A 70,385-nucleotide genomic window follows, 5' to 3' on the forward strand; every position below is an offset into this window, starting at 1 on the left:
CTGTTCAATACAAATATTTGACTAATTATTCGTGCTCTTTTTCCCATATATAATTATTAAACAATTAAAAAACCTCCAGTGCTGCTTTCCACCATATTAACCCTTCAGACCCTGCATCCATTACAATAGACATTACGTGTTTTCTTATTTTTTCAAATGTTTTGTTGCAAATAACACTAATTGAGACTTGTTTTTAGCCAGAATAGACTTTAAACGAGCCAAAGAAAAAGTTTATCATCCAATAAAACAATAGCTTTGCCCCGCCTACTGCACTGGAAAAAAAACAAAAAACAGCACTAAAGCCAAATAGGCAAATCAAAAAAAAAAAAATTACAATTTACTTATTGTATGTAATTAAGAACATTTTTGTCATGTTTATTTTAGCGTTTAGGATGGCTTGTGAACAAAAAGGTCCATAAATGAAAATAAAAATGTTAAGCACAGGCTCTCAATCCAATAGTCATAGAAAAACAGTTACTTATTTTGGTGAATTTGAATTAATGTAATATATATATATATATATTATATTATAATGTTAGAGTCTTCCTTTGTGTGCACTGCAGACAAAAAAAAACAAAAAAAAAATACTCCAGATGTATGTAGCTTAGTATGAAAATGACACTTAGTATGAAAATAACATTTAAAAAAATGTTAAATTGTGGTTATGTTATTGGTTTATCTTAGAAAAGCAAGACAAAAATATATTTACATTCTATAAAAATATATAATATATATTATATATTAATAATATATTAAATTAATTCAGTTAACAACACTAACCGCTTTTCTACCTGTGTTCTGGCTGACTAATTAAATCCAGGGCGAGTGGAAACACACCTAACAGCCAGTTGAAGAGCTTTGTTCAGTTTTCTATATGATCTATATGATACGCTAAAATACACAATTAAAATCAGGTATGTCCTGTTTTCTGTCGCTGCGCTGGAGAAGAAGCTCACCGTAACGCCGTGGACGCGCTGTCAGGCAGGAGCAGAACGCAGTCCCAGGACTGGCTGGAGGTGTTCCTGTACAGCAGCATCCTCCCCTCCTGCTTCAGACGCACCTTTCCATTATACTCCGACAGCTGGACGTCCCGCACCCGGTACGGGTTACTGAACAGGTTGGACACGGACGAGACGGTGTCCAGGATTCGCCCCAGGAACTGCATTCTGACCTGGAAGAAGAGAAAGATCAGGAATGACTAACTACTATATAATACCAGGGTCACAATACACAATCCTTTCACAGTACGCGACTAATCGGTGACACAGGGTCACAAATTACACATTTCTGACCTTCTTCACCTTTCGCTCGACCCCTCGTGATTTACACTCCTCTAATCAGTTGTGTTTAAACATCCCTTGCTCTCAGCCGAAATTTAAAGGTGATCGGGCTACAGGCATTCTGTACCTGCTTCAAAACTTATAAGAATAAGTTATAAGACTAATCTTACCTTTTTATAAAGGAATCAGAAAAATCTATTCTCTCAGGTATTTGAGTCCTGAGCAGATTATGATGTGAGCTTTATACTGGTCTACTGTCTTGTCATCAGGTTCTTTTATAACGTTTCATATGATTTTTTTGCTAGTGTTTATACACTATTTTCTGTATCTTTAATGCTTAGTTTTTTTGTGTTATTTTTAATTTGCCTTTAAATGTGCTATCTAAATAAAGATGACACGACTTGACCAACATTTATTACAAGAAGAAATATTGAAATAAACACGCATGAGAACTAGAATTGCCATTCCAGACAATCTCTAGAGAGGAGAATACCCACTTGAAGTGAGCCCAGAATGAATGGGTTCTTATGAAGAGATTGAGTAAAATCAGATCCACTACCAGAATTTAGTTCATTGTTCAGTATCTGTATCTGTATCTGAAAATTACCCTGAAAATACTCTGAAATTCCTTACAGATCTTTATCTCTACAAGTATAAATACTAGTATGTTATGTCACTTTTCTGTTTTGTGTTTGGATTTGACACTAAAGAAAAGATGATGTTCTTGTTTTTATTACATTAAGAGACACAAACATTATTTTATCATCTGTATGAGCAGAGGTTATACTGTTAGCCCAGACTCTGTATATTTTGTATTTTGAAAATAATGCAAAATCCAATAAAAATAAATTATTTAAAAATAAAAAAATGTGATTGTAAAAAAAAAATAATTGACCAGTGCTAGATTAAAATGCTTAAAATTAACTAACTAACTAGGCTACCAAACACTGTCCCAAAAAAGCTGACACACAAATACAAACTAACCACAAAAACAGAGTGAAAAACTTCAACTACGGGTCGCCACATGGATCAGTTCTGGCGTTGCGTTATCTTTAGCTATCTTTAGACATCGACAAACTGAAATAAGCCTTAAAACCGAACGCATTACAGAGTAAACCCACGTATGTGTGTTGTTTAACGAGCCAAAAGACTGTCCAATAAAATAAATCGCTATTTTACTGTGAATTTGGCCGCATTTTCCTGCAAACACGACTAATATCGCGACTCTCTTTCAGCCCATTCTAAACACAGAACTCAACCATCTGCTCTATTTCTCTAAACAGCGCTAAAATATGCAATAAACCCTTTCCCGCCGATATTCTACAGCCTTTTATGCTCTATAAACGCTTAAATAAAGAGCTTTACTATGAATTTTACCTTATTTCCGCTTTAACACGCTGATCCTCACCGCTGACTTTCTGACGGAACATCAACAACCATGATTCCCTTCAGCAGATCCACCCTCGTGTTTGACTGACGTCTGAGTTACCCAATCAGCTTGCGAGAAGCTGCTCCAGTATACGTCGCTTCGCCAATCAGCGGCGCGTACAGTCCACAAAGGGCGGAATCATCAAGGAGCCTCATCTACCTGGCTAGCTAAGCATAAGGCCAAAATTATTCTTTATTTACCAATTAATCAATCAATCAACATTTAGTTTTACTCGTCAATACATTGAGGGTAACCCTTATTTTCAATGCATCCGAGCATTTACAACTTAAAGGGACAGAAAAATAAATTTTAATTAAAACTGAAATCAATTATTTAATCAGGTTAAAGCTAAAATAACAAACAAAACAATCAAAATAAATGGTAAAATCATTAGAAAAACAAGCAAACAATATTAGATTTGATTAAGATGAAATAAAAAAAACAATTCAGAAGAAAATGATAAGACAGGCTAAACTGTAAAGCAATAAAATAAAGAGATAAATTATTAAAATAATAACATTTATAAAATAAAAATAAAAAGATTAAATAAATAAGGTAGAAAATAAAAAGGTAAACGGCCAAAAGTAAACCAAGGAAAACAATAAATAAAAAGACAAACTGAAATAAATAAATAAAATAACTAAAAAGGCTAAAAGGTAAAACAGAAAATTAGATTAAAAATAAAATTTAAAAGTCACTAGAGCAGGTCTGATAATTACTGTTGTTTATAGAAATCATGGATGAGAAATAAGATGGTATTTATACTTTTAAAGCCAACAAAAAATTATGCCATGAGCATTTAAAAAATGTGATAAAATTATGATTATTACGTATTAATTTGTTTAATTGTCGTTTTAAAACAGTAGTTATTCTAAGATTTTTTTTACACTACCATTTGTTTTAATTCATTTACAAAATAAAGGTCTCAGTCAAAGCAAGAACATGATCGCTTTTTAAATAAAAAGTAAATAAATACATAAATAAAAATATGAAATGTCTACACATACAATAATTCCACACAAATATAATACGTGTTACATAAAAATATCTAGTTAAAAAATTTCATTCTCATATATTTTCCAATAAATGTTGTTTTTTTTACGTTATTTTTGTTTTTACTGTACTCAGCTCACACACAGTGTAAGCGCAGTTTTAGTATATTATTTATTTATTTATTTAGGTGTAATAATTGTAATTATGAAGTAATTAAATACACTGATGTATTTGTATTTGGAATTCGTCCACCGTTGCTTAGGAAACGGAGGTGAGGGGCGGTCTGGTTGAGATGGCTCTGTACCACGTGACTCCTCTCTCTTCTCTCCCGGGCGAGTGATGATTCAGTTCGATTCACTCGGTTCGATTCATTCACTGCTTCGGAAAGTTGCGTTCGACTCAGTGATTCAATGACTCGCAGGTAAACACTGATGAAAATAAAAAAAGTGCAAATGAATTTAAAAATATTGTTTTATTATGTTTCTACCATTATATATTTGAATACTTTTATTAGTTTAAATAGTGAAAAAAAATCAGGATGAGATAGCTTATAATATGCACATAAACACTAAATAGCAAATGTGAAAGAATTCAAAAAGGAGTGTTACAATAAAGTATTTAGTGACTCAAAGTATGTAATGAAACAAAATTATTTTGAACTTTTATTCCTATATTTTAACCAAAATAATAGATAGATAGATTATTTTTTGTTATTTATGGTAATGACCTTTATTTCCAAAACATTAACTTCTTCTTTAACTATTCTTTAGTAAAACCATTTGTGTGCTTAGGGTCGTTGTCTTGCTGCATGACCCACGTTCTAATCAGATTCAGCCTAAGGACAAATTATCTAACATTTTTCTTTAGAATTTGTTGGTATAATTCAGATTTCATTGTCCCATTAATGTTGGCAAGCGGTCCTGGCCCAAATAGATCCAAATCATAATGCTACCACCACCAAGTGTTACAGATGGGATAAGGTTTTTGCTGGAATGCAGGTTTTCCCTTTCTCCAAACACTTAACAACAAAAGATCTATTTTGGTCTCATCTGTCCATCTGGCTCGTTCATGTGACCGTTAGTAAACTAGAGACAGGCAGCAATGTTCTTTTGTAGCACGGCGGCTTCCTCCCTGTAAACCTGCCATGCGCACCATTGTTGTTCAGAGCTCTGTTGTTATTGGATTTATGAACATGAACAATAGCAAATGTAAAAGAGGCCTTTAGTTGTTTAGAAGTTACTCAGGGGTCCTTTGTGAGCTTGCAGAGTGTAGGCGCCTTGCTCTTGGCATGGTTTTTATTGGTCGACCACTCTTGTAAAGGGTAATAATGGTCATGAATTTATTCCGTTAGTACACAATCTGTAGCTTGATGAGCATCAACAACTAATTAGCTAATTAGCGTAACATCACACCTAAAAGCTGCATGTTTTCTAGGGTAATACTTTCCTACTTTTATTTTTTCCGTTTGTTTGTTTAGGTTTTAGTTTGTTTATGTTTAGATATATTTGTGAATTAATGAATTTGACCTAATATATTGTGTCTATTTCATTATGTTGTATAAAAAAATGTATATAAAAAAGATGATAAAAAAACTACGAATCGAGTCGTTCGAATCGCTACGAAGAAGAAGAATCGGTTCATTTAAACGATTCGCAGACGAGTCAGTGATCGGCAGCCGGGCTGTTTAGCTGCTGCCGCCGCTGTCAGAGACGTTTCCCGGCGCGGGCGGAGCCTCGGGCGGCTAGACGGAGCTCGCGGAGGCCGGTGGAGCTGCGGGAGCTTGTGGCGGCGGCGGGGAGGCGATAGTAGGGCGGGCTCGGAGGGCCCGGGATCCGGAGAAGCGATGGAGCTGTCGGGCATGGGGGAGCGCGTGTTCGCTGCTGAAGCCATCCTGAAGCGCCGTGTGCGGAAAGTAAGGCGGCCTTTTTGATGCTCGCGGGGCGCCGAGACCGCGCGCGCGGCGGCGGTAAACGGAGGGCGGGCGGAGGGTCTGGGGGCCGGGGGCCGGGGCTCGCGGCTCGCGCTGCGGGAGGGGAGGAGGGAGGCCTACTCTAAGCTAAACCACCACTAAAGCCCTCCATATTTACCCGTGCAGACAAAAAGCCCGAGGGCGCGAGGAAGCACGAGGCTTCGCTTGTGCAGAATAGTGCACGCTGTTTGTTGCACCGATAAAAACACACTGCAGGCGGCGGGGGGCACGCAGCCATGTCTGCATTACCGTAGAGTTACGTGTGCATGCTTTTTACTGCACGATGCAGGATATGCAGTAACGTTATTTGTGTGCATTGCATGCATGCCTACTCGCTCGTCTCGTGCAATGCAAAATGTTGCATGCTGCAAAAAGCAAATGCAGAGCAACGATTCGAGTCACTGTGTGTCTTGAGCCTGTAGGATATTTATATCTATATATACAGCTCTGAACAAAAAACAAGAGATCCCTTAAAAATGTTAAGGGGGAAGAAAAACTCTGGAATATAATTAAGAGGAATATGGATGATCACAAGCCATTAAACCAAACTAAATTGCTTAAATGTTTTGCACCAGGAGTAAAGCAGCATAAAGTTATCCAAAAGCAGTGTGTAAGACTGGTGGAGGAGAACATGATGCCAAGATGCATGAAAAAAAAACTGTGATTAAAAACCAGGGTTATTCCACCAAATATTGGTGCTCTTAAAACTTTATGAATATGAACTTGTTTTCTTTGCATTATTTGAGGTCTGAAAGCTGTGCATAGTTTTGTTATTTCAGCTTTTTCTCATTTTCTGTAAATAAATGCTCTAAATGACAATATTTTTATTTGGGATTTGGGAGAAATGTTGTCTGTAGTTTATAGAATAAAACAACATTGTTCATTTTACTCAAACATAAACCTATAAAACCTAGCAGTCACCAAAATGTATTGATGAACAGACCAATAGAAGTTCCACAAAATTGCCTGAAAAACTATTTTTACTTTGGCTTTCATTTAAAGTTAGGAAGGTTTTATCTCTTTCCTATAAAGTTACTGTTTTGGAGATATATTTGGAGATGTTTTTTATTGGACAGGGATGAAATGAAAAACTCCCTATAAAAGAAACCTCATAAAATAAAACTATAAAATAAATAGCACTCTATTTACTCTATGTACCAAACTGTGCACAATTAGAAACATTGGATATTTTTTTGTTTGAATGTTGCAGTTTAAAGGGATTATTCCAATGAATGATAAAATAACAATCACCTATGATCTAAAAGCAGTAAAATATGAAATTTGTAAAGAAGGCCTCACTGAATCTGAAATGGTTTGGTTGATCGTTTGTATGATTAAATCTAAATAATACAAGTAAAAGTGTTTTTAAACAGATCATGGTTTAAAATTAAAGAAAAACTTTGGACAGTTATCAGCAAAAATGAGACAAATGGACCATTTTAAAAATTTCATATTGTTTATAAGTAATAATATTAATAACATTTATAATGTGTATATTATGTCTTTGGATATTGTGTTAAAAAGTACATTTAAATGTTAATTTTGTTCATCGTTTATTGCACCATTAATTTTATGCTGTTCTCTGTGTTGCAGAGTAACATCGAGTATCTGGTTAAGTGGAAAGGATGGGCACTGAAGTAAGTGTGTTATTAAGTTGTAATTAAAGAGACACTGATCAGATTGAAGTGAGATTCATGGGTTTTACCACACAAAATATAGACAGTATCGCATGCAGTGTTTTCCTTTATTTCTTTATTTAATGTATTTTCTACATTGTAGATTAATATTAAAGAGATATGGATATGACATATGGAATTACGTAGTAAACAGTTAAAAAGTGTTATTCCTCCACATTAATCCCCTTATCTAAACCTGATAAACTAAGTTTTTATTTACAGCATTTATCTAAATTGAAAAATTAAATGTGAAAGTCGAGTTGTGTAGGATGAGTTGAGAATCGACTTTTAGCTTCAAATTGCATCTGACTTCAGTCACAAAATTCCATTTTTTAACTCTAGTTTGACATAATTTAGTAGTGTAAACTTTGAATTGACTTTATTAGCAGCCAATCAAAACAGTCCTAAAAATGTAATTACTTCTTTTTTCATTTTTAAAGTTTTTTTTGTTGTTGTTCTTGTTGCTTATGCACAAATAGTAGCATAATCAACAACTGCAGCAAGCTTGTGCACCTCCACCTTCTGCTATCTGATTCCCCTAGGTCACGCGAATCACAAATCTAGTAGCATATTTATTTTATGTGATATATTAATTGTATTTAATATATATATATATATATATATATATATATATATATATATATATATATATATATATATATATATAAAATATACATATTGTCTCCATATTGTCAAACAAGCAAATCTGAGGGAGGCAGCACAGCAGAATATTTCACTAAACAACAACGAAATAAATGTTATTTTTATTAGTTTTATGTAAATATTTATTCATATGTTTAATATCTTTGTGCAGGCACAGCACGTGGGAACCAGAGGAAAACATCCTGGATGATCGGCTCATCTCCGCCTTCGAGAAGAAGTAGGTTCAGTTCACTAGAGCTGGTCTGGATCTGTGTAAAAAAGGTTTTTAAAGTTAAACAGTAATGTGCTTTTAGCTCCTGCTGTAATTCTCATGTAATTACATTAGAAACTGAAAGGCAAAACCTGATCCCAGATATATATTCCTAAGATCCATATTTATTTGTAGGAAAAAGTTTGAACAATAAAAAAAAAAGAAAATGAAAAATGTTTTTTTTACAGTGTTGCACACAGTATAATCTCAATGCCATTTCATTAACATGCAGCCACTGCATTTCAGGCCTGAAACACATTCCAAAAATGTATATAATAGGAGGATCAGCTGATTTTTTGGTCCATTTGCAGAGTTGAAACACTTCTGTAGATTCTTTGCTTCATACACACAATAACAGGTTTGGTCTTTCCCAAGCCATCACCGCTGAAGTTATCCTACTGCTGTCCCATGAGTTTTGGCACATTTAAACTTTTTTTTTTGGTACCATGAAGTAAAAGGCATCCCTCGTTTTTTCCACAGGATGTGAATTACTCAAACAGTTCCAGTCGTCTTTATCAGTCCTAACTTTGGACATGATTCTACAGTGACGTCACTTTACCTCCTAATGCTTCTTTTCTTCTCCTTACAGGGAGCGAGAGCAGGAGCTCTACGGCCCAAAGAAACGAGGACCCAAACCAAAAAACCTCCTCCTCAAGGTCTGAGCTCCTCTTTGATTTGTCCACATCACATTTTTTCTACCCCAGAGTCAATTTATTTTGAATACCTTCTGATATTAAATCTCGATCAGACTATATGAATTGACATAAATAGAAGATAAAGAATAAAAAATAAAACGGTAGAATAAAAGTGCAGTACACAAAAAGAAAAAAAAACACAAATTGTGGAGTATTTTTCAGACTAATGTTCTGTTTTTGTGGATTTCAAAAGTTTTTTTTCCAGTGGAAGAAGCTTTAATACCTGTGTGAGCCACATGTTGAGTGAGGGAACATCTGGACAATTCCACAACAGTAAAATATATAATATATGTTAAATATATTTTAAAATCTGTTAAAAATGATAAAACTACAAACAAATATTCTTTATTCTTATTTAAAACCATATCAGGGGCGCAGCTCGGAAGATGCAAACATGGTTACCATGTCTTACTATTCTATTTTAATGTTGTTTTGCAGGAAAGGCTTAATTTTTAATGCCAATCTAAGCGACTTCTAAGCCATTCCAGGCAGCAACGGTTAAGCACAATTAAACCTAAATTAAGTGTAAATTGATTTATGCTCAGTTTACATTCATCCCTGCAAAAACAAGTCTTTTAGGCAGAACCATCAATTCATCCATGTCATTGCTTTTGGTGCCAGTGGGCCATAGAACCTAGTTCTACAGAGCAAGTAGAGCATGAAGACAACCACTTTTAGTGAAGTAAGGAAAAACAAGTATTAGTGCGGACTAAAAAATACTAATAGAACACATTTATAGTCTGTCTTTCTATGCAGAGATATGTGTATATAAATATAATATTACCTAATATTAGTTTGCTGTTTATTTAAACCATTTTCCCTTCTCTAGGCGAGAACTCAACCGTCGCCCCGAGTCTCCAAAACTCGAAACACTCCTCCTCGCTCTTCCTCCTCCTCTGCCTCCTCTTCCTCCTCAGCTGTCGTTCCTCCTGTCAATCCTGTACGTTCCTCTTCATCATCCTCTTCTTCCTCCCTGGCACCAACACCCAGATTGCACTCCCTGGCTGCTTCGCACAAGCTAAAGAAGGACATCCATCGCTGCCACCGGATGTCCCGACGACCTTTGCCCCGGTACGATCCGGACGGCTCCTCCTTTTCCTTCCGGCCACCGATCTCTCCATTCTCTGAGACTGTGCGCATCCTAAACCGCAGGGTGAAGCCGCGAGAGGTCAAGCGGGGTCGCATCATCCTCAATCTGAAGGTTATCGACAAGTGTGGCGGCAGGGCAGCCAACAGGGGGCCGACGCAGTCGCATCAGGGACGGGCGCAGATCCCATCCCGGAATCGCATTATCGGGAAGAAGCAGGGCGACATGCCCTACAGGCCCTTCCAGCCTCCGATGAAAATGCTGGGGTTCCCGATGTACGGCCAACCGTTCGGGCTTCAGCCCTTCCCGCCGGTTTCAGCTCAGCCCAATAGAAGAGCAGGATCTACCTCTGGAACGAGGGGCAGGGGTGGAGGCTGTGGTCCAGGTCGTCCGAGAAAGGCCACCAAATTTCCGTACCAGTCACCTCCCTCGCCCTCCAGCTCGAGCGGCTCTGAAAGCGACGCTTCTTCTCCGCCCAAAATCCAGCCGGGACCTCCACAGGCATCGCCATCCGAGACCGCCCCTTCATCTCCGCCAGTACTAAGCCCAGAAACCCCGTCCCGTGGCTCTGAACCCCCTCAGAACCACTCCAGCAGTGCCAAGCCTGGATCTGCATCGAACCCTACGTCCTTCCTGCCCTCCTCCCCATCTCTTTCCTCCTCTGCTTCATCATCATCATCTCCTGAAGATGAAGAAGAAAAGGCTCAGGGTGGAAAGAGAAAACCATGCCGTAGAATCCGGGCGTCTGAAGCTGCCACTTCCCACCCGGCAGCAGAAAAGAGGGCTGAGAGAAGGGCTCTGAAAAAGGCTGACCCTGACTGGCGTCCTGAACGGTCCCCCGGCTGCATCAACGTAGTCGTCACAGATGTGGCTACCAACCACCAGACCGTCACCATAAAGGAATTCTGCAAGCCTGGAGCTGGTTCCAAAGGTTCCACAGGTTCCTCACCCCCGTCCCCCTCACAAGCCAAGAACCCCGGCTCTTCTGCCCCTGCTGCCACCTAGGCCTTTCTAGCTAGAAGATCATTCACTCGTCCAGTTACCCCAGTAAGAACTTGCCATGAAGATATTTACCTTTCCCAAAAAAAAAAAGAAAAGGAGTTGCCATCAATGAAATTAAAACATATTTTTAAAGAAATTTTAGAGATATATGGAAGTTGTATGTTTAAGGACTTGGACTCTTAACCGAAGGGGCTCCTTCCTAACATATTCCTTTCAAATGCACACTGACCCACACAAGAGATTCTAGGATTTTGTCATTTACTTACTTGCTCAGTTTTTTGTGTTCACGATGACCCTGCGGATCCTTACGTTTTCCGAAGTAACCACAGGAAACTGTTAACTATTATACAAGTGACGCAAAGTTAAGGGAATGCTCCTGGAGTCAAGTTTTCTGTTTTTTTTTTTTTTTTGTATGACTTGAAACAACACATCAGCAAGTTATGACAAAAAAAATTCTATCTTTATACAACTCTACTCTTTCAGTAGGCAGTTCTACTGTTTCCTGTTTCTGGAAAACGTTCTTCTACTCGGCACAATCTGAAGAAGTATTTCCAATTAACAACAGATGGTTAAAGGCCATTTAGGGCTAATGAAAGGTCACTTCTGGCACTACCGTCCATTCATAGTCCATAGTTAGGACCTCTAATTGACATTAGCTTGTTTTTGTTGGTCATATACATTTGAACTATAGTCCAGTACTGCAAAAGTAGAAGTCCAGGAAGTCCAACTGGTCTACTTGGACCCATTAGTTCAGGAATTCCTTTTAATACCTGATGACCTTTCCCCTGGGCACACCACCTTGACCTTTTTTGTTCCAGGTTTCCCTGGTGGTCCTTATTTCACTTCTGGCTCTAGAAGTCCAGAAGGACCATTGGGTCCATTTAGATCCTTTACATTATTGATTCCAGTTGGCCCTTGAGCCTTTGAGGACCATTCTCCTCAGACAGACCATCTTCAATTTTGGTCTAGGCTTCCCTGGTGCACCAGAAAGTTCACCTAACCCTTTACGTTAATTTTTTACCTTGAGGCTCTAATAGTCCAGGTAAGGCTCTTGGACATGGTTGTTGATAATTCAAATACACTTCAGCTTTACTTGAAAGGAATGCAGGATCATCGTGTGAACACATTAAAACTTCTACTTCATTTGAAGTGCACAACTCAAACTTACAGATTATGCTTTAGCAACTGCACTTATTTGGCACCAGCCAAAGCATCAACAAAACCCCCAGAACCATTGCCTGCCCCGAATGGGCTTGGGATCCCTCCACAATGCACACGCAACCCGAAAGCTGTAGAGACAATTCAGTTTGGACCTTCTGCTCTGCCTCTCCTTTACCCCTCCCACCTCCATTATCAAAGGACTACGTCCACCAAGACTCTAAACTGACGCTGTTCTTCACCCACTCTGTGAATATGCCAAGGACTGCACCTCAAGCTACTGCTACTGTAACACCTTTCCGGTTCCTTCCATGCCCTTCTTCCTCCGCAGGAGTCCCGATTGCCTTCCAGACCAACCCGAGTTTGTGTTTGGTGTCGTTTCTTTTAGCCTTTTATCTGAAACTTTAACCACAGTGTCTACTGCCTACACTGTTACACTCCTAGTTTAATATTGGTCAGCACAGGCATCTATTAGCTGATGTGTCGGAGCTGGAGATTCAGCAATTTCCTCCAAGAAAGGATGCATGTGTTAGTGATCAAGGGAGTTTATATAAAGAGGAATTGGGCAATTGGCCTTATAAATATACCCATTGTCCAGACTTATCCTTAAAATCAGCACTTTCTGGTGAAAGGCCAGTTCACCAGACCCCATATTTGGTGTTTTCTGTTGTTTGCCTTAAGTATACGTCTTGGGTAGCCAACGTTTGTTCAACTGTGGCAAACAATATGATGTAATTGCAGAAAATATTACAAACCGCAGACCTCATGCAGGAGCTTCGCTCACCGTGTCGCACACATGGAAGTTGAGCAAACTCTGTGGACGAAGGCATAATACAACAACACCTGTGATTGGTCGTTAAAAAGAGGTGTGCAGGCAAAGTAAACCGCAGGAAGTATGCACTTAAAAATTATGAGTTTCTTTGGATGGATGATCACAAGCCATCAAACCAAGCTGAACTGCTTGACTTTTTGCACCAGGAGTGGCATTATCCAAAAGCAGTGTGTAAAACTGGTGGAGGAGAACATGATGCCAAGATGCAATATGCATTTTTGGCTGCAATTTAAAATTTTCAATGATAACGTTTCTGACTGAATCCTAAAAAGAGAACCAAATACAAACATCAGTACTCACCACTGTTCAGGCCAGCCCTATAGAGAATATACGTTTTTGCTTTTTAACTCGTAGCCTGTCTGGTCAGCCGCACTTGCCGAGGTAGATGAGTGTTTTCTTTGAGAGACCCTTTTTTTAGAACCTGGTGCACAAGGGCTCCTGTGAATGTAACTTAAGGAATTTGGGATTTTGGGCTAATTTGGGATTTTTGGGGGTGGCGGGAGGTTGCATGTGCTTTTTTCGCTCATATTATTCATAGCCAATAAGCGACCTGTCAGGATAGATGCTGTTTCAATGCTAAAATGTCGTCAACAGTATTTATCACAGTAACTTATCACAAATTCTCACAACATCTGTCTTGCCTGGGGCCTTCCGTACAACCTTCTGCACAACCCTCTGCAGGGGGAGTCGAGTCCTGTTCGCCGTACGAGTTTTGCGATTTTGGCATTGAACATTCACATGGCAGCTAACTCAACTGTGGCGAAGGAAAACACAATGTCAGACGCGACTGTAGGAAATAAACAACGTGGTTTAATTATAGCTAAATAACTCATTCAATTTAAGCAGCAGTAAAGTAACTGTGCCTTTGGGAACTCTGGGGAGAGGACACTATGAAGGAACATTTTACGTGAAGTTACAAAGTGGGAGAAAATGGCATAAAATACAACTACACAATTGTTTGGTCCTAGTCTAAACTTTCTTAGATGATAGTTTATTTCTTTTTCAGACTGAAGACTTATCTTACCTGCCTGGTAGTTTCCAAAGCAGCTGGCACTTCATAGGCCATTCCTGCACATGTATTATTCCTAGTATTATTTATCTAGCGACCAAATGTACTCTTTTTAGACCTGCAGACTCTCTTTTAGTTTGGTATAGGTTACTTTGCTTAGTTAATTCTTACATGTCTTTTTTTGGTTGTCTTTCTGAGCTCCGTAGGTGAAGTTTAGTATATCCCGTCACTGGGAGAGACTGAGGCCCAATCCTATTTCACTTCTTGGCTCTACCACTTACCCCTACCCCTTCTTTTCGAGTGTAACCCTTATCCTTTTGATTTTAGAACAGAGTTAGAAAGGGAAGGTGTTAAATCCTCCCTCAAGGAATTGGAAAACCTTTAATACATCACCACCGATACGTCATCAGGAGCGCTAAAGCTAAAGTTCACTAACCTTTAGCTGCTGCTGGTTAACTAGTTAACTTTAGGGCGTATTTTATTGTATGTCTTCAGAAAGGGTGGAGATGATGCAGAAATAGTCCATTATTATTGTCCATTCCTCAATTCTTAACTCTGTGATGGGGAGCTAAAATTAGCTTTGATTAGCTTTTTGATTTAGCTTTTTTTATATTTCTGTTCTGCCTTAAATGCTGCAGCCCCTGCCATCTGTTGCACCTTTTAAGGTGGAACGGGAAAGTTAACTATGTAGCTACTGAGACAAACTACTAGCGATCTTTTTTATACTTATATGCCATAAAACATTGAAATTCTACACATTAAACTATGGTAATGTAAAGCTAATCCTCACTTTTAACAAGGAAAATACTGAAATTTATGGGTTTCTATAAATACCCCTCGGTTTGAAGTGTGCTAAATCTGAAAAATCTCTGTATGAAGAACAAACAAACTCTATTTCTTCCCCCATAACTACCCCTCCAGCCTAATAAGAATCAGGAAACTCCTACCCCTTGGCGTGCACACTCAAAACTAAGGGGTAGGGGTAAGGGGTAAGAGTAAGTGGTGAAATTGGATTGGACCTGACTCACTGACCTTCCCGTCGTCTCTGGTGCTGCCCCCCCGTTGTAGGGCGTCTCGTTTGGTGCATCTGTACTATATCCAGCATAACAAAGCATGTGTTGCCTTCCGCCTCTGTGTTTTGACTCCACAACTTAGCCGTTCCCTCAGTCTAGACGAGTGTCTCACATTACTGGCGGTTGAGTCTCTGTTTACCCCTGTGAAGTTCGTACTGTAACGCTAGCGAATAGCTGTTAGGATTTACTATGACGTGAAAAACAGCTTTTTGGCAAAGGTGGCTCGTAGTCGAGAGGTAGCACAGCACTACGTTATCAAGTAGCCTTTCTTTTTCCCCAAATAGGGCTCGAAGTTCTTTCTGGATGTTTAGCCACCGGGGAGTCAGCAGTGACACCCAACATGAGAGATAAGAGATAAGAATATCGAGATAAAAAAAAGAAAGGAAAAGAGTCGGATCCTCAGATAGCAGAAGATTGTCTGGAGCGTGTCGTTTCGAGGGCTTCTCGTCTTTTATTTTGAATTTTTTGTACTGTAGAAGTGATTATTATTATAAGTGCCACCTTTCTTTTATAGCCATCGTTGTTCTATTTTAATAGTCCAAGTTTGGGTTCAAGAGAATGTACAACCCAAAAATACCGAAATATGTGTGATTTATGAAAAAATGTATCTGTATGGTTTTATGTATAAGGTTAATGCCATTGATGAAGTTAATGATGATGATGATAATATTAATGCTGATGATGATAATGACGGTCATGATAATGATGATAATTATAATAATAACATTGTAATGTAATCTGATGCATGTTTTGCAATCCCTAATTGTACAGGTCAATTTAATGTCAATTATTGTTGTTGCTTTGTGTGTTTCCTCTTGTAAGATGCTTTTAATAAAAATCACCCCAAAGACAAACAATTTGTTGCTGCTGATTTTTTTGCTTGTCAGAATCAGTTAGTCAATTACAACACATCCACTACACTGAAATTTGGGGAATTCAAGATGGCGGCACCACACGTCCAATAGGAGCAACAGCAGTAGTGAAATCGCGTATCTCCAATCATAGGACTAAGATCTGAAATCCTGTCTTTCTTGGTACCACTTTAAAATAAGACTACCTTTATAAAGGGTTTAAAAACGATTTACAATTAGTTTATTGATGGTTACTAATTAGGTTGTAAATGCCTTAAAAATCATTAATAATCAGTTATAACACATACGTAAAACGGGCAAGAATATAGATGGCTGTGGGTTCACTATTTGGCAAACAACAGGTCATTGTTGCCCTTTCTATGTGTAATAACTGATTATTAATGATTTTTAAGGCATTTACAACCTTATTAGTAACCATTAATAAACAAATGGTTAACTATTTTTAAACCCTTTATAAAGGTAGTCTTATTTTAAAGTGGTACCTCTTTCTTTCCCACCCAATCCTCCACCGAACTAAAACAGCCTGAAACAGAAGCGCCAAAAACAGCTCAGCATTCATACACACTAGAGACTACCTAAAATTAATGATAAACCCTGAAATCACATTCTCACCAGAGAGGCCTATAAATTATGGAGATGAATTAGTGCCAAATTGAAAAGCAAACACTACCATGGTGAACTGTAAATTCATTCCACAGAATGTGTTGCTTTTTTTTTTTCAAAGTTTCTTTGATTCTACCAAATGTAAAACCTCTGGAAAATAATCAAGAGGAAGATGGATGATCACAAACCATCAAACCACCAAACTGAACTGCTTGAATTTTTGCACCAGGAGTAAAGCAGCATAAAGTTATCCAAAAGCAGTGTGTAAGACTGGTGGAGGAGAACCTGATGCCAAGATGCATGAAAAAAAAAGATTAAAAAACAGGGTTATTCCACCAAATATTGATTTCTGAACTCTTAAAACTTTATGAATATGAACTTGTTTTCTTTGCATTATTTGAGATCTAAAAGCTCTGCATCTTTTTTTGCAAATAAATGATTGATATTTTAATTTGGAATTTGGGAGAAATGTCTGTAGTTTATAGAATAAAACAACAATGTTCATTTTACTCAAACATAAACCTATAAATATGTCTGATGTCTGAATGTTACGATAAAAAAAGGAATACATTCTGTGGATTGCATTCATATTTTTACATTTGGGACAAATTTATTCTACATACCAGATCCCCAAAATCTTAAGTCTTTAGCGTTAAAAAGAGCACAAAAACACACAGCGGCTTCACTGGCAGAGAATCTTATCCACCATCCACCCCAAACTCAGGAGGGTGAACAATGATCCATCAGCAGAACCACCATAATGAAATTTAGTCAAACATAAACCCCCAAATATTGTCAATGTCTCAAACGAAACTCAAATAACCCAAACAAAAAAGAACAAAAAAATTTGCAACCCCTGAGCATTCTGGGAGCTCCCCCTGAGTTCCTAATCCACCCAGAACGAGTCAGAGAAGGATAACTGAACGGTGGAGTGGAAAGGTTCCTCAGAAACACAAACAAATAACAATTGTTCTACATCGGCCTTCTAACCCGAGAACACACACTGCCCCAATTACCTCAGATTATACTGGAGCTCAGCTGGACGGATTAATCCCAGCCATTTACCACAGAGCCCTGCTGAGTCCTGACCACAGCAGGAATGCTTCTTCTGATGCCTTTTAGGTAAGTGTACTATAATTCACTCTTTATTATATTATAATGTATGCTATGGATGTGATTTGGCTTCACACTAGACCTCGAGCAGCTTGGACTGTGTGTCTCTCCACTCTTCCTCCAGTCTCTGCTCCCTTGATGTCCCTCAAATTAAATAAAGTAAAATTTACTGATGATCAGTGATGGTTTGGAGAGTCATGTCTGTCATCTGCTGGTGTTGATCCACTGTGTTTTATTATCAAGTCTAAAGTCAGTGCAGTTTTGTTTTCCCACAAAATCTTACAGCACTTCATATCTTACAGCTTCCCTCTGCTGAAAACAACTTTTATAGAGATGTGGATTTCATTTTCCAGCATTTTCATTTTGGCAGGACACTGCCAAAAGTACCAATTGGTCTTATTATTATATAATATTCAAATTTTCTGAGACACTGATTTTTTTTTTTTATTGGCTGTAAGCCATAATCAATAATCAACAATAAATGAAATAAAGCTTAAAATATATCACTCTGTGTCTAATACATCTATATAATATATGAGTTTCACATTTTGAACTAAATTACTGAAATAAACTATTTTTTAAATAATATTCAGATTTTTTGAGATGCACTAGTAGTGTCCCGAAGATACCTGTAATCAAGCATCTGTTTGAGGACTGCCTTCAGAAGTGTAAATACAGAGGGGCATTTTCCCAGTTCAGGATTAAGCCTGGTCTTGGACTATACATAATTTTTAATAGAAATTTTCCAATAAAATAAAAATATAGTCTACAACTAGGCTTAAGATACATGCCATTTAATTATTGCATGCATTTAAACGTGCAAATTTATTATGAAACACTGAGGAAAAGCGAGTTTAATGCATATTCCCGCTATTTGTTTTTGGTAAGACAAACCTACCTGATTCTGATATTGGGTAGGACACATCGCACTCTATATTGTCCACAGACATGCAACCAGTTCATTGAGCAGGTCGAGGCTGAAGCTCCTGCAGGTCTTCACAGCGGCTGGTCGCTCTGGTGCAGGACATACAGGACGGGTGGGATGCTACAGGACAGTGAGCTCCATTCCGCTGGGGGACGGCTGGTGGAGCAGAGAGACGAGACCGGCGTCTGAGGACTCTCGTATTCATCCATTTAGAATAGAAACTTCAGATACAGAGATTCAGGTGATGCTACAATCTCACTATCAGCTGATATCAGTACTACAGCTGTTGTGGCTGAATGCAATCAAATTTTCACAGTAACATTGCAAGCCTACATGGAAACATGTGACCAGAAGTGAGGACAAGCTTCTTTCTGTTATGCGTAGTATATAAATTAAAGTATAACGTAATTTTTGGACATTACAAGGCGCATTTTAAGCGCATATGTACAAGTCAGATAAAATCTCCAGGAATCTAGAACAAGTGAACCAAGTCAAGGCCTGGGAGTACCTAGCTTAAAATAATTTGAGCAACTTAGGATCTCTGTAAACAACACTAGTAAGGAACAATGTTGTCGCCATATCTCCCTTTTAATTTAGCAGAAACATAACAAAACTGTAATTCTTAAAAATAGCATTTTTAAAAGTCAAACAAGAGCTTGATGTTAATCTACACACATTTCTCTCCTAAAAAATGTTTATTTGGGTAAGTAAAATGCTTTTGTTTATTTACAATAAGCTTAGAAGGTTAGCAGCAGTGTTAGCCGAGGTTAGCACCAGCGCTAGTGCTAGTAAATGCTGCCTGACGGCGCTACACTGAGGAAACCTGAGTAAGCTAGCAGTTCGTCCCACGTACCTTGTTTTAACACGGTTATCCCAGGGGCTACAGTCTGATATACCCACCTCTGAACGGGGAAAGAGCTAGCACTTAGCGCGGTTAGCGGCTAATGCTAATACTGCTGGAGAACTAAACTGAAACTCCTGTATAACTCTGTACTTCAGTGGAGTGACTTTACTACTCCTTAATGCCTGACTGATAGAATTGATACATAAGGAGCACCGGATTATAAGGATTTCTGATCATTTTTTAGGGGAAAATTAAAGGATTTTAAGTGCACCTTGTACTGCAAAAAAATACGGTAAACATAATTCATCATCAGAAGCTCTATTAAATAACTATTAACTTGTGTTGAGTAATGACTGAATGAGGACTGAAAAAGCATACAGCTGAAAGACACAGTGTCCTCTATTGGATTTTATTAGCTTAGCATATCTCAGGTTAAGTTTAGATCAGTATCTTCTTTAATAAGAAACAATAATATAAATATTCTCTACCAAACAGTAGAGCTGAGGTTTAAGGGTTAATGGTCTCCTCTCCCATTAGGATCTTCACGCGAGGCTGGACAGGGCCAGACTGTCTCCTCCTCTGGAGAACTCTGGCTTCCACTACGGCTTCAGCTCCAGCTACCTTCAGAAAGTGATCTCCTACTGGAGACACAACTTCGACTGGCAAAAGCAAGTTAACGTCCTGAACAGATACCCGCACTTCAAAACCAACATCGAAGGTCAGTCTGAACCAGTCTCTTACCAAAAGGGTTCTGTGTGGTGATAAACCTGAGAAACAACATTTAGTTTTTTACTTTATGTTTAAGTCATGGTTCTACAATTTCAATTCCAAAAAAAGTTGGGGCGCTGTATAAAATGTGAGGAAAGGTAAATAAAAACAAAATACAATGGTTTCAAATTCAATAGACCCATATTTAATTCCCAATCAAACATAGAAAACATTAAGATGTTTTAAGATTTTATGAAAAATATTAATTCATTTAGTGCTTGATTGCAGAAAATTGTCTAATAAAACTTAAGACAGGGTAACAAAACACTGGAAACATAAGTTGCACCAATAATAAACAGCTGCAATAGAAGCAAATTGCAACTACCTCACATGACTGGGTATAAAAAGAGCATTATTGAGAAAGAGAGAGAGAGATTCTCTCTGAGAGTCTCTCAGAAGCAAATAAAACTCCAAATAAAACTTCATAACTTCACAAAATTCAGAAGACATTGGATATCCCACCATCTACAGTTCATAATATCATATATAAACCATATATAAACATCCAGAACCACCCCCCATGATCATTTAAAATGGACTGAGACAAAATAGAAAACTGCACTGTGGTCTTATGAATCAAAACTTTACATTTTAACCTCCTGAGACACACACTTTTGACTTTTGCTTGGTGTGCATTTTTAATTTCTCCTAGCTATTTGGGATTAGTAGGATCAAACAAGTATAAAATCTAAACTTGTTTTTTTTTTGTACAGGAAGCTGTTTGAAGTATGAAAGTGTCCTTTCATAGAGACAGTATTTTTTTACATTTAAAAATGATCCTTGCTATTTAGGATCAAAAGGGATTCCTGCAGTTTTGTTTTTAATCAATTGAATATAATGTTATCATGTGACCACAAGATGGTACAGGCAGTGTCTCCATATGAGGACAAAGGCTCAACTTTTTAAAAAAATTAACGATCATAGTGCAGAGAGGCATAAATGTACTGTCCCCATATGAGGATGCAGGAGCTTGAGAAGCTATATGACCTGTGTTTGTTTTGGAGATAAAAAAATATATATTGCATTCTGTTTTTTAGCATCCCAAAGTTTTTAGAATTGCTGTTATACTGTATATACAACCACTGCCTTTATTAATTCTATTTTTTTTTAAGTTACATGAAAAATAACTGCATGATATGTCCTCCTTCAGGTCTGAATGTACACTTTGTCCACTGTAAGCCCACTGGATCCCTGTCTGGGCAGAGTGGGAAACCCTTGATGCTGCTGCACGGCTGGCCTGGATCTTTTTCTGAATTCTATTGGATGCTGCCTCTCTTGCTGGCCAATCAGGATGACTTGGCGTTTGAGGTCATCTGCCCTTCCATTCCTGGCTATGGCTACTCTGATGCCCCAGAATGTGAAGGTACTGAAATACGAAGCAGCAGATTCAGTAATCATTTTATAATACAGTAAATTAGCAGTAGATGCTACTAATAAGCATTAAATACTTCAGCATGGCTGCTACTTATTTAGCCATGCTAGGTACTTTTGTCCATAGCTGTGTTTCTGTGTTTGTTTCAAAGCCTAGGCTATTTAGCTGAGGTAGGGAAAGTCCTTAGTGGGACTGTCATATTACCCACAATGCTCCTGTGGAGCTCACATGGGTAGAATGTAGGGCAGGTGTTGTATATGAATACCATCGATGTTTAACCCCTCCTGCTCTATTATCCACTTACCCTGATCAAGCCCATCAATAACATTATAACCTAATATAACCTAATTATAACATAATAACCTTATGGGGAGTAAACATGGAACCCATGGAGAAAAGCTTCTAGGACCCAGTTGGTATACACATACATACAGGCCTCACATCTAAAGTGTATACTGGGATTAACAATTAGCAATACTCATGAATAAAATCACGAATGTTAACTTGAGCATGGAAGGATACATCAGCTGCGCCCTCAAAATCACTTTGAATTTAAACAGCCTTTATAGGCTATGTAAAAAAGCGTCTTTATTATGGAACAGCCTTCAATAACATATTGACTAAGAAATGCAGAATAACCTTACTCTTACATTGTCATTTTTTTTTAAACGAGTAATTATTTATTATTTATTATTATTTACTGATTATTGTAATTTCCTTTACTTGTTCGCAATGTTAGCTTCATATAGCTCCACTGTAAAACAATCATACAGCTCAAACCCAGAACTGTTCTCTTTCTGTATCAGGATTCGACACTCTGGCTGCAGCTCGAATCTTTCTGAAGCTGATGGAACGACTGGGCTTTTCCAAGTTCTACCTGCAGGGCGGCGACTGGGGCTCCATCATAGCCACCAACATGGCTCAGATGAAGCCAGAGTAAGATATTAACGCCATTTATCTGACTGACGCTCTTATCCAGCGTGATTTATAAGGTTATTCCTATTACAGAGGTGGGTCACTGTAGTGTTATGTCAGGTTCACACTACACAACTTTTTGAGTGGTCAGTCGTTGTGCTGTTCACACTACATGACTGATCGGCAACACGGGGTCACAAATTGCACAGTTTACTCACTGTGGGAGATTGCCAACTCACCTGGCTGCTCTCCAAAAACAGGTTAATTAAACACGTTATGCTAGTGATTTACAGTGCAAAACCTGTTTTTATTTTACTTTCTAAATTAAAGAAATACTCAGAACAAGTAGTTGATCATTATTTTTAATTTAAAGTTTTAGCTTTTTTTCCCATTCACCCCTATTCATAGAGGAGTTAACAGTTATTTATTGATATAACAGGGAGAATGTTAGGGTGGTCAGACTCTCTATAAACGTGGTTTTCTTTCTGTAATCCCATTGGCTGTATGTAGCTGCTGCTCCTGACTCCCAGTCACCGACTGAGTCAGATGTTAAACATGTAGTGTGAACCAGGCATTAGGAGTCTTGCCCACAAACTTGTATTGGTGTAGCACCGCATCCAATCACCCAGACCAGGAACTAAACCCCACTCTCCAACATGATGCGGTATCTCATTGGCAGGGTGTAGTGAATTCATATTCTACACAACACAGAAAATAAACTCACAAACACTCCCCCCCCTGCACCCTGCAGCAGTGTGAAGGGCCTCCACCTCAACATGTTTCCTGTGACCAATGTAAACCCGGTCATCCTGGTGTCTCTGCTGTTGGGCTCCCGCTTCCCCTCTCTGGTGGGTTTCAGTCAGAAGGACGTGAAGCTCCTGTACCCCTACATGCAGAAGAACATCTTCTCCATGCTGAAGGAGACCGGCTACCTGCACATCCAGGCCACCAAACCAGATACAGCAGGTAATCTAGTTCTACTGGTTCAACTGATTAAATGTCTTTAAATAAACCCAAGAAGAAATTAATAAATAATTAAAAAAATAAACACACTGCTCCTCACACGAAATTAAACCCGGTTCCCTGGCTAGTGAATTGGGACACAGCCGGGAAAAAAACACCATTATAAGGAGATAGGGAGCCCGAGAACGGGCAGAAAAACAAGAACGGGTGGAAAACTAACTTCACGTCGAGCACAACAGAGAGAGGAATATAAACAAAAGCTCACCGGAGAAGCATTTTATTTTATTATTATTATGTTTTATTATTGTTCATTATAGTTCAAACAACCTCCACATCTGACCGCCTATTGCCAACCCCTGGTATAAATTAAGCTGCATGATATGCAGCTTAAATATAATCATGATATTTGTTTGAAGCCCGTTTTAAAGTTACAAGAAATGGTTGCAAAGGTTTTTAATCATTTAGAGATCTCGGTTAAACATAGTTCTTCATGAAACACTTAAAGACTCAAAGAATCTTTGGAGCACCCTTATTTTTAAGAGTGTATGGGTTGTGTATTTACCTGTACAGGTGAGATTCAGTACATTAAACACTTGCTTGCGTAGTGTGGGGTAATTTACAGTGATCTGGCCCCTCCTGCAGGCTGTGGGCTGAACGACTCCCCGGTTGGTCTGGCTGCGTATATACTGGAGAAGTATTCTGGCTGGAACGACTCTCAGAACGTACATCTTCAGGACGGAGGACTTGAAAGGTAAAACATAAAGAGAATCAGAAGAGTATCTTTATTAAAAATGCTTTAAATTTATATTTAATTAACAGGTAACGTGCCTCATGTACCTGGATATGTGTGCAGGTACAGTAACTGCAGGTCGTATGTTGATGCAGGTCCTGCAGTTGAACTCTAACTCATTCATTATTGGTCGTTTTCTTGTCTTGAGGTCTCTGCAGAGCAGATCCTGTAACACAGCAGTGACACTGAGATGTTAGTGGTGTGGTTGGGTGTGTGTTGCAGCAGTGTTAGTGTTGCTGTTTGGGAATACTGTACAGTATATCATATATGGTGGTTTAATTCCCTTTATCCTTAATTGAGTCTAGTAAGAATAATATTTCAACAGTAAAAGTACAGTTTATCCTTTTCAGACCTGAATTATCTCCAGTTATAGAAGAAATTTAAGAATGCTGTTTTCTGTCTGTAAAATTCCGACTGTAATATTCTAATAGGAAATCTATAGAGCACATCATTATTTTAAAATATATAATTTTTATTTTTTGCATTGGATCATACTGCTTTGGAAGCCTGTGTGTAATATTTTATATATTGTATCTTGACATTTTATTTCATAAACTATCCCTAAACAGTAAAAAATACATCACAAAGTGTTCTAAATCCCAATTAAATGAGTAAAAATTAGCTGTTACAATGGCTGTAGTACTTCTGTTTTTCCAGAATTTTAGCAGTGGGCAGGGCCAAGCTACTGTTTCATTGGTGTATAAACTCATTCATTGGCTGGTTCATGGTCTATTCTGATCGACAGCAGCTCTTAAACTGTGTTATGTGCAACAAAACATTTAAAAATAAAGGAAATACATGATGTATGTCTAACTATGTGAACATTAGCTGAGCAGCTAACAGCTAATTATATAGCACATTTGCTATTTTATTCTAACATCAACCTTACTATAAAAAACTACAAAGACAGCTTGACTAAAACTCAGCTACTCCATGTAGTGTAGACATGGACTCAGTTACATCCAAGGCTGTCTGTCAATCACTTAATTCCTGAGTGTAACCCCGCCTTCTTACGATATAGCAGAATAAGGTTTAAAAACTAAACTAAAATTTTCGGGGGAAATAAACATGTGGCAACATTAGCACAGGTAAAAGTAATTGGTGGAATTAAACAATGGTGATGGAATGACAGTGTAGTGAGTAAAATGAGATAGAAAATTGGATCTTCTGTCATTGAAACATATGAAGATGGGCAGAGATACAGATCATACTGCAACCAGCCAGCAGAGGTGCTAGGACATATTGCGCTGTGCATGTTTTTCTAAAGCCAAACATGAGAAATACAGGATTTGGAGAATGAAACTGACACACCTGGTTTTAGAGCACAATAATTTATTGCGGTGACGGACAGTTCTGGAGGAAACAGGAGAGTTGAGGTGCACATTGAATTCTGTCGTGATTTGATCAGCCGTGGTTTTATGTTTTTTGGATACAATCCGAGTTAGCACCCGAACATCCCTTTCAGAGAGCTTCCTCTTACAGCATCCACAGTTAATCCTGTTGGATGTCGTTGGTCCTTCTTGGTGGTATGCTGACATTACCCTGGATACCGTGCTCCAGCAAGACGTGCACCAACAATTTGTCCTCTTTTGAACTCTGGTATGTCACCCATAATGTTGTGTGCATTGCAATATTTTGAGCAAAACTGTGCTCTTACCCTGCTAATTGAACCTTCACATTTTGCTCTTACTGGTGCAATGTGCAATTAATAAAGATTGATCACCAGGCTGCTCAAATTTAGCCTCCCACACTAAAATAACAGGTGTTTCAGTTTCATTGTCCAACCCCTGAATGTTCTGTTGATGCTGTTTATTCTGTTCCATTTCAGGAAGTTCAGTCTGGATGATCTCCTCACTAATGTCATGATCTACTGGACCACTGGCTCCATAGTGTCTTCAATGCGTTTTTATAAAGAGAACTTCAAAGGGAGCCTTCTGAAAAGGGTGGACGCCAGGTGAGCAACATCAAAAAAGTCCTCAAAAAGATCCAGAAAACCTTTTAAAAAAGCATGCTTTGATCTGTTCTAATACGCCAATGAATTGTAGCTTCCAGAGGTTCTCAGACAATCCAGCATCCACACCTAAAAAAAGCACATTTGCAAACCCAGAGGAGCTAGGAAGGTTCTTTCCTTGAGTCTTCCTACTGGTTGTTCCTAATGCTTCTAGAACAATTCTCAGTTTGAGTCTTGGTTTATGTTAGTGGTTCTTCCATGTACTCTTAAGCTGTCCATACACTACATGAAAAGACTCTGAAAAGACTTTTAACAGACTGAAGTCTGACCACCTCTCACATCTAAAGACACATGTTGTGTTCAACTCTCTCCTTTTTTTGCTACAACCTTGTATAGCAAATAATCACAGTTTCACAGCTGTACATTTGCCTTTGTTTTAGAAGTAATTTTAGAAGTAATGCAATAAAGAATGTCATTCGTGCAAAATGTGTATTTATTAAACATGTTTATTAAAAATAACACTGCACAATAAGACAAAGTTGTGCAAAATAAAATAACGTTAAATATAATGACTTTAAAGTGCTACCTGTGTTTAAAATACTGTACATATTAAAGTAAGAACCATATAAGACCTATTAACTACAAAATCGTTTTTTACGTGAACAGTCACATGAAATATAGACTTGCCACTTCCCGTAGCTCTTCTCCTATTGGTTGTCTACATTGTTTAAGTCACTATTAGCGTGAGTCGAGTCTCAAGACTTGCGATAATACAGACAGTCTTTGGGGATGAAGGATGGTGCTGGGAATGTGTGAAGTTCTAAAGATCAGACAGATGTTTAGGTTTTGATTAATGATCTTAGCTGATATTTTCTGAAGTGTTTAGGTGATGTTGGATCATTGCACTAATGTATCTGCATTGTATTCATATTATCTTACATTTTTTTGCTGATCCAGGAAGATTTTGAACATTTCAGTAACAGCCCTGGTCTCTGTGCCCGTAGGGCGAGTGTACATGTGCCCACCGGTTTGGCTGCCTTTCCAGAAGACCTGGTCCACTGCCCGCCCCTGTGGGCTCGCCAGAAATACAGGAACGTTGTGTCCTACTCCTACATGCCCTGTGGAGGACACTTCGCCGCCCTGGAGGAGCCCCAGCTTCTAGCTGATGATATCAGGCAGTTTGTGATCAAAGTGGAGGCTTTAAAGAAGTAGATAATGTAATAAATATGGATACAATATGAGGCCTTATGAGATCATTTTAATTTATAGTTTTTGAGTCATTATCAAAATACTGTGCCTTGATTTTCAATATTCTGTCAATTGCTATTCATGAATGATCATGCACTAGACTTTAGGGAGCTTCAGGTAAATCCATTAATATATGGTCAGATATTATCAACCAATTTAGATTTTCTTTCGTAACAGGCTTCTTCTTAAAAGAAGAATTATGTTTATTTTTCTGTTGTGGTAATACTGTGCATATGGTCTATGTATGTGTTTCACATTATTCACTGTACGTCCCACTGCTCATCTTTCCAACAAACAAAAGGTTGTATATAAAAAAAGTATATAAAATATAAAATACTGTGGCTTTTGGCCCTCCAACCTATTACCTAGTTTAATCACTTTTTACCTTTACTTTTCTTGCCAGAAATTTAAAAAATAAACAAAAAACAGTCAACAGAGATATGATGGAAAGTATATCTATGAATTATATTATATAAGACATGTTGCTTTTTTCTCTCATTTATATTGATATATAAAACTTAGCCATTAAAAGTATAACATTGAATTAGTTTAATTAGTATATGTATAACATGTATAATTATCTCATAAAAACAATACAATATACAGCTCTGGAAAAAATAAGAGAGCACTTATAATGAAAAAAAAAAAAAAAATGAAAATTGTTTCTTTGATTTTACCAAATTGAAAATCTCTGGAATATAATCAAGAGGAAGATGGATGATCACAAGCCATCAAACCAAGCTGAATTGCTTGAATTTTTGCACCAGGAGTAAAGCAGCATAAAGTTATCCAAAAGCAGAGTGTAAGACTGGTGGAGGGGAACATGATGCCAAGATGCATAAAAAACTGTGATTAAAAAACAGGGTTATTCCACCAAATGTTGATTTTTTTCTGAACTCTTAAAACTTTATGAATATGAACTGGTTTTCTTTGCATTATTTGAGGTCTGAAAGCCCTATCTTTTTTTGTTATTTCAGCCGTTTCTCATTTTCTGTAAATAAATGCTCTAAATTACAATATTTTATTTGGAATTTGGGAGAAATGTTGTCTGTAATTTGTAGAATAAAACAACAATGTTCATTTTACTCAAACGTATACCTATAAATAGCAATAGCAAATAGCAAATGTATGTATCCAAAATAATCAATACGTTTCTGTTATCGTTAATAAATATTAAATGTGTCTCAGTGTTGTGTCTGTGTGTCGTCATCCCCCCGGGTCTCCGCGGGAGGAGGAGGCGGGTCGGTCGGTGCTGAGGAGCCGCAGCTGAGCGGCTGGGATGCCCGGCCGCTTCGAGCTGCGTCAACATCGGCCTCGCTCCTCGGAAAAGCCCCGCGAACCCCGAGTTTACAGCCTTCTGTACACGGGGTTTGCTTCTCCTTCAGCGGGGAGCGATAGGACAGCTGTTCGCCTGGTTGGCTAAGCCAGCGGCTGCCGGGATGCAGGTGGCCGAGCGCCGGGGCGTCGAGCCCGGACCCAGACCTGCGCGGCCGGCCGCTGCCTGCGGTTCGGTCTCCGGCTCCGGCTCGGAGAACGGAGAGAAGAGGAAGAACAGGCGGAGGCGGCGAAGAGGAGGGAGACGGCGGGGAAAGAAAACCAACGAGCCGCCGCCGTTTCTACCCCCGGAGGTAACAGCGGTTTTACCGTTAGGTTTACCTGGACAGAGAGCTCTCAGTGTTTACTGTAAGCCACTGATGATTAGCGGATAGCTTAGCTTAGCTAGCTAGGTTAGCTTAGTTAGTTTATTTTAGTTAGCATAGCTGCTAACTTAACGGTCAGTTAAATATAGCGTTAGCTAGCTAGCTTAGTTAAGCTAGATAGGTATGTTGTTAGCCTTGCTGCTGCTGGCTTGTTAGCTACGTTAAAATAAAAATATGTAAATATATTTAAGGTATTTGGTAAGTTTTTTTTTCCTCAGCTAAAGCCAAAACATTATTAAAAAAATCACAAACAGACATGATTAGCGGAGAGCTAAGCTGGTTAAGTTTAGTTAGCTTAGTGGCAACATTGCGGCCAGTTAAATATAGCGTTAGCCAGTTAGCTTAGTTAAGCTAGATAGATGTGTTGTTAGCATTGCTGCTGTTAGCTAGTTAGCTACGTAAAATAACTATATTTAACGAGGATTTTCGTGCTCGACTAAAGCCTAAACATTGATAAATTATTTAATTTGCAGAATCAGACACTCAGTAACGTTAATTGGTTAAACATTGCTGATGCCTGGTCAGTCAGTGTTTACCGTTAGCTAAGTTACTGATGAATAGCTGATAGCTTAACAAGGTAAACTAAGCTAGAACCGTTTAGTTGGCAGTTCAGTTGCTAACCTAACGGTTAGTTAAAAATAGCGTTAGCTATGTTATTTTAGTTAGCAAAGATGCTAACCTAATGATCAGTTAAATATAGCGCTAGCGAGTTCGCGTATCTAGCTAAGCTAGGTATGTTTTTAGCCTTTCTGCTGTTAGATAACGCTAACTATGCTTATATAAAGATTTGTAGGTGATTAGTTTTAATTAGTTGGGGTAATGGGCATCTAGCAAATATAGCTACATGCAAGTATAGCAATATGATTAATTATCTAAACTCACCAGTAACTTAAATCTGCTTTTTTCGTTGTGCTTTATATGCAGAGCTGAAAATAGTAGAAACAAATAAATGTAAATGTTGTCTTTGAGGACTATTTGGCTGAACACCATTTTGCATGTATTAATCCACCATGCATACATATTTAATATATGTTTTAGATATGATTAAACAATTTCTCAGTCATTTGAGTGTGTATTTATAATCAATATGGTGTAATAACGTTTTGTGAGAGAGCTTTTAGAGAGCATTAAACATTTAAGACGTCTGTTGCCATTTACCATGAGTGTAGACTTTTGAGACTGAAAGTTTCTCTGGCTGATATATATATATATTGTAATGTACTGTAACTAAAGTTAAGATATGTGCCTACAAACCCTGATGCCACATTTATATGACAACAAAATAGCTGTGTTTAAAGCAGCTCCTGCATCTTTAGCAGACTAGGCTTGCTGGCTAATAGCACCCTGTCAGGCTGCTGGCTGTGCGGGTGTCAGCTCAGCTAAGATAAGCTATACTCAAAGCTTCCTCAGCTGTTCTGCCAGGCTTTAGAGTCCCTCATTGATTTCAGACAGCGCCTTTTATTTCATTTCCAGTCAAAACAGCCGAGCAGAAAATACCCAAGGATGGAGAGAAGAAGAACTCTCAGAAGTGAAGCCACCACAGATCTAGTGCTGGTTGCAGTGTTATGTGTAGCGCCACCCAACCCTATATGTTACAAAGACAAAACAGCCCATTTTATCTCATTTTCTCCTCTAAGCTTTTTTCCCCGATGTAATATTTGCAACTTATTTATTTACTCCAAAAAATCAAACATTATTTTGCTATAGCGTCAGAAAAAAATGTTTTGAGAAGCGTTGGACACATCCAGGTAGCTGCACCGTTAAAATAGCAATCCCCCAAAGTCAGAGCTCACCTGACTCTAAAGGCTTATGGTTTTGTTCCCATTACACCCTAAATTAATCACACCCATGATTAATTAAGATAATTAGTACACGGCTTTTGTGCGTTTCAAGCCGCACAAGGTATACTTTTCCTGTCATTACAATAGCAAAAACACACTGACAACAAGCTGCACGGTGCACAGTTGACGGCTCATCTATAGATCACTAAAATAGGGCCTGTGTTCTTCACAGGTAAGTAGGATGTTCATGTAATGATCTAAATGAGCCAGCTAGTCTTTGTGTACTTAGTAGATGTACTGTTCTCAGTAGTATTTATACTAATCCAGTGCTTTCGTCACATTTATTTTCTGGCCTGGGTTGATTCCAAATACAGTTTAAAACTTTCACAGCAGCTTCGTTAATCTCAGTTAATCTGAGTACTGTAGTTTTTTATTTGATGAAAATGTAAACAGTTTGGTGATAAAATACATGAGCTACACTTTTACTGTTGAAACATTTCACTTAATGGATAGACTAGGTATCCAGTGGAAGAATCTGCTCTGCTTTTGGTGCTTTAGCCTGTGCTGCTTTGATAAGCCAAAATATCTCTATAAAAAAACCCTGTTTGTTGAATTGGGCCCTAATTGACAAGATTTTTTTTTATCTGTTTCAGGCAGAGGAGGGGAACATCGAGTATAAGGTTTGTCTTAATAATTATATATACTGTACTGTACAGACATGTCTCGGTGGATGTGTTCATTTCCATTACCTGATTTAGCATAATTAAGCACTGACTTACCAAAGCAGGTGCTGATATGATGACTATAAATAATACTAGATTCTATGAAGAGAGATTTAGAGATGTTTTATTGAACACTTTTCTGGAATAATCATTACTTTTTAGTATGAATATTATTTGTATTTATTTATATTTATTTATATTGGAATAGTTTTTTAATATTGTGTTTATTAGGTCAATAAACTCTTACTACAGAAACGAGAAACATCTCATTCTACCATATTTTTTGCACTATGAGGCGCACTTATAATCCTTTAATTTTTCCAAAAATCGTCAGTAAGCCTTATAATCTGGTACGCATTATCTATGAATTCTATCAGTCAAGTAATAGCATTTGCTGTGAAACTCTAGCTCTTTCGCTCTTCAGAGGTGAGTATTATCGGCCTGTAGCCTGCTGCTAACCCCGGATAGCATTGCTGGAGCAGCATTAGCATTAGCCGCTGACCACAGCACTAGCTCTTTTGCTGTTCAGTACGAGTCTTTCGGACTGGAGTAAAGGACAGTTTTTATTTACTTAACTTAGCTTAGACACCCAGTGGCAAGACCAGCTGAATTTAGAAGTACAAATGGTGACACCCCTGTTCTTTGCTACAGTCAGTTCAAATGTGCCTTATAATCCGGTGTGCTTTATGTATAAAAATAGACCAGAAAATTAACTTTTATTGATTGTGTGTCTTATAATTAGGTGTGCCTTATACTAATCTTCACAGGGACTAAAACATTGTACAGTACTGTATATGTTTGTAATCAGAATCTTAGCCGCTCTCTGCTGTCTGTTCTGTCCTTAGTTGAAGCTGGTGAACCCGACGCAGTACAGGTTCGAGCACCTGGCTACTCAGCTGAAGTGGCGTCTGCAGGAGGGCCGCGGGGAGGCCGTCTATCAGATCGGGGTGGAGGACAACGGCCTGATGGTGGGACTCACCGAGGAGGACATGAAGGCTTCTCTGAAGACCCTGCGCAGGATGGCTGAGAAGTATTGAGTCTTTTTTTTCTTTGTATCCAAGACTTGTGCAGTATATAGTAATTATTAATATAATAAAAACAGAAGAGACCATATTCCTAAAATTAAACCGGGTTCTAGAGTTCAACCGATTTGGTTGCATGTGCGACATAATTTCTCACTGCTGCAACCAGGAAAAAAAAAGCGTCCGCAAATCTGGAAGCCTCCCTGTGGTTCAACATCAGAGACATATTATTTCTATATCATGGTCTAAACCAATCAGAGACAGTGAAAGTGATATTTAATATTGAGGTGTGTTATTAACAGAATTCATGAATAAAACAGTGATTAATTTAGATAGATTAAGATTCAGTTAGCATCGCCACTTAGCCATTAAAAATCTCCAGCAGTTTGTTAGCTAGCATTGAGCTGCTACTTTAACCAACAATTAATCAATCAATCAGTTAATCAATAAGATATAAAACAAAGAAGATAAAAATAAGAATTTAGTAGGAATCATGAAATCATAGGTAATAACATCAAAGATAATAATGCAACTACAGATGAATAAATAAAACTAACAGAGGAGTAAAAATCTAATTAGCAGTAACTAAAAACAGTAAAAGAAGAAAAAATATATATATTCAAACTTAAAAAAAGTTCACTTAAAATTGAAAAAGACCGAAAACAACTTAAAAAAACATACCAAAAATTAAAACGAATAACTAAATAAAAATTTAACGTTAGAGATTCCTGTAGTGAATTCAGCTTGCTGCTGCTCTGTGGCTAAAAGCAGAGTCTGTAAAACTGCAGTGTTATGTACGATGTGGTTGACAATTTGGGTGTTTAATTAAGCGCTTGATTAAATATTTGTTTATTTTATGCTAAAATCAATTATAATTTCAATTATAATTGTAATTATATATTTATAAATGACTGGGACTCTGGGGTAAAACAGTGTGATGGGGACGTCCCCATTAAGAGCTTGTTCAGAGCTTGTTCTTATCTAATGATGCTTCTGTTTGTCTGCACTCAGGGTCGGCGCTGACATCACACTCCTGAGAGAGAGGGAGGTGGACTACGAGTCGGACAGATCCCGCCGGAAAATCGCGGAAGTTCTCGTGCGGAAAGTTCCCGATGACCAGCAGGTTAGGAAGCTCTTAAACTGCAACTCCTGATTGTGGGTCCATGCATGGTGCATGCTGATGCAGCACTATGGAGTAGCATCACAGCGATGCTGATACTAATGTTGAGTTAGGAAAGTTTTGTGTTAGAATTCTGTAGAGCTTTACTGGAGGACAGATTCTGAACTCAGAATCACTAAAGACAGGATGTGGTTGTGCTTGCAGTTTCTGGACCTGCGCGTGGCCGTGTTGGGGAACGTGGACTCGGGGAAGTCCACTCTGCTGGGTGTTCTGACCCAGGGCGAGCTGGATAACGGGCGAGGCCGGGCGAGGCTCAACCTGTTCAGGCATCTACACGAGATCCAGACGGGCCGCACCTCCAGCATCAGCTTCGAAATCCTCGGCTTCAACAGCAAAGGGGAGGTGAGTCCACCACCTGGTTTATATATGAAATAACAAAAAAGATGCAGAGCTTTCAGACTTCAAATAATGCAAAGAAAACAAGTTCATATTCATTAAGTTTTAAGAGTTCAGAAATCAATATTTGGTGGAATAATCCTGGTTGGTTTTTAATCACAGTTTTCATGCATCTTGGCATCATGTTCTCCTCCACCAGTCTTACATGCTGCTTTTAGATAACTTATTGCTGCTTTACTCCTGGTGCAAAAATTCATGCAGTTCAGTTTGGTTTGATGGCTTGTGATCATCCATATTCCTCTTGATTATATTCCAGAGGTTTCCAATTTGGTAAAATCAAAGAAACTTGTCATTTTAAGTGATTTCTAATTTTTTTTCCAGATATGTGGCTCAAGTGCACCAGATCGTTATATATATAGTTCATATTCGTGCTCATTTTTCTGTTTTTCAGGTGGTGAATTACAGCGAGTCCCGCACAGCCGAGGAAATCTGCGAGAGTTCATCCAAGATGATCACCTTTATCGACTTGGCCGGTCACTATAAGTACCTGAAGACCACCATCTTCGGCCTGACCAGCTACTGCCCCGATTTTGCCATGCTGGTGGTGGGAGCCAACACGGGCATCGGTAAGTGAGTTCACATTTATAGGGCGTACAGTTCTGCTCAGCTCCTTCTGTTAGTTCTTATCAGTGATCTCCTCCTCCTTCTCTTCATCCTCCTCCTTCTCCTCCTGTTCCTCAGCGGGGACCACTCGAGAGCACCTGGGTCTGGCCATGGCGCTGAAGGTGCCCATCTTTATCGTGGTGAGTAAGGTGGATCTGTGCAGCAGCGGCACGGTGGAGAAAACGGTCCGGCAGCTGGAGAGAGTCCTGAAACAGCCTGGCTGCAACAAAGTGCCCATGCTGGTCACCAGCCCTGACGACGCCGTCACCGCCGCCCAGCAGTTCGCCCAGTCTGCCAGGTATAACACTGTCGCCTGTGTTTAGTGTTTCTGTCTCAATATCGGGTACAGGTACTGCTGGTGGTATTCAAAGCATCTCAAGGTGGTACAGTAACTAGATGACCTCGGAAAAAAAAATTCAGCTTGCATTAAAATATTAGAAACTGATCTATAAAATTTCCACCTTAAACTATTTCTTAAATTTCTTAAATTACATTAGTTAGTTTTTAGTGTTTTACCCATTAAAACCTGTATGTAAGCTACTCTCTCACTCTGTCTCTCTCTTTCTCTCTCTCACTCTTTCTGTCTCTCTCACTCTCTCACAATTAAGAAAAAGGTATTGTTATTGAATTCAAAGTAACATATCGGTGTTGAACATTTTAAAACAACACCTACGGAATATAATGTCCTATTATCTGGCTTCCACTGCAAGACCCTGCTAAACTCATTCAAAGCTTCACTGCATCAAATATGCTGGCCAAGATAACACCTCACAACATATACAGGCGTGGAAATTCCATTTAGATATGTGTATCCCATGACTTTTCACTTTGTCTTCTTGAAAACCTGCACTTTTCAGTTTTGGCCACGAGGTGGTGCTTCATACCAGTATAGTGTTTTTATTTCTAGGTGTCAGTTTCACTAACGTTCTCACCTTGTCCTCTTTATGTCACGGTTTATAAAGCATTATACAGTTTATACAGCCGTGTGACACGCTGCTGTGTTTGCTTCCTGTGCAGCATCACTCCCATCTTCACCATATCGAGCGTCTCCGGGGAGAACCTGGATCTGCTGAAGGTTTTCTTCAACATCCTTCCACCCCTCAGCAACAGCAAGGAGCAGGAGGAGCTGATGCAGCAGCTGACCGAGTTCCAGGTAAACACACACATACTTACATACATACATAACATACATAAAAGCTAAAAAAATATTAACATTTTGAAACATTTTTCTATTTGTTAAATCTTCATTTAACCAATAGTGAGAGATTTGATCTATTGATATTGCACTACATGTGCATATGTTTGTAGACACTACTAATAAATGCATTCAGCTACTGTAATTTGTACTCATTTGGGATTCACATAAAATATATAAAAATCTATTTTTTGAAATCTGGCAAAATCAGTCAGTATCCTGACCCTGCTGATCCTGACTGCAATCAGATCCTCACAGAAATGTTCCAAAATTAATTATAAAGCCTTTTTTTGACAGTAGAGACAGTTACTTTAATATTTTAAATACACTTTAAATATACATGTCTTAATAAATCTAGTCTGTGTAGTGTATAATATAATAACGCAGTCATTCACATTTAGGGAGCAGTAAATATATTGATTTTAATTGTCAGGAATACTTAGAAACTAGAATTGGAATATATACCGGTAATATGTTTTAATGTTATGAGTTGTGCACAGATATCTAATATGGCTGTATTCTGTCAGGTTGATGAGATCTACAGTGTTCCAGATGTGGGAACAGTGGTTGGAGGAACGCTGTACAGGTGAGCCTGTTTTCACCTCTAATCACATTTAATTACCTCTCATCACCCAACTTACTGTATAAAATCCAGTGTAACGGTGCGTGTCCACTGGCACTTTTCCTTAACGCATGTCGCCGTGCCGGATCTCTCGGCTCGCTGCGTGTGGGCGTGTCCGTGATGTTTTTGAATTTAAATGAAGCAACAGATGTAGTCAATCATAAATTTTTTGTAAACCTCACTGGGATCTATACAGGGTTCATACGGTCATAAAAAACCTGGAAAAGTCATGCAATTTTAATATGGCAATTTCCAGAAAAATAAAAATACCCGGAAAAGTTTTGAAAAAGTTGTGGAAATTTGCATCTACAAATCTTTGTTTTTCCTTTTGTTGATCTATCGATGGAGAAAAGCTATTTTGAGCTAACAAATACATCAGCTCAGAATTAATTCAGTAAATGTTTTATCAAATTTTATTTAATTTAATTTCTACTATAATCAATTTTGGTTATAGTTTTAGTTGATTTTTGGTTTATTGTGCATGTCTGCATTGACCTTTTAAAATTGCATGGTCCTGAAAAATTGCTCTGAAGTCATGGAAAAGTCATGGAATAGTCATGGATATTTCTTAGTTAAAAACTGTATGAACCCTGTCTATAGCTGTATAAATTCATATTCCGCCATTTTTTAGCCTCTCTTCTGTGTTTGAAAGGCAGCTGTTCTATGTGTGTGAGGCTTGTATGTGTGTGTGAAGTCGCAGCCTGCTGTTCCCTGATTGGCTGGACGCAGCATGGCGGCCGGATTCATTTGAATAAAATTGAGCTCTGCTAAACTTTTTGCTGGAGGGCGGGGCTGCGCTCAAAGCAACCCAGCATGCACCACGTCATACACCTTCATCAACTCACCAATGGCTGCAGAACACGGGAGATTTGAATAATATTAAAATATTTTTTTACTGTGTGTAGTGGTGTGTGTCGTGAGGGGGATCGTCTGGTGGTGGGTCCTACAGATGAGGGGAAGTTCCTGAGGTTGAAGGTGTGCAGCATGCAGAGGAACCGCTCGGCCTGTCGCGTCCTCCGAGCGGGACAGGCTGCTACTCTCGCGCTGGGGAACTTCGACCGCTCGCTATTACGCAAGGTACACTCTTACACATCTCACTCTTACACATCACATGTGATTATATACTGATTACAGCTCGTATGTTTGTGTTGGGTTAGGGTATGGTGATGGTGAGTCCAAAGATGAACCCCACCATTTGCTGGCAGTTTGAGGCCGCCATCGTCCTGCTGTTTCACGCCAAGACGTTCCGGCGGGGCTTCCAGGTCACGGTGCACGTGGGGAACGTCCGGCAGACTGCCACGGTGGAGTGCCTGCTGGGCAAGGTGTGTCCTTCAGAGCCTTCTCAGAGACTTATTGCTATTAGGATATTAAATCTCAATGTGAATTTAATATTATCTCCATTATATCTTTAATATTAATATTAATGTTAGATTTATTAGACTGTAGAAGAATGACTTCAGAATGATCATTGAGTCTAAAGCTATTAATAACAGTCATGACTAACAGGTAATGAAAAGATGTACCATATTTTACGGATTATAAGGCGAATTAAGTAGGGCTGGACCCGAATATTCGGGTATTCGGATATTCGTTCGTTGAGTAGGTATTCGGTTTTTAATTTTGGTATTCGGATATTCGTTTTTTTTCTCCTTTCCATAGTTCCACCTCAGTCTAACCACTTCTGTTCTCGCGGGTCCCGTCAGAATATCTTGCGCGCGGGACAGAACTGAACTGTTATTGGCTGGAGTGGGAGTTTAATCCAGACGATGCGGGAGCAAATTAATAAATAGTTAAGAAAACTGTAATAATTGTAAAAAAAAAAAAAAACTAAAGAAAACTCTCAACGCGCAGGATGGACCGACACACACACGCACACACCGATGGTGCAGCGCTGCTGTTTTAATAAATATATAAGTAAATTTGAAGCATTAAATGTAGTTTATTTAATTTATATTAGGAACGTGGGGCGGGAGCGGCAGAAATGTGTATGTGGCGGGCGGGCGCGGGATTAAAAGAAGCAATTTTTTTGCGGAGCGGTAACGAGACAGAAACGCGGGAGCGTGGAAGAGTGGGTTTAAAAATCAGTCTCGCGCAGACCTCTATTATACATGATAAAAAAAACGAAACTGATTTATATAATAAAACGTAAGGGGTAATGTGGCAACAGTAGGGGCTAAATCGGTTACAAAAGCCTGGCCTACAAAAATGATGTCTGAACGAATTTCCTCTTATCTAATATAATTTAAAATGGTTTAAAAATATAAAATAATTTCTAAGCAAACGAAATATTTCATATTGAGCTTATAGCCCAAGTGCAAAAATACAAAATCAGTAATACGGCTATGCCCTGCACAATCCTTAAACCGAAATAGACCAAATACAATAACGTCATTAACAATGACTTTCCTCTACTCTAATATAATTTAACATGGTTTAAAAATATAAAATAATTTCTAAACAAACGAAATATTTAATATTGAGCTTATAGCCCAAGTGCAAAAATACAAAATCAGTAATATGCCCTGCACAATCCTTTAACCGAAATAGACCAAGTACAGTTTACAATGACTGTCCTCTAATATAATTAACAATGTTTAAGAATATAAAATACTTCCTGAACAAACGTTTTTTTTGTTTGTTTTTTTAAGCAAATAGCCTAAGTGTGAAAACACAAACAGCAATTTACTGGGCTGGCTTGCGCAGCGGAGAAACCGTGCAGCAGCAGCCTCCTAGCCTGCTTACGCAGCGGATAAGCCGCGGTGTAGGGCAGCAGAAATTCCGGGATGAAAACACAAAGAAATCTGGGCTAAAAACACAGAAAAAATATGGGGTGAAAACACAAAAATCCGGGATAAAAACACCAAAAATCCGGGGTGAATATGTCTTGTCGGTCAGAGCAAATTGAACATTTTTCAGTGGTTTAAAGGGGCCGTGATTTCCTTTTTTTTTTTTTTTTTTTTACCTCTTATTTTAAAAACGAATATTCGAATATTCGCTTCGAATCAGTGCCGAATATCCGGAGCTCAAAAAACGCTATTCGGGCCAGCCCTAGAATTAAGCAACACTCGTAGGGGTGTCTCTATGTTTCCATTCTAATGGGGAAGCTGGAGAAAGCTCGTAAAAAAAAAAAAAAAAAAAAAATCTTTTAAAGTCAATTTTGTCCAAGGGTGAGCTCTAGCCCCAGTTAGCAGCGCTACTCAGCTCCGGTTAACAGCACTACTCAGTTTCGGTTAGCAGCATAGCCAGCCCTGTTTAGCTGCGCTACTCAGCTGTGGTTAACAGTGCTAACCAGCCCTGGTTAGCAGTATAGCCAGCCCCAGTTAGCAACGCTAGCCAACCCATTTAGCAGTGCTAGCAGCCAAGGTTAGCAGCATAGCCAGCTGAGGTTAGCAGTGCTAACTCCCCTGAACTCTGTACTTCAGTGGAGTGGCTTTACTGCTCCTTAATACCTGACTGATAGAATATATAAATAAATATGGTATATTTATGTATTTGTTTGGCCTAGCCTTATAGTGTGTTTGTGTGTGTATGTGTGTGTGTGTGTGTGTGTGTGTGCAGGAGGAGTTGAGAACAGGTGAGAGGGCTGTGGTGTGTTTCCGCTTCATGAAGCACCCGGAGTACCTGCGCGTCGGAGCCAAGCTGCTGTTCCGGGAGGGCGTGACCAAAGGCATCGGTCACGTGACCCACCTGCTGCCCACGTCTCAGAACAACGGCCACGACCAGAACCACAAACCCCACCAGAACCACCATTAGAGAAGGAGTGGGACAAGACTGTGTGTGTGAGTTAGAGAAAGAGAGAGAGAGAGAAAGAGAGAGAGAGATTGTGTGTGTGTGTGGCCTTTTATTTTCCTGCAGATTAGAAAGGGGCTCTGTATTCGCTTCAGTCACAGATCAGATGGCGTTTCTTAGTTAGATTTGCCCGTCTGTTCACTATGTGGAAAGACTGCGAGAGCAAGAATTGAGTTTTATATTTTTTTGGCCAGTTTTTATACTTTATGCCAGGTTCACACTACATGATTTTAGCTCAGTTTTCAGTTCACAGTTTTCAAGTTTTTTTTTTGAGTAAAAAAATGTGCTCTGAGAGAAATTGGGGTTAGCTCGTGATCAGTCACAATCAGCCATACCGTCTAAACTACTAAAAGACTCTTGCCTAGCAGACATCCAGCAAATATTCAGCATGTTTAACATCCGATCCAGTCGGCGACTGGGAGTCAAGATCAGTGGCTACCTACAGACAATGGGACGTAAAAGAAGAAGAGAACCATGGGTCCAAAAATGCATCTTCTGCATGATCAGAGCTAAACATTTATAGAAAGTCTAATCACTTTCTGTTTCTCTGTTATATCAGAAAATTACTGTTAAACTCTAGAAGGAGCTTATCAGTGAGTCCTCTATGAATGGGGTGAATGGAGCGTAACGCTTTTCTTGAGTATTCCTTTAATTTTCTAAAGTAGAATAATGTATTTTACAAAAAGTAAAGGAAGCATGCCTGTATATTTCCTTTTATTTATTTTTTTTTAGTAAAGGTGCTGCATTACTGCTGCTGCGAGTTGACGTTGGTAATCTGATGCTGGCTATATAGGCAGAACACTGAGTTTAAAACCTTAAAACATTGCCAGCTGTACTGAATCATTTGATATAAATCTGTGTTGAGGAAATGAAATGATCAGTCATTAATAAGCTCTGATTTTGCTCAGTTACTTCATATTAACTAATTCATTTTAGAGATTCTCTGGTTTGGTATGGCTAGTTCTCGCATGTTTTAGTGATAAATAAATGGTATTTTAGAAATCTACCAGGTGAGTTGACGAGTTCCCATGTTGAAAAATCGTGTGATTTTTTTTAACCCATGTCGCTGATCAGTTGTGTAGTATAAAAGTCACAATAACTGAAGTAGTGTGCAGCGTGAACAGCACAAGGACTGACCACTCAAACAGTCATGTTTAGTGTGAACCTGGCATAAGGTAAAGCTCATCTGCCTGCATTAGTACATTAGTTGCTGGTTTATTAGTTCTACCTACATACATATATCGATATTCCTTAAAAACTTGATATATCGCCCAACCCTTATCTAACGTCACTCTACTCGTAGGCTAGAAATGTGAAAAGCTCCCCAGCTTCGGTCCCACCAGGGTGAAGGGTGGCTAAACATGTGAATAAATGATAGATTTTATCATACTTTTACTGTATTTTTCACACTATACGGCGCAACGTATTATAGGGCACATTTTAAGTTCCATTTGTTATGAACAGGGCTGTTGCCATGTTTCCCTTTTAATTTAGCTAAGCTAAGTTAAGTGAACAAAACTGTAATTCTAAAAAAAAAAAAAAAAAAACATTTTCAGACAAGTCAGACCTGTCAAATCAGTGCTGGATGTTAATCTACACAGATTTCTCTCCTAAAAACTGTTTATTTGGGTGAGTAAAGTGCTTCTGTTTATTTATAGTAAGCTTAGATATCCAGATTTCCACTCAGACCAGAGCATTAGCATTAGCGGCTAACTGCTAATGCCACCCACCAGCGCTACACTGAGGAACCCTGAGTCTTCTGGTAGACTACAGTCTGATATACTCATCTCTGAATGGTAAGAGAGCTAGCGCTTAGCACGGTTAGCAGCTAATGCTAATGCTGCTCCAGCAGTGCTAGCTGGGGTAAGATGCAGGCTAAAGTCTGATAATACTCACCTCTCTACGACCGAATGGCTAGCACTTAGCAGGTAATGCTGATACTGCTGTAGAACTAAAAACTGGAACTGAAAACTAATACCTGACTGGCAGTGCTGATTTTTGGGAAAATTAAAGTATTTTAAGTGCGTCTTATAGTGTGAAAAATACGGCAGTTCCTTTTAAACACCAGCAATTTGACATGCATTGTTTTTTGTTAATTTTAAGGCTTATTTAAAGTTATAAATATCTTTTATTTTATATTGTGCTGTTAATAATTATGGACGTGTATCACCCAGCTATAAGCAGTGGGAGCATATGCTGCTGCCGCAGGGGTCTTAACGAGGTTAACGAGGTTATTCTGTGCCTGTGTGAAATACCAGTCATGACTTTTAGTCACTTAGTGTATTTAATTGATTATATTCAACACATTTCTTGCTTGTTTGTGCCAAGCAAGGCCTGTAAAAAGCATCTAAACTGAAAACCTACAGATATGTGCAGTGCAAATGTTTTAGGCATCAAATAATCCAGAGTAAATAAACCAAACAGATCGTATTCTTCCTCTTTAACTCAAAATCTTTCAATAAACAGCGATAACGGAACTGTGTTATAATGCTGGTGTACGCCCGCAGCACAGCAGTGCCAATATTACATGTTATAGCACCAACCTCGAGTGTATTACTGGTTAAATAATGTGATTTATGGGCCTAGAACCTTTGCACAGAGTAGCATTGAGTATCCAATGTGTCTTTCAGGACAGGGTTATAAAATATATAATAAAATAGAACATTTGTAGGAGGAAAAAACAAATGGCAGCTGTTTTTCGGCAGGCGTCCTACGGGATCTTGTGCATGCCCGAGTGAAGATGATGTCTGTGTGTGTGTTCTGTAACTCTGCCCACTCTCCTTCTTGAGATTATGTGCAATTAACCAGAGACTGAATGTATTATAAATGGGAATTAGATATAGATTTTAAGGTTTTAAGTTAAGCTTGAGCGTTGGGTTCTGTGCCCTTCGACGTGTTTAGAAGCTTAAATCGCGTTACTGTAATTTTCTCCGTTTTCTACGACTTCCATCCCAGTAATCTTCTGTCCTGCATTCCATGGCACAGCATTAGGCCGCTGTACTGCATGCTGTGCTTTATGTAGTCTGCGTAGAAATAAAGCTAAATACAGGAGTGTGCATGAGAAACTGAATGCACTTTGCGTATTTGGGGAAGGGTTTCTGTGGACTGTACTGTATTACAAATGCACTGCGTCTAGTTCACCTAATAAAGAGATGTTATGGGTTTGGTGTCTGTGGAAAGCTTACTGTATATATCCTTCTACACTCATCTACACAATAATTTAATTTAAAGGAAAAAATTGTAAATTTTTTAAAAAAATTTAAAGGAAAAAAACTACTTTTGTATTTCCACTTAGGTCTCTACTCCTCTATTTAAACATTCCAAGCATTAAAACATCTATTCATCCATCTGTTTTCTATAAGCCGTTTGGATGCTCCTCCCTTATTGTGATGTCACAACAAACCAGGAAACCTGCATAGAACCACCCTGGCTCTACCCCTCACCTGTCAACCCCCATCAGAGCCCCACCCCATAGATTAGTGGAAGAAATGCCAGAAATTCAGTCTGCTGGTTTAGAACCTCAGACAGTACACATCAGGATTTGCAGATTAGGATTAGCAGACTTCTTCTGAGGTAGGGATCTTTATCTTTATGCAAGAGTGATTTTCTGTAAAGAACTTCATGAATATGTTTTGTACAAATCATAGACCTACTCTAACTTATATAATGTTCCCTTTAAAATAGCAAGACTAGTTGTTATGTTTTTCATATACAATGAAAACGTGAAAAGGCTCAGTTCTTGAATCAAATCATTAGGGGTGGGAATCGATTACTATCTCACGATTCGATTCGATTCCGATTTTGGGGGCCACGATTCGATTCAAAATCGATTTTTGATTCAAAACGATTTGAATTATAAATATTTCTGCTTCTGGCTTATGAATCGTATTGAAAAAAAACCCTCCATAATATACACTGGTCCTGGAGCAAGTAATGTGTTACAAAAACAATAAAATGTGCAGGAATGTGGGTCCTCAGTGACAGAGGAATCACTGGGATATCACAATGACGTTAATGAACAATAAATACATAAATAAATAACACTGCTTTATTACCAGGCTACTAGCGGTGGTGTGTAGGTGACGCTGCTGGGCTGATGTGATGATAGCAGTGGAGCGCTAAAGTTCAGGAGCAGCTGCTGATTAACTAGTTAATTTAAGGTGGTTGTATTTCTTCAGAAAGGGGGCAGGAGGTGGAGAAATTAATTCATATTGTCCATTCCTTAATTCCTCTGTGATGAGGAGCTGAAATTAGCTCTGATTAGCTTATTGTTATTTTTCCGTTCCGCCTTAAATGCTGCAGCCCGCTGCCACCTGTAGCGTTATTTAAGGTGGAACTGGAAAGTTAGCTAGTTAGCTAGCTAACAGTTACTGAAACTAACTACTAGCGATCTTTTTTATGCTTGTTATGAAGCATTCTGCCATAAAACATTGAAACTACACGTTAATCTAAGGTAATATAGTGCTTGTTCTGCCATCTTACCGGTGATTCTCAAACACCTACGCTCTGTGTGTGTCTGGAAGATCTCCAAAGGGACAAGCGCTATCCCCAGGGTTGCCAGGTCCAACAAAAATACCCAGCCCAAAATCAGTCTAAAACCCGCCCCTCAGAATCGATTTTGGGACATTTTAAATCGATTCTGAATCGTAGTAAATGAGAATCAAGATTCTTATGTGAATCGATTTTTTGGCACACCTCTACAAATCATACATGCTAAGCTGTCAAGCATGGTGTAGGTTGTGTCTGATATTTAGAACTTTTGACAGTATGACCCAAAGATATTTCATGTTGTATCTGCTTATTTAACTTTCATTTATTATTATACATCCATTTGTGCATTTCTGGCTTAAAACACGTTCCAAAAAAGGTTGTTAAAGGATCTTTTACCATTTTATGATATTGCTATCTCTTTTTAAAACACTTAAAATACTTTTTAGCTTTGAGGATTCTAAGCAATGACTTACCGGTACTTGATGTTTTACAGGTTAAATTTTATTTTGTCCCATTCTTACTGCAAACATATTTGAAGTTGTGCAACAGTGTGAGGTCGTTGTTGTCACATTTTACGGTTCACAATTTTCCACACTATTATTCTCTATATTGGGAACAGGTCAGGACTGCAGACACATGTAATGTTGTTTTGCTTTTACAGTCTTGCTGAGAAACACATGAATGATCCTTGAAAATGTATTGTCTTGAAGAGTATTCTGTATTTGGACAAAAAACACTATTTTTTTCCTTTAAAATTTGAGATGTATGATTTTAAATACAGTTCATAATTAATTAACAAATACCTTCAGATCAAAATCACTGCTTTATAATAAAATTTACAGTAAATAAAATAAAAAACTGAGGCCGACAGAAAGTCTGATTTTAATAAAAAGCTTTATTAATGTGAATCAGGCTGTGATCACGCAGCGCTGCAGCTGTGTCTCTTTAAGCACCATAGAGGCAAAACTGATCTTTCAATGTTTATCATTAATAAACAACAAATTCTAACTAGCTTTAAACTCCGAGAGGAAACTGAACCTGGATCAGCACGTTCAGAGCTGTTGGCAGTGAGTATCGGAGAAATCCTGATTCTGATCCAGAAAAATCAGTGGAAATTTAAATTTACAGTTTTCTCAACCCAGTGAGCCAAGTTAAAAAAAAAAGCTGGTAGAAAGAATGACTCGCCCGTTTTCCATTCTCATCTGTTTCTATTATCATTTAAAGTAGCGTCACAGCGCTAATGCTCGGAGGAAAGCGCAGCGACTCGGTTCTGATACATCAGCTCACAGACGCAGCCTTGTGCTGATCCACATCACCCTAGGAGTGATGAGGGGAAAAAGTGCCATCTTCTGTACTGTACCCACCCAGAGAGAGCAAGACCAACTGTGCTCTCTCGGGGCTTCGGCAGCTGATGGCAAGATTTCCCCTTAGTGTTATACCTAGTATTAAAAATGCCATAATACCAGTAAACAAGTGGTGTGTTATCTGTGGTACAATATGTAAAGAAAAATGAGGAAATTCAGAGGTAAGTTTGAAAAGTCATTATTTTTTAGATAGATAGATATTTTGTGATGCTACATAGGTCAGCACTCAGTTTAACATTTATCAATTCAATTATATAAAACAATTGGGTATAAACAAGTTTTTTTGGATTTGATATCGTAAAGAAAAAATGTTTTTACTCATTTTACTCATTTTCCCCATATTTTTTATTTCAGGAAAAATGTAAAAAAATGAATCTTTATTTAATTGTTAATATTTTATTCTAAAGTATACAAATTGAGATTTCTTCCAGTAAAAATTAGTGTGCATAAAGCTGATTTTTTTTCTCGATTTATATAAATATATAAGATTTGGCTAACTGGGTAAAGAGGAAAACTGTAAATCTGACTTTCTGCTGAACTTTTAACAAACCAATCGTTGCATTTTGGAGCTTCAGAGCTTCAGACGGCAGTTTTGTGATCCAGAGCTACATTCATTTAAATAAGTGAGGATGTTCTTCACCAGCGGTGGATAATCCAGGTCCAGAAAGGAACCAGCAGGGAACCTGATAGACCCTCACAGTGGATGAAGAGCACCGGAGTCATCATTTCTGTACATCTGTACACATTATCTTCTAGAGATGCATAAATAAGTCTTTGTTTCTGGAGCCGAGAGAGGAGTTGTACGCTTCTGGAGCTGAACATTCCTTTATCTTTAATCTAGAAAAGTTCCTGATCAGCAGTAACAAACCTGTACTGGATATTTATTTATCTCTACATTAAAAATCCTCTTTTTCTACAAAAGTGAAGAAAGCTCTGAGGGTTCGGTACATTCCTTCTTCATTGTGCTTCTGAATAAGATTCAATAAATCCACGTTTAACATTAAAGCAGAGTAAAGCTGACCGGTGCACAGCGGACTGATCATCAGCACTTTACAGCTGCTGCTGTAACTGAAACTCACAGTGAAGTTCACGATGAAGTTCACTAGGAAGCTTCAGGCCAGACTCCTCTGCCGGGGTTTGATCCGCAGATACAGCTGCAAACAGAACAGCCGACATTAATAAACATTAATTAACATTAATAATAAACAATAAACATTAATAATTAATAATAAACAATAATATAAATGAATCACTTCAACATTCACACTCACTGTGGCCACTTTATTAGAAACACTTACTAACTTAAAATAAAGAGGCCACAGTGAGTGGAATCACAAGGTAAAGTAAATGTTTCCAATAAAGTGGCCACTAGAGCTGCACGATTTGGACAAAATATCTAATTGTGATTTTTCCCCAGAATATTACGATTTAAATTGTGAGCTGACTTCTCCTGACTTCTGTCCACCTCCACCCCAAAACTCCACCTCCACAACCCTTAACTCCACCCCCGCCACCCTTATCCCCACCTCTACCCCTCCAACTCCTCCTCAGCCACCCTTAACTCCTCCTCCACCCCTCTAACCCCACCTTCACCCTTCTAACTCCACCTCCACAATCCTTAACTCCTCCTCCACCCCTCTAACTCCTTCTCCATCCCTCTAATTTCACTTCCACCACCCTTTACTCCATCTCCACCCCTTAACTCCTCCTCCACTCCTCTAACCCCACCTTCACCCTTCTAACTCCACCTCCACAATCCTTAACTCCTCCTCCACCCCTCTAACTCCTTCTCCACCCCTCTAATTTCACTTCCACCACCCTTTACTCCATCTCCACCCCTTAACTCCTCCTCCACACCTCTAACCCCACCTTCACCCTTCTAACTCCACCTCCACAATCCTTAACTCCTCCTCCACTCCTCTAACTCCACCTCCACAACCCTTAACTCCACCTCTACCACTGTAACTCCACCTTCACTTTATCAACTCCACCTTCATCACCCTTAACTCCACCTCCACTCCCTTAACTCCACCTCCACCACTCTTAACTCCACCTCCACTCCCTTAACTCCACATCCACCACTCTTAACTCCACCTCCACTCCCTTAGCTCCACATCCACCACTCTTAACTCCACCTCCACTCCCTTAACTCCACCTCCACTCCCTTAACTTTACCTCCACAACCCTTAACTCCACCTCCACCTATCTAACTCCACCTACAACGCTTAACTCCACCCCCATCACCCTTAACCTGCCCTCCAACCCTCTAACTCCACCTACAACCATTAACTCCACCTCCATCATCCTTAACCCGTCTTCCACCACGCTTAACTCCATGTCCACCACCACCCTTCTAACTCCTTCTCCACCACCCTTAACTCCACCTCCACCACCCTTAACTACTCCTTCACCCCATCAACTCCACCAGTCTAACTCCTTCTCCACCCCTCTAATTTCACTTCTAATTTCACTCTAACTCCACCTCCACCACCCTTAACCCCACCTCCACCCCTCCCAACTGTGCCTGGTTGCTCTCGCTGATCAGCAAGGTACAGTAGGTGTTTCTGTTAAAGTGTCCACAGTGACTGTAAGCAGTATGTAGGTATGTAGGTGTCTCACTCCGAGCAGGTTGCGGGGGATGTACCCCTCGTTGTCTCCACAGCGAGCCCACCACCACTCGCTCTCCTGCCCGTCGTCTCTCTTCAGGACGGTCATGCAGTCTCCCTCAGTGAAGGAGAGTTCATCACCCCCCTCAGCTTCATAATCCCACAGAGCGTAAACCACGCCCCTGTTCATCACACCCATCTTCTCCTGAACGCCTGCACGCAAAAACACACATATATATAAATCACAATATCTGCAGGTGTATGGAAATTAAAAAAAAAATTTAATACCACTCGAGAAAATATAGAATATTCACCGTATTTTTCGCACTATAGGGCACACTGGATTTTAAAGGGCACTATCAATAAACGTTTATTCTCATACATGAGGCACATCAGATAATCGAAATGAGCATGGGTGTCACCATGTTGCCCTTTTAATGGGGAAGCACCTAAGTAAACAAAACTGTAATTCTTAAAAAATAGCCAGCTGCGGTTAACAGTGCTACCCAGACCCGGTTAGCAGCATAGCCAGCCCTGGTCAGCAGTGCTAGAAACCCGCATTTAGCCGGGCTACCCAATCCCAGTTAGCAGCGCAACTCAGCCACAATTAGCCGCGCTAACTCCCTTATAATCTGTAATTCAGTGGAGATGCTTTACTGCTCCTTATAACCTGGTAAAAATGTATACATAAGGGGCACTGATGATTTTTGGGGATGATTTTAGGTGCACCTTATAGTCTGAAAAATACGGTACCACTTTTACAAAAATGTCAGAAAAGTACACAGTGGTTGGTGTGTCTCAGTGATAACACCATATCATGTGGGAGACTGGGGTTCAATTCCTGGTCTGAGTGACTGAATACTGCTCTACACTAATAAAAGTCCTCCTAACAAGACTCCTAACTCTACTACTCTGCAACAGGGATAACCTTGTAAGTCACTTTGGATAAAAGTATGAGCTAAATGTAAGTAAGCTTGTAATTCCTGTTTTATCCCAGCAACTATGTATACGATTGATCCTCGGACATAAATGGGCCTTTTGGTTTCTGGTTAGCGCAATGCTTCATTAGCCTTGTAGGGTCACATTCCAGTGTATGAACGTGGCCTATAAACTGTGGTAAAATATAATCTGTATAAATCAGTTTTCTTAAAAGCTACCGTTTCTCACCGTAGAGGAACTGAGAGCACTGAGCGTATCCCTCCTCCAGCTCCTCACACTTATCTGCTGCCGTCTGCATGTCGCTGTAGGTGGTGGCGAACACGGCAGCGCCGGATTCCACCAGGAATTTACACATCTGCACGTTATTACAGGAGGCGGCGCAGTGCAGCGGCGTCCTGAAGACCACAGACAAGAAGAAGAAGAAAAAGAAAAGAGTCTAAAGAGCCATTAAAAACTAAACCTTATATTTCATTAATAACTGAAATGTTTTCCTCTGTTTTGTCCTTTAAGTGTTAAATGAGTTCCTATCAAAACTAGAAAACTGTCTAAAGCCCTGTATCTGGACGGGATTAGTATCTCAGCAGGAGGATCAGTGAGTTTTTAGGTTTTAGTTTTTCTCGGTCACATGACATCACATAAAGCTGTTCAGTAGCTCCTCCATTTCCACTCGCTGTTGTGTTTTTAACGTGGATCTCCGTGGAAACCGTGGCGCAACCAAAGTGTTATTACGGTGTGCAGCAGTGGCCAAATATCTATTTTATTAAAGGTGAGGAGACGAAACTCAGAGATGTGCGTCCGGACGGGACTAAAATTACAGGAGGAGAACGGAGTTCAGAGAAAAACAGTAGATAATTCAGCCTGTAATTTTCTCAGAGGACGTCTGAGAAAAACACGAACATGATCGTTCTGAACGGGAATAAAATCACAGAGGATAAAAACCCTTATAAAAGAGAAAAACCCCCTGAGAAAATAATCCTGTACAGATAGAGCTTAAGTCAGTGTGCATCTTCTCACCAGCCGTCGCTGTCTGCAGAATTAACATTCACTCCAAACTGCACCAGGAACTTGACGATCTCAGTGTGTCCTGCACACACTGCGTTATGGAGAGCGGTGATGCCCTCGTCGTTGGGCAGACTCGGGTCCTCCACCTGAACAAAAAAAAGCAAGTTCTGCTTTTAAATCTGGTTACGGTAACTTTTAAGTGCTTTTCTGCAAACGACTCTGTTACTGATCGAGTTTCTACTTCTCACCTCGTAAATGATCCTCTGCACCAGATCATACTCTCCCTCCAGAGACGAGTCCAGCAGCAGCGCCAGTGGGTTAAAACGAACCCGCATCCCATGATTTATCCTCTCTGAGCCCACCTTCCTCAGATTCGTCCTCTTCCCCTGCAGAGAGACAGAGAGACATTCAGTTAGCATCATGCTAATTTCAGTACCTCTCATTCATATTAGCCGCAGCTAACTGAACACCCTAATAGTGTAGAGTACAGTTTTACTGCTGCTGTAGTCTTTCCCACTGTTTATTTAAGCCGAGCACGGACCATGTGTTGCGTTCATCGTCCAAAGCCTGTCAGCATGTCACAAAGCTTTTACTTTAACCCTTGTGTGGTGTTCATATTTTTGTTACTTATTTACTTTGTTACTTTCTTATGTTACATTTCTTTCAAAAATGTACTACTCTTTTTTTATTAGTTTTTTAATAAAATGTAAATGAAAATGAATTTAACTCAAGATATGAGTAGAAAATTTGTTTAGTTTCAAATTTACAAATGAAGCAATGTTTATTAGCCCTTGGCCAAACATACTGTATGTAATATAAATGTGTAGGGGGGGGGGGTGTACAGTGTGTGTTTATCGAAAATGTGTTTTGATATTTGTTTTTCACAAAAAATGGGCCAATGCCAATGAGTTTGAGTTAGAAAAAATATTTTTTTAGTATCATTTGATGAAAAATGAAAAAAGGTCCCACAGACCCGAACACCACACAAGGGTTAAATGCACTGAAAGCTGCGTCTGTAGACAAGTGGAGGCAGTAATGTGTAATTATAATAAAATTATATTGATTATTATATTGATATTACCATTCTAACCTGTGCAACATCACAAAGACCACAGTTTCATTTGTTACTTTGCTATATTGCAAGTATTATTATCATGCCACAGATGTATATTTATTTATAGAATTTGAAAAGACATTAATTAACGATCATTTTCTTGAGCCCGACCTGAACCAGGCCCGAGGAAAGTGGCGGGTATTCTTGGCCCGACCCGACCCAAGTCCAGACAACCTGTACTCTGCTGTGCACACATAAACATACTCTAATTCATCAGCGTCAGTGGAGTAAAGTAATAAACGGAGCTGAAACCTGCGGGTCGACACTTCGGTCCCTCTTCAGTGTTTGATGAGTGTTTGATCAGGCGGTGATTAGAATCTTAGTGTGGTCGGTTGCTAAGCAACAGCCTCTGAAAGGAGCCGGAATGGGAGGATTACTGGAGTCTGAGCTGACCTGACTCGCTCTTTCTCACGCTCTCATCTACCGGTCTCTAAAATCTCCTTCTTCACCAGAACGGCTGATCTGGAATGAAGTCCATACTGATAACCTGTAACTATAAATACCTTATATCTTCTCAATAATAATAATAATAATCATGATAATCATGACAATATTAAAGTTACATGACGTAAAATCCTTAAATTTTCCCCCTAAAAATCATCAGAGCTCCTTATAATTCGGTGCTCCTTATGTATGAATTCTATCAGTCAGGTATTAAGGAGCATTAAAGTCACTCCACTGAAGTACAGAGTTCTACAGGAGTTTCAGTTTAGCTCTCCAGCACAGAGACTGGAGCAGCATTAGCATTAGCATTAGCCGATAACCGCTGTTTCTCTGCTCAGAGGCGAGTATTATCTGCCTGTAGCCTGCAGCTAACCCTGACTAGCACTGCTGGAGCAGCATTAACATTAGTGCTGGAGAAATTCTGGAATCTAAGCTTACTGTACATAAACAGAAGCGCTTTACTCACCCAAATAAGTAGTTTTCAGGAGAGAAAGTATTTTTTATTACAGTTTTGTTTACATAGTTTAGCTTCACTTAACTTAGTTAGCTAAGTTCCTTATAGTGTTGCTTAGTGCACCTTATCTATGAAAATAGACGTTTATTGATAGTGCGCCTTATAGTGCGAAAAATACGATACTAAAACATTATTCTTTTTCATTTCTTGCCTTTGCCTTGCAACACTATGTGGATCACGTTTGTTAGGACCATCGTGATGAATCAATTAGCAGTGGTGCTTCAAATAATTAGCTTGTTATCAAGCTTTTAAAAAAAAATTACCACATTAAAATATAATTTATGCCATAAAGAGATTAACTATGAAGAGAAACAGAAGGACGTGTTTTTGTTGCGGCCTGAAGAGCACATTTGAGATTTTAAAATATTTTCTGCGGTAAAATGAGATCCAGAATTCTGGTTGGAATAAGCTTTTTAAATGCTTTTGCTATGTTTGGTTTATATTGGTTGATTTCAATTGTAATGAAAGTGTTTTCTCCGTAACTAAAACAGCATCCATCCGTACAGCGCTGCGTACCGGGGGGAGCGTGACCTGTCCGGTGACCTCTGGAGCCCTCATGTTCCCGCTGTCCTCCCCCAGGCTGTCCTGGTCCGCTTGGGTTTGGGTGATTGGGTAGGGCGGCGGGGGGTACGGCGGGTACTCGTCCGTGTACGTCTCCGGGGGGCTGGATCTGCTCACCTCCTGCTCCTCCTCCTCCAGCGGGGGGCGGAGCTTTGCCTGTTCGTTCTCGTCGGAGACGGGGGATCGCGGGGGCAGCAGAGGCGGGACAGAGTCATCCTCCTTCTGCAGCTTCACGCCCTCGTCCTCCTGCCTGGTCGTCCCCCCTGACTCCTCCCTCTCGGGCGTCTCCATCGCTGCCAGCGTGGTCTTCTGGTAGAGCAGTTTCTGGATGTTGGGTCCTGCAGGTCCCTCAGGTTCAGTGATGGAGCTGCGCTTCCTCAGGACTCGAGGCGCGTGGTGGAGTCTCTTCTTTAGGGACTCCAGGTCGGCGTCGCTCTGCAGTCGGTGAGCGTGAGACAGGAACGGCAGGAGTTTGGTTGGGCTGAGGGGACGTGGGACGCGCTCTGGTTCTGGACCGTCTCCGGGGATGTTTGAGGGGGTGATGGTGACGCCCTGGTCCACCTGGTCGGGTTCTGAGACAGTGAGGCGCTCAGGGTGGCTGCTGTCCTGAAAGTGGGAGTGCTGCCCACTGCTGGACGGGACCACTGGCTTTCCATACACTAAAAAAAATGAGATAAAGAGAATTAAACCACAGATCACCAGCAAACGTGCAATTTAAATCTGCATTATCAAAGGACCTGATCACTATCAAGGGGCTAAAAGGTGGTTATCACAAATTGTTCATCAGAAGATACAGTCGCTGGTCACGCCAACTAGCCATCGTCTTATGTAGAGCTCAGTATCAAAATTCAACAATAAAAAGGTACCAGCTGAAATATCTCAGTACTAAAGAGTACCAAAAGATCTAAAAAAGGTAAACTTGTGCTGAGGTCTCTCAGGTGCTTGCTCTCTCTCTCTCTGTCTCTCTCTCTCTCTGTCTCTCTCTCTCACTCTATCTCTCGCTCGTTCTGTCTCTCGCTCTGTCTCTCAATCATTCTCTCACTCACTCTTTTGCTCTGTTTCTCACTCACTTTCTCTCTCTTTTGCTCTGTCTCTCACTCTCACCCTGTTTTTTGCTCACTCTCTCCTCTTCTCTTTGTCTCTCACTCTGTCTGTCACTCACTCTGTCTCTCACTCACTCTCTCTCTTACTCTTGTCTCTCGTTCATTGTCTCGCTTTGTCTCTTGCTCACTCTTGCTGTCTTTCTTGCTCTCTCTCTCGCTCTGTTTCTCACTCGCTCTGTCTCTCTCTTGCTCTGTTTCTTGCTCACTTTCTTTCTCACTGTCTCATCACTCTCATCACTTAATCACTCTATTTTGCTTTCTCTCTCACTTTGTCTCTTACTCCCTCTGTCTCTCTATCACTCTCTCTCTCTTTTGCTCTGTTTCTCACTCACTTTCTCTTTTGCTCTGTCTCTCACTTACTCTCACCCTGTTTTTTGCTCACTCTCTCTCTCTCTCTTTGTCTCTCACTCTGTCTCTCACTCACTTTCTCTTACTCTTGTCTCTCGTTCATTGTCTCGCTCTGTCTCTCACTCTCTCTCTCTCTCTCTCTCTCTCTCGCTTTGTCTCTTGCTCACTCTTTCTTGCTCACTCTTTCACTCACTCTTGCTGTCTCTCTTTCTCTCTCTCGCTCTGTTTCTCACTCGCTCTGTCTCTCCTTGCTCTGTCTCTTGCTCACTCTCTCACTTTTGCTGTCTCTCTCACTCTTGCTCACTTTCTTTCTCACTGTCTCTTAATCACTCTATTTTGCTTTCTCTCTTGCTCTCTCTCTCACTCTCTCTTGCTCTCTCTCTTTTGCTCTGTCTCTCACTCTCTCTCTCGCTCTGCCACAATGCTACTTCTTACAGTTTGACAATATGAGAATGAGATTAGTTAGTACTGTAAACCTTTGGTACGCTTTGTTGGTGAACAGACAGAATCTGCTATACCTGTGGTAGTTCTGTAATTACAGACAGAGAGAGTGCTTCTATATTCTCAGTGGAGATAAAAGATAATAGATATTGTTATAGAAAAAAGATGGTCATAATTTTATGCTTGATCATATTGTGCAAATTGTGTTTATTGCTTTCTGTCTCTCACAATCTTTAATATTGCCTATTATATTGTAGCTTACCCCTCTCTATCCCTCTCTCACGCTCTCTCCCTCCCACTCACAGTTTTGTCTGGTGCGTGAGGAAGAGGATGAGGAAGAGGATGAGTCACGCTGATGATTTCCTGTTGTAAAGTGAGCACAGTTCTGCTGTAAATACCCCGCCAGCCTTTAGAATCAGCGCTTTGTTCCTCGTTATTAAAACCTCACGCCTCAGGGCGTACATTACTGCCAGAGCTCAGCACGCTAACAGTGCTAACAGCGCTAACAGCCCTCGCATTACTAACCGCATCTTTAACCACCAGAACTCACAGACTGCACAATTAACCCTTACATCTCACTTCTGCTGTCGGCGCTCAACTAAATCATGTACTTTATGTGATTATGAACAGGATTAGGATGCAAATGATTGACAAAATACGCTAAATAACTAGGAATGCGTTAACTTGGTATTATACATCTCCACAAACTGGCCTGTTTTCCTACTGAAAGATTCCGGCTGTACAGGACTAGGATAGTAACATTAGCTGCGCGAATTTAGCCTCGTGGTATGCGTCCACTGGCACCTGAGCCCTGACGCATCCTACTCATTTCTACAGAGAGAGCGGCCGCATGTCACGATGCATGCAGGGTTGCGTTTAACCCTTTGGCATAAAAGTTAATCAGTGCTCAACTTTATTTAAATGAATCTGGCAGTCAACCACAGAAGAGAAGCTGAAAATGGCAGAATATGGATTTATAGAACTATAGATTAGAGTGAGTTTGATTTAAAATCTTAAACCTATGATTAACTTCTGTAGATTCATTTGAATAAAAATAAATCTGTCAGCATATATTTATTTACCAAAAGACTGGCTGCCTTTCTCTTTCTGTGTAAATTTTACTTAAATATTTCTCTATGTGGCTTTAATTTAATTACAGTTTTAGTACTGTCAAAATACCGCATGGGGAATAGTAGCGTGAGTCATGATGCACCTGCATGCATCTTCAACTCCCATATCTGTTTCACCATTATCTCCTCTATCTGTATCTCCTCTATCGGTAGTGTGGTCAGTAGTGAGGTCAGTAGTGTGAGCGGTAGTGTGGTCAGTAGTGTGGTCAGTAGTGAGGTCAGTAGTGAGGTCAGTAGTGTGAGCGGTAGTGTGGTCAGTAGTGTGGTCAGTAGTGTGGTCAGTAGTGTGGTCAGTAGTGCGAGCGGTAGTGTGGTCAGTAGTGTGGTCAGTAGTGCGAGCGGTAGTGTGGTCAGTAGTGTGGTTAGTAGTGTGGTTAGTAGTGAGGTCAGTAGTGAGGTCAGTAGTGTGGTCAGTAGTGTGGTCAGTAGTGAGGTCAGTAGTGTGGTCAGTAGTGCGAGCGGTAGTGTGGTTAGAAGTGTGGTTAGTAGTGAGGTCAGTAGTGTGGTCAGTAGTGAGGTCAGTAGTGAGGTCAGTAGTGTGGTCAGTAGTGTGGTCAGTAGTGAGGTCAGTAGTGTGGTCAGTAGTGCGAGCGGTAGTGTGGTCAGTAGTGTGGTTAGTAGTGAGGTCAGTAGTGTAGTCAGTAGTGAGGTCAGTAGTGACGTCAGTAGTGTGGTCAGTAGTGTGGTCAGTAGTGAGGTCAGTAGTGTGGTTAGTAGTGAGGTCAGTAGTGTGGTTAGTAGTGAGGTCAGTAGTGTGGTTAGTAGTGTGGTTAGTAGTGAGGTCAGTAGTGTAGTCAGTAGTGAGGTCAGTAGTGACGTCAGTAGTGTGGTCAGTAGTGTGGTCAGTAGTGAGGTCAGTAGTGAAGTCAGTAGTGTGGTCAGTAGTGAGGTCAGTAGTGAGGTCAGTAGTGTGGTCAGTAGTGAGGTCAGTAGTGTGGTTAGTAGTGAAGTCAGTAGTGTGGTCAGTAGTGAGGTCAGTAGTGAGGTCAGTAGTGTGGTCAGTAGTGAGGTCAGTAGTGTGGTCAGTAGTGAGGTCAGTAGTGTGGTTAGTAGTAAAGTCAGTAGTGTGGTCAGTAGTGAGGTCAGTAGTGTGGTTAGTAGTGAAGTCAGTAGTGTGGTCAGTAGTGAGGTCAGTAGTGTGGTTAGTAGTGAAGTCAGTAGTGTGGTCAGTAGTGAGGTCAGTAGTGAGGTCAGTAGTGTGGTCAGTAGTGAGGTCAGTAGTGTGGTCAGTAGTGAGGTCAGTAGTGAGGTCAGTAGTGTGGTTAGTAGTGAAGTCAGTAGTGTGGTCAGTAGTGAGGTCAGTAGTGAGGTCAGTAGTGAGGTCAGTAGTGCAAGCTGTACTCACGGCGTGGCTGGGAGCGGGTCAGGGTGCTCTGGCCCTGGTAGCCTTTGGCCAGTGAGCCGTGCTGGGTGTACATGGAGTAGATGGAGCTGGCTGCCAGGGTCTGGGGTTTGTGGAGGGTGGGGGGCGTGGCCGAGCCTTTCCCCGCCGGGCCCTCCACGCTGAAGGGGCGCACGGTGGCGGCCGGCAGGGTGTCCGGTTTGGGTGGCAGGGGCAGCGGCAGGCCGTGGTGTGGAGGGGGCAGGGGTGGAGGTCTCTGGCTGTGGGTGGACGGTGGGGTGAGCTGGGGGGCTCCTCTGGCTTTGCCGGGGAACGTTCCGGTGCTGAAGCCGGGTTTACTGAAGCCGGACTGGGGGCCCGGGGACGGTTTGGGTTTGCTGGGGACGGGAGGAGGAACCTTCCCTACAGACTGAACACAAAAACACAACCAGGGTTTTCATGACTTTTTCATGACTTCACGTCAAAATTTAATGACCATACGATCTTTAAAACATCAGTACGGACATAGAAAAAAAAATTTAAATTAAAAACTCATGTTGGTTATAATTGCCTCTCACTTAAAATGATTTAAATATCTTTTGTTTACTGGCTGAATAACATTTTTATGCATATTCTGCCTTATATGTGTCTGAATGAAGCCAGGTAGCATTAACTCAGCCTTTTCTCTCACTGAGTAAATTGTTTTACGGATATTTAAAACTCTAGTCTGAATAGAACCCACATAGACAGCCGGCTAATGCGGCGAAACGTGACGGATTTACCCAAACATTAATTTTTTTTTTTTTCAACCAAAACTGTCAATAACAGAATTTTTTTTTTAATTTCCATGGATTTTCTAAAACTTACAGGGTATTTTTTTATTTTTCCAAAACATCAAACTCCATGACTTTTCCAGGATTTTCATGAACGTATGAACCCTGCACAACAGACACTGACTGATTACAGCTCTTACACACAGTCTGAGAGAGTCTGGGGTAAAATGCTCTAATCCAATACTTTGGCAATGTATAAAAATATATATATAGAAGACATCCAAGTTGTGCCTTTTTAATTTTTTAATTATTTTTAATTATTAATGAAGCAACAGTATCAAAACTGACCATTTTATCACAAAATAAACAAGTACTAAATGGCCATAAAAAGGATTTCCACTTAAATATGCATATTTTCTTAAATAAACAAACTAAAACATTTCACACAACAACAATTCTGTTATTAATGTGATTCCCTTTTTAAATGCTGGTATTTTCCTATACATTTAAAAAGTAGACAGTAATAATAGTGTAGTCTGGTTTATTAGACCTGGCAGACTAGATTTAGACTTTTAGACTAGATTTAGATTTTTTTCCTGTATTATAATATTTATATTATATTATCTCAGGGTTTAGGGCGGCACGGTGGCGCAGTGGGTAGCACTTCCGCCTCACAGCAAGACGGCCTGGGTTCGATTCCCGGCTGGGGCGACCCGGGTCTTTCTGTGTGGAGTTTGCACGTTCTCCCTGTGTCTGTGTGGGTTTCCTCCGGGTTCTCCGGTTTCCTCCCACAGTCCAAAGACAGCACGTTCAGGCTAATTGGAACTTGGTTGAAATTGCCCCTTAGGTGTGAGTGTGTGAGTGAATGTGTCTGTGTGTCTGTCTGTGTCTGTCTGCCCTGCGATGGATTGGCGGCCTGTCCAGGGTGTATCCTGCCTTCCGCCCGATGCCGGCTGGGATAGGCTCCAGCACCCCCCCACGACCCTTAATGGATGAAGCGGTTGATAATGACTTGACTTGACTTGACTATCTCAGGATTTAGTTTTGTGCTGAGTTACTTAGTTTAACTGAGCTTTAATACAGGAAGCTGTATATATGTTTTTTGCATATTACAACTTGGAAAGAGATAAAAATACGTTTGTGTGTGTGTGTGTTTGTGTGTGTATATATAGGTGTGTGTGTGTGTGTGTGTGTGTGTGTGTGTGTGTGTGCAGTACCTGCCCATCCCTCAAGAGGTCCTCGCTGCTCTGGTTCTTTCGTAAGGGAAGTGGAGGTGGTTTCAGGTCAATCTCAGGATCTGAAACAGAAAAAGGAAATGCAGTCAGCTGATCTCAGCACTGAACAGAACATCACCAGAACAGCACCTGCTGAACACTGAAGCTTATAACAACACAGATCACTGACCCCAGATCAGTTAATTAGCAGGAAATCACATCTGGTATCTTAATGTGCTTTTTGAGTTCAGTACAGGTGATGCTAAGCTAATGATGCTAACAAACATGGTGGACTGGCACTAATCGTATCTTAATAATCACTAAACACACTCAAATCTTAATTAATTAGTGTAAGTGTGAACTGTGAGTTTCTTCACCTTTCTCCATTGACCCATGGCTGCTCATTCTTGGTAGTGTGGAGGCGTGGCCACGCTGGGATACGCCCACACCAGTGACCTCAGCGCTGGAGCTCCAATCAGAGAGCTTTAAGATTTTGCTTGTTTGGAGACCAAGACCTGGGGAGAGACATACCCTTAGATACACTTAGATATAGTATATTGTCGCTGTCCAATCAAAAACAACTATTTCCATATTCGCCATATTCGATTTTTAGTTTGCTACATAATTTGAACAGACAAACAGTTTCTCACACTGTGTCAAAATTTCTTATTGAACAGACCAATAGAAACACTTCAAAATGACCTGAACTAAACTCTTTTTGCCATTAAAAGTTGAGAAGGTTTTATTTTTATAAAATACTTTTTATTAATGTATATATAAATTATATTTCTATACACTGTATATTTCTATACACTAAAGACCAGGGGAGTCAAAACATATCAATATATCACAGTATTACAACTTTTACTTTTGCAAAATTGTATCAATTTACAAAAACACAGTATCAATTTTTAATAATTATTTTTTTAATGTAAAATTGGTGTCAGAAGGGGTTCATGTTGTGTTGTGTTTAAACCCCACACATTAGAAGAGTTGCATCATTACATCATCATTATATCCCACCGTTCTGATTGGATAAAAAATCTCTTTTACTCAGATTTTATAAATATGATAGTGTTTTTTTCTATGACAGATTTTTAATTATTTGTTTTTTAATATCAAATTGGTGTCAGAAGTGGTTCACCTTGTGTTGTTTTTAAACATTACATTTACATCATTAGATCCTACTATTCTGGATAAAAAAAAATCTTTTACTCTTTTTATAAATAAGATAGTGTTTTTTTTATTTTATGAAATACTTAAATTATTCATTTTTTAATGTAAGAATTGGTGGTTTAAACCTCTGGTGTTGTACTTATTAGATCGTTAGATCCCACTGTTCTGACTGGATAATTTTTTTAAAATAATTTTATAAATACAATAGTGTGTTTTTGTACTATGGTTTTATACTTTTATACTATAGTTTGATTTAAGCAATTGAAATATATTGTAATATAATGCCTTGTTTACAGTATTAAGTCTTAATATGTAATTTTGTACCAACTTCTTTCCAGTACACAGCCCTACTACAGACAGCACACAACCCCAAAGAGTGCTGAGCTCTGCTCTGGAGAGTACCTGCGGTTTTGGCCAGTGGTTTGGGCAGTGTGGCAGTGCCATCTGGGTACGCTGGTTTTATTAGAACTTCCTGTCTGGGAGGAAGAGGAGGGGGAGGGGACTGGATATACGGCCCAACGGCGGCGACTCTGGACTGACTGAGCAGAGGCTGAGAGGTGTGGCCTTCAGTCGGCTGCTGAAAGAGGAAGAGAGACAGAACTAGTTAGGATTAATGTTCTCCTCCAAGCGTGTTGAAGTAGGTGATTCAATGTGAAAGCAGCTCTCAGTGGAACTGTGCTTCTGTTCTATGGTTCTTTTAACTTACAGGCAGGTTCTCTTTCTGCTGTAGAGCCGCCTTCTTCTTCCACAGCCGCTCGCGCAGCTCAGCCACCCTGCGGTCCATAGCAGCCACCTCCTGCGTACGCTTACTCAGACTGTCCCTCTGCTGCTGCAGCTTCGAGCTCTGCTCCTGGTTCAGCTTATTCCTCAGCTGCAGCCAAAAAGAGAGAGAAAGAGAGAGAGAGAAAGAGGAAGAGAGATAAATAATCAAATTTTACTATAAATTAACATGTTTTAAACAATGCAGCAGTCTAAAGATGAACACCATGATTGATTTTTGTACTTTTTAGTTTGGTCCAAACCAAAATAGTAGGTATAAAAGGTGCTATGAACCACAATTCTCACCAAAAAAGGTGCTCTCTTACATTTGTTTTAGGTGTTTTAGACTTTTAAACCAGAAGTTTAACAGAAGGCTAAGGCTGGACTTTGTCACCCAGTAACATGAAAAAGATTCTGGTGATTCTGTATCTACTGTAACTGTAAATGAACTTTTATTCATACACAGAAATAGGAAAAGGAATCCGAAGCTAATCTGTTACACACAATCTGCTTAATGGCAAATACACACTTAATGGGAATCATATTTTGGCAGGGAGGCAGAATTTAGCACAACACGTGGAAAATCCATTCACTGAATTGATAATATGCCAGGGGCCAGTGAACACCCTTCTACAAACCAATCAATGTCAAATACAGGGAGATTGTAGGAGATTCTGGCAGGTGCAGAATTCGGCACAACACCTGGAAAGGTAACTGTCCGAACTGACTACATTCTACAAACCAGAGAAAAAGAGAGGGAGCACGCTCAGTCAGAAACTTCACTCCTTCATTTCTTTGGTTTTACTATGGGTGAATGAGCTACTGAGCTCTGAGTTTCCTCTTCTGAAGTCTCCATTGCTCCACCAGCCGCTCGCGTTCAGTAAAACTGAGCCGGATCCTCTTTTAGAGGCTGTACGTGTGACGTGGCCAGAAGAAGAAGAACTCACGAGTAAAGTAACCTGAAACCCCAGTTTTTAGAATGAATATATTATGAGGATTAGCAGGGATGGTGGTTCAGCTCACTGATACCATTAAACACTATATTATATCCATATTCTAGAATCAATAAAGTATCTATCTCATATTCTTCTCCACTCAGAAACGCTTCTGCTTTCAGTTTAGAAACTAAATAATACAGACTGACACTGTCTGTCACGTTCATGTAGAGAAGGGTCTCTCTTCTCTTCTAGTGGGGAACCAAAAATATCTGCCAACAAGAAAACAAAATTCCACACAACACGTCGTGTGATAAAGTAGAATGAGTAGTGAGGAAGTTCAGGTGATGTCATGGAAGCTTTTGGGTGATGGGAAATGTGACGTAAAGAAAAACTCCAACCACTATAGGAAGTGTGTGGATAGCAGTGAGGAACATGTGGGAAGTGGCTTTTTTAAATTATTTTAAATAAGAAATAAAAACTGCTTCTTGTGGCAACAAGGCAACACAGGAAACAGAGCTGAAAATAAATGTGTGGTGGGTGGATGATGGGTGATGGGTGATGGGTGGTGGGTGACGGGTGGTGGTGGATGATGGGTGATGGGTGGTGGTGGATGATGGGTGATGGGTAGTGGGTGATGGGTGGTGGGTGACGGGTGGTGGTGGATGATGGGTGATGGGTGGTGGTGGATGATGGGTGATGGGTGGTGGGTGATTGGTGGTGGGTGACGGGTGGTGGTGGATGATGGGTGGTGGGTGGTGGGTGATTGGTGGTGGGTGACGGGTGGTGGTGGATGATGGGTGATGGGTGGTGGTGGATGATGGGTGATGGGTAGTGGGTGATGGGTGGTGGGTGACGGGTGGTGGTGGATGATGGGTGATGGGTGGTGGGTGATGCGTGGTGGGAGATGGGTGGTGGGTGGTGGGTGATGGGTGATGCATGATGGGTTATGGGTGGTGGTTGATGGGTGGGTGGTTTCCCACCTGCAGCTCTTTGTAGAGACGCTCCAGTTCTCCAGCTGAGTTGTGTCCACTGTCATCCAGCTTTCCCTGGTGCAGCATCTCCAGCTGCCGGCTCAGCTCCTCCACCCTGGACACAGCCATCACCAGCTCTCTCTGCTTCTGCTGGAACAACCCGTTCATCTGCTCTATCTCCTCCACTACCCATCCAGAGAGAGAGAGAGAGAGAGAGAGAGAGAGTTAGAATTAGTTTAAAAAAACACCAGCCAGGTATAATTGAGATAGGTAGGTGTATGTTTAGAACAGTTCTGTTTACACTAGTTAGTTCTGGACCTGGACTTTACCCACCTCTGTGTGTAAGTATAGGTTTAAATAGGATCTCCGGTGGATTTGGATTTTTTTAATAGAGGCTCTAAGACAAGGTCAGTGGCTGAACTGCACTTAGCAGGGCATTATTACACATGTTTTAAAGTAACATATGACGTTGCAAAGACTGTTATAAGTGTAAAAATGTCTTTATTTTAAAATTAAATAATTTTCTCAAATATTCAATACACTACACTATTTCACACCATAACTGCTAATATACTGTATATTTTGAACAGTCTGTAGGTTCTGACCCAGTTTGCTGTTGCTGAGGCGTTTCTGTTCCACCTGACCCTTCAGAGCTCGGACTCTCCGCAGTTTGGCCTCCTGGTTCTCAGCGTTTTCTCGCAGCAGCCGCAGTTTCTCCTGCTCCGACGCCTGCTGTTCCTGCAGCTTCAGGAAGCGCAGCCGCTGTTCCTGAAACACAAGCAATTACATGCAATTAAAACAGGGACCATCTGGCAATCAAAATTATTTGATCAAAAAAAGATAAAAAAGGACTTCAGTTTAACTTTCTTTCTAAATTTAATTTATATTGGATACTATGTATAGTGTTTCCTCTAACTTTAGGATTTTTATAAGCAGGAGCGGCAGGCTCCCACCCACAGGAACGTAAACCGGCAAAATAAACTAATTAAAATAACAAAACAAAGCATTTAGCATAATTTAGCATTATTTTATTTAAATTTAGCCAATAGCCTGCAAGTGTGTGTGTGAAGACGCAGCCTGCTCTTCCAGAGACGCTTCACTGTGTTTGTAGTCCGTAGAGTGCTGGGAATTGTAGTCTTTGAGCTGAGTGTCACTCCCATGCTCAGGATGTGCAGGTTGAGCGTAATAATGTCTTAATATTTATGTCTTATCATTTAGTTCTGTCCAAAAATAAATAAATGTGGTTTGTAGAGAACGAAAATTATTTTTCATTCAATTTTACTATCTGCAAATTGAAAACGTTTTTAAAGATTAATTCAGAGCAATTAAAATGTTAATATGTGTGATACATTAGTGTTTATTTACCACCATCACTGTGAATAAAGCTGGTAAATTTCTCTACAGTGAACTCATTAAAATTTCACACTAATTCCCCACTGAAAGCCTGTTTACATCACAGCCTCTGAGTTACGCAGACATATTGCAATACTGGGGGAAAAGCCCGTAAGTTCAGTCTGAGAATGGAATTATGAAGCTGGAAGAGTTTAGTACTTTGTTAGCTAGAAGTTCCTGCTGGACGTTTATCTGCTGCTGCTGCCGGGATGCCATCTCCTGCAGCTCGGCCAGAGTGAGCTCCATCCGCGGAGGAACCATCTAATAACAACATCACCAGATACAGATAATCAATAATCACATATACAGAAAGTACAAACAGTTTTAAAGTACAATGTTAGTTTTAAAGGGCCTGTATAAGTATGTACATTTTTGACTGGTAATTGGAAAGTATGCTATAAAATATCACATTCTAAATCCATTCTTTCTGTGATGTCTACCAACATTATCATCCCATGGAACCTAGAGAACACTGCACTGATCTGTGGGGTAGAGCTTAGATTGGGCCCAAAAAATCCAGCCCGACCCGAGCTGTTCACATTCTGCCAGAGCCCAAGCCCGATTTAAACCCCACACTTTTTTAGTAAGTAGAGCGTTAAAACTGAGCTTTTTAAAAATATTTTTTAGGGCTGTTTGAATGAGTGAAACCTCTGGGCTCCTGTACTTATTGTGGACTGGTTTCTGTCTCTTGTCTGTTGAGAGGGACAATTCCTGACAGATCGCCGGTCACTATCATTACCACTGTGTGTGGTTATGTATAATATAAAAGTTTCATCCAACTGTCAAAACTGTCAGGCCTACCAGGCTTCAACTTCACGCTGGCCAGTGCTCAGCCTCCCCCACAAGATAACACCTCACAGCTTATACAGGTGTAGGCATTCCAAACTCCTTTACCAAAGTAACTCTTCAACTGAAAATTATGGCATGGTATATCCTTCCATTCAGCCTACAGGAGATTAGCACCGCCCACTTACATTAACCAATCAGAGCAGAGCTCATTTGCATGAATTATTTTTATTCTTTCACACTCACCCCATTCTCAAGATGTCTCTCTGTTTTCACTGTGGTCCTCTTCAACAGCAGCTCTGGACCTCTGGGACCCCCTACACCAACACAATTAAAACACAGAAATTGTCCAATTAAAACACAGGGTACAGTAAGTGTTTCCAATACACTGGCCAGTTAAAGTACAGGGTACAGTAGGTGTTTCTAATAAAGAGGCCATTTATAGCACAAGATACAGTAGGTGTTTCCAATAAAGTGGCCAGTTAAAGCACAGGGTACAGTAGGTGTTTCCAATAAAGTGGCCAGTTAAAGCACAAGGTACAGTAGGTGTTTCTTATAAAGTGGCCAGTTAAAGCACAGGGTACAGTAGGTGTTTCCAATAAAGTGGCAAATTAAAGCACAAGGTAGAGTAGGTGTTTCCAATAAAATGGCCAGTTACAGTACAATGTACAGTAGGTGTTTCTTATAAAGTGGCCACTTAAAACACAAGGTACAGTAGGTGTTTCCAATAAATTGGCTACAGTGAGTGGAAACACAAGGCACAGTAGGTGTTTCCAATAAAGTGGCCAGTTAAAGCACATTTTTGAATATAATGAACGATATTTTACCCTGAAATATGGTGCCATATCACCCACATCTGATAAATCTCATCAAATTCTTGTATTGATTAATATCTCAGTTAGAGGGTGTTCCATATCATATTATATCATATCGTATACAGGTGAGAAAGGGTCAGAGTGTGTTACATAACGAGAACAAAGAGACTGAGCCACAAACAAAACTAAAAACACGGATCTCCACCACAGACACTGTTACATAACTCTCACTCCAGCACGGTAATATGGGTTAGTGGATAAACCAGCTGTAGATCTAAACAGTCACACATTGTTCCAGCCTGCAGGAGGCTAATCACCGATCGACTGATTACACAAGACCAGCGCTTTCAGAGCCGAACAGCATAAAACCCAGCATTACTGTAACTCACAAAGTGCAAAAAGTGCAAAAAGTGCACAACACTGAGATTATTTTCACTGTTTTGTAACAGTGGAGCTTTGTGGCTTAATGGGGCCAAAAGATCTTCAGTGGAAACTTAATACCACACACACACACGTCTGGAAAGTCTATAACCTTTGCAAAGGAAGTAGACATTTAGCTTATTCTCATTATGTAAAGGAATTAGCGCGACTGCTAATGCTAGTCTGTGAAATAATAACACCAACCAACAAAAAAAACAACATTATTCTATTTTTCCATATTTTAACTCCAAAGCTAGTGCAGATATATCACAGATACCAAACAAACAGTTTTTTAACAAAGGGGCTAAGCTTACAGGAGTAGTTAGGGACAGGCAGGGTCAGTAACAATACAGCAGCAAATAAAAACAACATACCAGAGCGTATAGTCAGGCAAAAACATTAATGGTAAATACAGCAAAGACAGGGCTAAGGCAATGAAGTATTCAAAAAGACAAAAATAGTTCAGCAAGGCAAGGCAAAAACCAAGAGTCGAAAACAACAAAAACAAGTTGGTAACAAAAGGCAATAAACAAAGGAAACGTGTTGTAGAAGAGCAAGATAACTAGATTCAATACTCAGCGAAGTACAGAGCAAACTGAGGGGTATTTATACAAGACAGGTAAGGTGAAAACAATCAGTAACTGGGGGAGCGAGAACGCCATAATGTCATGTGATCAGCTCAGAGTCAGGGAAGTCCGGTGTGAGTGCATGCTGGGAATTGCTTGAGTCTTTGCTGAGTAGTTTAGAGTCCAGAGCAGAAAGACAAAGAGCATCAGGACTGACAGTAGCTCAAATACAACTTGTTCAAGTAATGGGGATTTTCATTACGGAAAAATAATTAAAATAAAGGTTTTTATTAAAACCAATCAAAAACAATTAAAAATGCTAAATAAAAATAAACGCAAACGTAAAAACAGCAGTGACTTTGGTTTAAGCTGCCATAATTATTATTAGCTACATTGGGGGTCTAAAGCACTGCCACAATGATCAGTAAATCGCTGATTCAAATTCCAGTCATGCATCTTGCCATCAGCTGCCGGAGCCCTGAGAGAGCACAGTTGTTCTTGCTCTCTCTGGGTGGGTACAGTACAGTAGATGGCGCTCTCTCTTTCCTCTCATCACTCCTAGGGTGATGTGGATCAGCACAAGGCTGTGTCTGTGAGCTGATGTATCAGAACCGAGTTGCTGCACTTTCCTCCAAATGTTAGCGCTGTGATGCTACTCGGCAATGCTGGATGGAGCTTCATCCACTACATCTGAGATGAGCGAAAGTGAAGTGACTAATCCCCCAACATCAGACCTTAATAATCCTCTTGTGACTGAATTCAATCAGATCCTCACAGCAAGGTTCCAGTTTCTGGTGTAAAGCTTTCCCAGAAGATTCCAGGCTGTTACAGCAGCAGAGAGAGGTCCTGAGAATAACCCAGTAATACCCCTGATTTCAGAAGAAATGCTTAAAGGAAATTAAATGGGAGCACTGACCCAGCCAGCTGTGTGTGAGTGTGTGTGAGTGTGAGTGTGTGGTGTGCTTGCTAGTGCTTGGCACACGAGGGTGGCGTAGGCTGGTACACACTCACTCAGCTTGGGCCTGCACTCGTTACCCACAGATGACCCCAGTAGTGCGAGGAGGTGATTTGGTGCTTAAAAGTTAGCATAAGAACTAGGGGTGGGCGATATGGCCCTAAAACAATATCACGATATTTCATGGTATTATCGATAACGATACTCTTGGTGATATGAAAAAAAAATTAAAAATACACTACTGCAACAAAACAAAACATACATTTTATTATTGTATACGATATGATATGGCACACCTCTAACTGAGATATTTAAAAAATACAAGAATTTTAGATTTGTAACAGACCTCCAAATATCTCCATGTATCCAGGATTAAAGTAAAATAAATGATACTGGACAGATATCATTTTTGGTCTCTAGTAGATATTGAACAGGAAATAAGAACAGTGTGAATTTTTCTTTTGCAACAGCAAAAAAGTAGAACCCTGATGTGATAATTAGGGGTGGATGATGTGGCGCCATATTTCAGGGTATAATATCGTTCACAACATTCAAAAATGTTGGCGATATTATCGCGTACAATACGATATGGCATACCCCTTATAAGAACCTTATCCCGCCTGTAAAACATGGTGGTGGTATCATTATAGTTTGGGCCTATTTTTGCTGCATTTTGGTCAGGACAGCTTGCCTCTATTGACAGAACAGTAAATTCTGAGTTATATTAGATAATTCTAAAGGAAAATGTCAGCAAATCTGCCCATGAACTGAATCTCAAGACAATGTGGGTCATGCAACAAGACAATGACCCTAAGCACACAAATTGTTTTAAAAAAGAATTCCAAAGAATGGTGCAAGAAGAATAAAATTAATGTTTTGGAATGACCAAGTCAAAGTCCTGATCTCAATCCAGCACTTTAGGTGGCATTAGCCGCTAGCCACAAGTGGATAGCTGCTAATGCTAATGCTCCAGCCTTAGTGCTGGAGAAAGTTGGGAATCTAATCTTACTGTAAATAAACATAAATTAAAAGTTTTCAGGAGAGAAATCTGTGTAGATTAACATCAAGCTCTCGTTTAACTTAAAAAAATGTTTTTTTAAGAATTCTAGTTTGGTTTACTTAGCTTAGCTTTACTTAACTTAGTTAGCTACCCCCACCACCACCACCTAGAGGTGAGACCTACTGAGTTAGATGGAAAACATGACGACACCCCTGTTCCTTACTAGTGTAGCTTTAAATACGCCTTAAAAATACGCTATTTTCCAGTTTAGTGTTAGTTGTTGTTATATTGAGTTATATGAAGTTGTTAAGGGCGGTCTGGTTCTGAGCTAGTCCTATATCTGTGGTCTCTCGAGGGTTAAATATCTCTGTCTGTTTTGACTCTGCTGTGCCGGAGGAGAGTGTGTGACTGAACGGATGACCGACTTGGCTCTGAGCTGCAGGTCTGAAAGAGAACATGTGCTCGTTTCCTGGTTAAACACAGGCTAAAAAAACCCACACAAAACAAAATCCTCCTTCATTAAACACCCGTGCAAATCCTCCACACGGCGCCGACTGTACACCGTCCACCCAGCTTAGAGGAGCAGTCATGCTCGTAATTAAATATCCCCTCAATTTCAGCAGAATAAAAATGACTATTTTCAGATAAAAATGGCTCTGGCTCTAAACACAAAAGTACTGCGTGAACTTTGGTTTTACAACCTTATATTTAGAGCCCTATGATTTTTAAGATGCAGAAAACATGGATGCAAT

The 70,385-nt window shown here is 39.8% G+C and overlaps 5 protein-coding genes and 1 long non-coding RNA gene across 30 annotated transcripts in view; 4 read left to right on the top strand and 2 right to left on the bottom strand.

Annotated features, from left to right (window-relative positions):
- pla2g6 (phospholipase A2, group VI (cytosolic, calcium-independent)) overlaps window positions 1-2,764 on the bottom strand; it is a 20,843-nt gene extending 18,079 nt beyond the window's left edge. For all 3 annotated transcript variants that reach the window (XM_022665410.2, XM_022665409.2, XM_022665408.2), the window contains exons 1-2: window positions 2,658-2,764; window positions 957-1,171 (exon numbers count right to left, since the gene is read on the bottom strand). In XM_022665410.2, coding sequence (XP_022521131.2) covers window positions 957-1,165 — 209 coding nt within the window. In that variant the 5' untranslated portion in view covers window positions 1,166-1,171; window positions 2,658-2,764. The remainder of the gene's footprint in view (window positions 1-956; window positions 1,172-2,657) is intronic.
- A 2,586-nt stretch (window positions 2,765-5,350) lies between these two features.
- On the top strand, window positions 5,351-11,454 carry cbx6a (chromobox homolog 6a). Its single transcript, XM_007257616.4, has 5 exons — window positions 5,351-5,614; window positions 7,265-7,308; window positions 8,162-8,227; window positions 8,850-8,916; window positions 9,785-11,454. The coding sequence occupies exons 1-5, from the start codon at window positions 5,546-5,548 to the stop codon at window positions 11,045-11,047; spliced, it is 1,509 nt and encodes a 502-aa protein (XP_007257678.2). The 5' UTR covers window positions 5,351-5,545; the 3' UTR covers window positions 11,048-11,454.
- A 6,189-nt stretch (window positions 11,455-17,643) lies between these two features.
- LOC103025013 (epoxide hydrolase 1-like) lies at window positions 17,644-28,667 on the top strand. Its single transcript, XM_049471232.1, has 9 exons — window positions 17,644-17,713; window positions 18,651-18,870; window positions 20,011-20,191; window positions 21,392-21,604; window positions 22,420-22,549; window positions 23,280-23,494; window positions 24,134-24,242; window positions 26,110-26,235; window positions 27,237-28,667. The coding sequence occupies exons 1-9, from the start codon at window positions 17,691-17,693 to the stop codon at window positions 27,442-27,444; spliced, it is 1,425 nt and encodes a 474-aa protein (XP_049327189.1). The 5' UTR covers window positions 17,644-17,690; the 3' UTR covers window positions 27,445-28,667.
- Window positions 28,668-28,705: 38 nt separating this feature from the next.
- Window positions 28,706-43,647, top strand: gtpbp2b (GTP binding protein 2b). The gene is made up of 12 exons (XM_022665432.2): window positions 28,706-29,108; window positions 31,615-31,641; window positions 32,529-32,713; window positions 33,717-33,828; window positions 34,030-34,227; window positions 34,673-34,847; window positions 34,963-35,182; window positions 35,902-36,037; window positions 36,607-36,665; window positions 37,607-37,778; window positions 37,859-38,023; window positions 40,260-43,647. Exons 1-12 carry the CDS (start codon window positions 28,920-28,922, stop codon window positions 40,452-40,454), a joined length of 1,833 nt encoding a protein of 610 aa, XP_022521153.2. The 5' UTR covers window positions 28,706-28,919; the 3' UTR covers window positions 40,455-43,647.
- Window positions 43,648-45,858: 2,211 nt separating this feature from the next.
- The window catches only part of tp53bp2b (tumor protein p53 binding protein, 2b), a 45,364-nt gene continuing 20,837 nt past the window's right edge, over window positions 45,859-70,385 (bottom strand). The window contains exons 4-18 of the mRNA XM_007257618.4: window positions 66,124-66,194; window positions 65,251-65,352; window positions 64,305-64,467; window positions 63,709-63,884; window positions 61,738-61,902; window positions 61,434-61,608; window positions 60,233-60,370; window positions 59,859-59,938; window positions 57,893-58,298; window positions 53,481-54,184; window positions 51,141-51,278; window positions 50,905-51,038; window positions 50,119-50,285; window positions 48,965-49,164; window positions 45,859-47,499 (exon numbers count right to left, since the gene is read on the bottom strand). Coding sequence (XP_007257680.3) covers window positions 47,458-47,499; window positions 48,965-49,164; window positions 50,119-50,285; window positions 50,905-51,038; window positions 51,141-51,278; window positions 53,481-54,184; window positions 57,893-58,298; window positions 59,859-59,938; window positions 60,233-60,370; window positions 61,434-61,608; window positions 61,738-61,902; window positions 63,709-63,884; window positions 64,305-64,467; window positions 65,251-65,352; window positions 66,124-66,194 — 2,861 coding nt within the window. The 3' untranslated portion in view covers window positions 45,859-47,457. The remainder of the gene's footprint in view (window positions 47,500-48,964; window positions 49,165-50,118; window positions 50,286-50,904; window positions 51,039-51,140; window positions 51,279-53,480; window positions 54,185-57,892; window positions 58,299-59,858; window positions 59,939-60,232; window positions 60,371-61,433; window positions 61,609-61,737; window positions 61,903-63,708; window positions 63,885-64,304; window positions 64,468-65,250; window positions 65,353-66,123; window positions 66,195-70,385) is intronic.
- Window positions 56,688-57,935, top strand: LOC125787249 (uncharacterized). Of its 23 annotated transcripts, none has more exons than XR_007429181.1 (6): window positions 56,688-56,752; window positions 56,933-56,968; window positions 57,041-57,124; window positions 57,245-57,580; window positions 57,725-57,772; window positions 57,845-57,935. It is a non-coding gene; the product is annotated as an uncharacterized LOC125787249 (long non-coding RNA). The 23 variants fall into 23 exon arrangements; XR_007429172.1 differs by having other exon boundaries at window positions 56,743-56,764; window positions 57,065-57,148; XR_007429182.1 differs by lacking the exons at window positions 56,688-56,752; window positions 56,933-56,968 and adding an exon at window positions 56,851-56,932 and having other exon boundaries at window positions 57,245-57,472; window positions 57,521-57,580.

The sequence above is a fragment of the Astyanax mexicanus genome, chromosome 23, assembly GCF_023375975.1.
Source record: "Astyanax mexicanus isolate ESR-SI-001 chromosome 23, AstMex3_surface, whole genome shotgun sequence".
NCBI lineage: Eukaryota > Metazoa > Chordata > Actinopteri > Characiformes > Acestrorhamphidae > Astyanax > Astyanax mexicanus.

Excerpts from the sequence above, each read along its gene's own strand:
- cbx6a (XM_007257616.4), top strand. The coding sequence starts at position 5,546 with ATGGAGCTGTCGGGCATGGGGGAGCGCGTGTTCGCTGCTGAAGCCATC. Across the intron at positions 5,615-7,264 it reads TGAAGCGCCGTGTGCGGAAA|AGTAACATCGAGTATCTGGT; the intron begins GTAAGGCGGCCT and ends TCTGTGTTGCAG. Across the intron at positions 8,917-9,784 it reads CAAAAAACCTCCTCCTCAAG|GCGAGAACTCAACCGTCGCC; the intron begins GTCTGAGCTCCT and ends TCCCTTCTCTAG.
- gtpbp2b (XM_022665432.2), top strand. The coding sequence starts at position 28,920 with ATGCAGGTGGCCGAGCGCCGGGGCGTCGAGCCCGGACCCAGACCTGCG. Across the intron at positions 37,779-37,858 it reads ACCGCTCGCTATTACGCAAG|GGTATGGTGATGGTGAGTCC; the intron begins GTACACTCTTAC and ends GTGTTGGGTTAG. Across the intron at positions 38,024-40,259 it reads TGGAGTGCCTGCTGGGCAAG|GAGGAGTTGAGAACAGGTGA; the intron begins GTGTGTCCTTCA and ends GTGTGTGTGCAG.
- LOC103025013 (XM_049471232.1), top strand. The coding sequence starts at position 17,691 with ATGCTTCTTCTGATGCCTTTTAG. Across the intron at positions 18,871-20,010 it reads CTTCAGATACAGAGATTCAG|GATCTTCACGCGAGGCTGGA; the intron begins GTGATGCTACAA and ends CTCTCCCATTAG. Across the intron at positions 23,495-24,133 it reads CACCAAACCAGATACAGCAG|GCTGTGGGCTGAACGACTCC; the intron begins GTAATCTAGTTC and ends CCCCTCCTGCAG.